This window comes from Akebia trifoliata, chromosome 8 (assembly GCF_017979445.1).
Source record: "Akebia trifoliata isolate Shusen 1 chromosome 8, ASM1797944v1, whole genome shotgun sequence".
NCBI lineage: Eukaryota > Viridiplantae > Streptophyta > Magnoliopsida > Ranunculales > Lardizabalaceae > Akebia > Akebia trifoliata.
Window position 1 is genome coordinate 36,964,060 of NC_141382.1, and position 72,089 is coordinate 37,036,148.

A 72,089-nucleotide genomic window follows, 5' to 3' on the forward strand; every position below is an offset into this window, starting at 1 on the left:
ATATTGACCAAAATATGGATGAACGTGTCTATATCACCTAACTGAAAATAGCCCATAGAAATAAAAATCTTCTAGAAAAAAAAAATGTATATTCATGCTAGGTGAACCCAACCTTTGTGCCTCTTCATTAGCTAAAAAATTAATTCAAGGAAAATTGTTTGAGTCGTGATAATGACTCACTTTTTTGTATGCTCCTTTCACAGAACTGTAGATCATTTGCTTCGGGATAAACAAGTAAAGATCTTTGTGATTTTATATGGTTCTGTGAAGGGAGAGTACAAAAAAGTGAGTCAGATTATTAGGACTCAAAAGAGTTTTGATTTGACCCATATTAAATAAGTTCAGATTTGACAATTATTTTGCAGGGATCGGTTTGATTTAATTTAGATAGATCCGATAAAATTTTATGGGGGAATTTAAAATTTAATTATATAGATTGAAGATGAAGAATTTTAGGGAACAATCAATGTTCTTTTAGGAAATTAAACTAATTATCTCACCCCCATACTTGAATCTCGATGAAAATCCTCCTCTTGATTCATGAAAGGAGTCCTAGAATTAGGAGGTGTTCCTAGCCAAGACTCTCCGACTATCAAGTTAATATGAATAAAGGAGTTTGAAATGTATAATGAGTCAACTTCCATACTTGTGTGTTGGTTTTATTTATTTATGGGTTCTCTCATCTTAGTCTTTAGGCAATCTTCCTAGTGAAGATCTTGCCATCTTTGCTTAATTATTATGTCCTTTTATATATATATTAAGGAACCTTCTAATCTTATTTTTCATCTTTCCGTATTGATATACTTCTTTTTGATTTGATCTCCTTCTTTGTCATGTTGCTTTGTAACTAGAATCTTGAGATCTAAGGACATCTTCTATTGTGATTTGCATTGATTCACCCAGACATTGTCATGGTTCTCCATTTGCCAGAGTATTCACTCAATTGCAATTAGTCGAATGCTGCCTATCGTGCCCCGCAATGCTAACACAAATCCCTATGTCAAATTTCGAGGTACTAGGTGGTACCTCGAGACTTCGGCATATTACCATGATGAACACAAGAAAGTGTACGTCGAGAGAATTGAGCTCTGTTTAAATTCAAGTTCATGAGTAGAGAAGGTGGAAGTAGTGGGGCTTTGATTATAAAAATGGTGTTGGGGTGGCAGTAGTAATTACATGGAAAGAGAACAAGGAATTAAAGGGAAAAGATAAAACAGAGCTAAAATTTTCAAACTTTCCTTGTTAGTTGATGAAATCAGTTGAAAAAGTAAATGAGACGAGATACTGACTTTAGAGTTGGTGAGATACACATAATCCATGCAATTAATACAATTATTTACTACCAAATATGGAAACCTGAAACGAAAAATGGGTAATTTGGACATAAAACCCTCCATGGGTTGGTAAATATTTGAGATACCCATTTCTTTTCTAACTGATTACTGCCTCACCCCCTTTGACCTATATCTTCTCTGAGAGACATAACTGAAAATGACCTAAGTGCACCTCTAAAAAAAACATTCTTTGATTTTTCTCCCAAAACATTCATTGATCTTCAAGTCTTTAACAATATTCATCTCTGTGTGTGTGCTACATTTCTATTTTTTGGGTTTAGGATTTTATATGAGTTTAAACATAATTGTAAACAACTACTCAAATTATTTGAACGAGTGTTGTAATGTTGAAATTATAATTTGAGGCAAACCTTTGTAATATTTGAAAAGTGTATTTTAATCTTCAGTTGGGGTGTGATAAATAATTTAAAATATTAGAGTGTAATAAGTAAAAGTTAGGGTGCCAATAGCAGCTCTCTTTTTTTTTTTTAAAACCTAAAAATCCATTGTCTTTTACAAAAAAAGACCTATTTTTTATTGAAGGAGATAGAATCTAAAGGTTGAAAGCAATTAAGGATAAAAACATGTTTTTTTTTTTTTCCATCCTAGAGATTCTAACGATTGATATTGGAAATAAAGGATTTTTTGCTAGAGGTTAAAGATGGGGGCATTTAAGTCATTTTATTAGTTTCTCATAGAACAAGTAGGTTAAGGGGAAACATGGGGTATCTCAAATACCAAAATATGGATGGACGTGTCTATATCACCTAACTAAAATAGCCCATAGAAATAAAAATCTTCTAGAAAAAAAAATGTATATTGCTAGGTGAACTCAACCTTTGTGCCTCTTCATTAGCTAAAAAATTAATTCAAGGAAAATTGTTGAGTCATGATAATGACTCACTTCTTGTATGCTCCATTCATAGAACCGTAGATCATTTGCTTTGGGATACACAAGTAAAGATATTTGTGATTTTATATGATTCTGTGAACGGATAGTACAAAAAAGTGAGTCAGATTATTAGGACTCAAAAGTGTTTTGGTTTGACCCATATTAACTAAGTTCAGATTTGGCAATTATTTTGTAGGGGTCAGATTGATTTAATTTAGATAGATCCAATAAAATTTTATGGGGGAATTTAAAATTTATCTTTATAGATCGAAGACAAAGAATTTTAGGGAACAATCAATGTTCTTTTGGGAAATTAAACTAATTATCTCACCCCCATACTTGAATCTCGATGAAAATCCTCCTCCCAATTTAGAAAAACGTTCTAGAACTGGGAGGTGTTTTTAGCCAAGACCCTCCGACTATCAAGTTAATATGAATAAAGAGGGAGTTTGAGATGTATAACGAGTCAAAACTTCCCTTCTTGTGTGTTGGTTTGTTTATTTATGGGTTCTTGATCATCTTGGTTTTTAGGCAACCTCCCTAGTGAAGATCTTGTCATCTTTGCTTAATTATAATGTCCTCATATATATATATATATTAAAGAGCCTTTTAATCTTGTTTTCCATCTTTCCGTATTGATTCATATTTCTTTCTGATTTGATCTTCTTCTTTGTCACGTTACTTTGCAACTAGAATCTTGAAGATCTAAGAACATCTTCTGTTGTGATTTGCATTGATTCACTCAGACATTATCATGATTCTTCATTGCAAGAGCGTTCACTCAGCTGCAATTAGTCAAATGTTCCCTCTCATCTACATGTTACTTTGGTCGAGTGATAAGTTTACCTATATTTCATCCATGTTAGCATATGTAATTATGCACCTATAGTTCGTATCATAGAAACACTATTCAATTAAGGTGTGAATAGGTACGATAAAAAATGTTTTAAAATCTATTTTCCTTTGGCTTGTAGTGACTCACATATCTAAGGATAAGGGGGAAAGGTCTACCTAGAGATTTTATGGTAAGGGAGTTCGGTTGAAGGACAAGTAAGGTGTTAGCCACCTTGTCCCTCCCATCCTATGATGGTTTACCAATTGTTGATCAATAGTGAAAAATACATTTTTTGGGATTTTAAAGATAGAAGAAGTTATAATTTTTTTTTTTAAATTGACTATAGTTTATTTATAAAAAACAAATAATTTAAAGTAATGAGCAAGCCATTACTAGAAATAGGTGCTTGTTGGATTTTTTTGTGAGCCAAGGACTTTAATGAAAATATACATGGATTTCATCATTTGAGGCCTTAAAGCTACTGGACAAGTTTATGTGTTCCATTGAGAGACTTTATTTGTTAGTTTGGTTCTTAAGTGATATGCATGGATTGAATAAAACCATGTTAGAATCAAACCTTAAGTGATATGCATGGATTGAATAAAACCATGTTAGAATCAAACCTTATGTATAAAATTTATCCATTTTGGACTATTTTTATTGACTCTAAAGGTTGAATATAGGTCCATAGGGATTCGTAAGTATTCTACGATCCCCTAGATTAGGTTAAAACAAGTTAGAACTGATCATTGTGGTTTAGAATGACCTTAATCACTAATCTTACACTTGAGACGATTGAAGAAACTTTGCAAGACCTTAAACTTAGGCCTAAGGATAAGAGTGACCCTCAAATGTAATGAATTCTCAACATAATACTAAGTGGAAGGAAATCACTCCTAATTTGAATCTAAACTCACCACAAGACTAAGGGGAAGGGTAGTCAAGAGGGATTCTTGTTTTGGTCCGAGGGCTTATGGTAAAGACCTTTGAGGGTTCCCTAGCTATCAATTAATGTCCTTGTCAAATGGGAGTGGGGATGACACTAGAAAGTGCCTTTGGCTGAAAGTGGGGTTTTCTAAGATCAAATATGCCTAGCAGAACCTAAGGGTCGACCAAGCTAAAAAAATTTCCAGGTTGAACTTGAGGTTTGGCCAGACAAAATTTTGGCTTGGTTGACCTTGAAGTTCGACCAAGTTAAAATTTTTGTCAAACTAAGGTGTTGTTTGTTAAATTGAAAAAAATAAGTGTTGAAACTTATAAGCGCTGAATTTGTAGAATCATGTTTGTTACATATTGCTGAAAACTGATAAATTGTATATTTTACCCTTACAATCATAATATACATTGTTTGCATGTTTCAAATGCCCATTTCTTATCAAACACAATAAAATATATTATTTCTTATAAAATTAAAATGCAATTCATTTTAAAAAAATAATAATAATACTAAAAATTTCAATTTCTAATTAATAATTTGTATTTATAAAACCCTAAAATTTTCAAATTAAAAATAAGAATGTCATGCAAGTTACCAAAATTGAAAATTAACACATCCATTAAAATTTTAAGATCAACATTGTCATATAATTCATTAAAATTGAAATACAACATTGTCATACTCAACAAAATAATATCATTTCATATATTTGCACTGCTAAGATGATTTGCAATCTAATCTCGTAAGATAACCATAAATGCTTGTTTAAATTGTTCAAACAACTTTTCCCAAGATAAATATATCCACCATTAGTTACTTCAAGAAGAATATCTTTATCATTGTATTAATGAAAAAGTTCATCAGTTATCGACATTTTATGAAGAAAATTATGAATTGCCATGCATGCAATCACTATACTTCTCTGAGTAGGAAAAAAGTATGGTGCCATCCTTTTTAAAATTGGGAACCGCGCCTTTAAAACTATGAAAGCCCTCTAAATTACATTTCTCAGTTTGACATGTGCATGGTTGAATATTTCCTCTTTGTATTTAGGATGTCCACGATGAAAATCAGATAACTAATAATGCATATTGCGATATGGTGCCATAAACCCTTGTGTGTGCGTGTAAGCAGCATCAACCAAATAATATTTATTTATATCAAAATAAACATCGTTAAATTAGAAATATATTTAGATACTGACTAAACCTATAGTTGGGCAAGAACAAAATTTGGCTCATATTTGCTCTCCAGCAACTTCCCAACATCTGTTTTCAACTTATATCATTGCATTTTTGTCTTTTCAGAGTTAGAAACTGACTTTGGAAAGAGTTGAATTTGTAACAAAGTAAAGTCTATCTCTTACCAAAAGAGAGAAATCATATTCTATTACATGGACACTTAGAACGACCTTATAATTTGACCTTTGAGGGTCGATTCAGACTTACAAGACTTTTGAAGAGTTGGCACACAATTCGATGAGATTCGTTTTCAAAGCATGTGTCATAAACTTCTAACTGAAGGCTATGCATGATTGGCGATAAGTAGGTTGAAGGTTTTCAAATCTTCAAACCTCCACACAAGTCGAAGAAAGCGGGTCATTGATTGATGATTGAGTTGGATGTTTTTGTCTCTATTTCGCAAGGTGAATGACCTATGAAGCGTAAGGTTACTTGCATCTAGGGTTAGATAGTTTTTATAAGACGGATGGTTTATGCATTTACTATGATTGAGAGTGCACAAGTGCAATTTTAAAAATCAATGTGTGCCAACTTTACAAAGAAAAATCAATCCCAACATAAGCAAAACAATCCTAAAAATCTGGTTTGAACCCACAAAATCCTCAATGGAGTTGTCATGCGTTAGATACGCGAGCTTCGAAATCTTTGGGATTTTGAACTCATCTAATCAAGTTTAGGAGTCGCCACCATTCAATTAAGGTGTAAATGGGCACCATAAAAAAGATTTTGAAATATATTTTTCTTTGACTTGTAATGACTCATATATCCAAGGATAAGGGGAAGAGTTATATCTAGAGATTTTATGATAAGAGAGTTTGGTTGAGGGACAAGGAAGGTATTAGGCACCTTGTCCTTTCCATCCTAATATGGTTACTAATTATTGATAAAAAGTGAAATTAAAAACTCATTTTTTTAGATTTTAAAGATAGAGGAAGTTATATAAATTTTTAAACAAATTGACTATAATTTATCTGTAAAAAATAAGCAAATTAAAATAATGATCAACTACTAGAAGTAAGTGTTTACTGGATTTTTTTGTGGGCCAAGGACTATGATGAAATACACTTGAATTTCATCATTTGAGGTTCAAAAACTATTAGACAAATTTATGTGCTCTCTTGGGAAACTTTATTTGTTAGTTTGATTCTTAACTGATATTCATGGATTGAACAAAACCATGTTAAACCAAATCTTATGCATGAAATTTTTGTCTATTTTTTGGACTATTTTTATTGGCTCTAAAGGCACAACAGCAAAAATGCCAATTAGGAACTATTTCAAACTGTTCCTAAACAAGTTTAAAATGGCTTTCGGACCAATCTTATAAAGGCGTCGCTAATTATTTGAAACGGTTGAAAATCGTTTCATAATGTTGTATTTCAGAATGGCTCCAAACCGTCCAAATATGGAAGAGGTAAAACGATAATAGACCGTTCCAAACTGTATCAATAACTTTTGGACTTTTAATTCAGGAATTGTTTTAAAGCCTTCCAAAATTTAAAATTATGAAAAAAAAATTAAAATTTATTGTGATACTGAGGATCCATATCTTGATTTTGATTTCTGAGGATCAAATAATATAAAAAATTCTTATAAAATTCCCCAAATAATTTGTAGTTAATTTAGTGACCAATTAAATTCACCTTTTATACATTAGGGAGAAAGTTTAAGTTTTGTCTATACAACAAATGGTGACCACCGAATAATCTGTCTTACCAACTGAAACTATATTTAAGTCATACTTTTCCTTCCATTGACACCTATTTTCTTCTTTATAGGACGAGCTAACATAAAGAGTTAGGACATTTCCACACAAACTTATGTGCAACTCCACCGAGGAATAAGCAATCTTCAGCTTTTTTAGAACTACAATCTGACTTTCTCATTAGAGTGCTCGTTATATTTAGAGATGGAAACGAAAAATGAGGTGGACAACCTTTGAAAGATCTAAAGCAAAGCTTCACTGGTAATGAAATCATCTTCCTACCTTAATTGAACATGTAGGCTTCTGTAAAAGCAACAATAACGATTTTGCGAGACTTCCTTTACCTACACATTGCTTATGTGATAATGTCATTGTCGTGTTACATAGAATGCAATTAAGTGAAAATAAGCATTTTCTGAAGGAAAACATGTTCAATAACTATACCTGAGATTAAGTAGTGTTCACATTCAAAGTGGCTAAATGTTCATCCCCACTTACCCTCATATCCAATAGAGCTAACAATGATTGAATGTCCAAAATAGAATTTCAACACAGCAACTCCCTCCATGTTCAAACTGATCAATAAAGTAAATGAAATTAGATTGTTGTAACTTCATCATTGGGATATGGCGAAACCATAAATTAATATCTATCTGTCTATCTATCCCTAATGTATAAAATAGAGCAAGTTCAGAACGATACATAACCCATCAAAAGATCTCAAGGATAAGTATGAAATTCACAAGATATTTATAAAAAAAAAGACTACTAGAAGACATTAGTACTAAAACCTCAGTAATCACCCAAAAGTTCAAGAGATAACAACAACAAAACCATGAAACTGACAAATCCAAGAAACACATATCAACAAATACACTCAAGAAAGAACAGAATATAGTAAAACCGTCACTCATGCACAATAGATCTCCCCATTAACATCAAACATGCCTTTTATGCATAAAACTCATTGGAATTGAAAACCCATCTCTCTAAAAAAAAGAACATAAAAGAGATTTATGCATAAAACCATGAAAGCAAAGGAAAAAAAAAAAAAAAAAAAAAAATTTGCATAGATGTTGGGTATACCTTTACATCTATGATGACTCAACAACTCTCTCTTGTGTTGTGCTCCCATGTTTCTTGCACTACCTCAAAAAGGTTAAAATTCCTTATTATTACAGCATTAAATTTGGCGGCTCATGTCTCACGTTTATTTGCTACGGCCCAATAAGCGCAAGAAAAAAATTCGACAGCCCAAGCGAAACGAATCACCGAAATGTTTAAAAAAAAAAAAAAAAAAAAAAAACCTTACTGTTTTCATTCTCGGGCATCTCAATGAAAACGAAACCAGCAACCAGCAGATCAAAAGCTCACATTCTATGGAAGAAGCTTTTCGTTTATGTCGCCTTTGGGAAGAAAATAAACCTCACATTCAATCGAAGAAGTTTCCTTCTCAGCCATTTTTACGGATTTTTGAGTTCGAAGTTTCTTCCATTTCAATTGAAATAAAAAATCCCTCTTGATTTGATTCGATTAAACCAGACACTCGAGACGGTCTCTCAATCTCCCATTTCAACACCAAATGATCTCTCAATCTCACATTTCGGATCAATAACTCACTTCGTCAATGGGTTTTTAAACTCTCAGAGCTCAAATCGAAGAAGAAATCAGAGCTCAAGTCGAAAACCCTAAGAAGTGAAGCTCACTTATCAGTACCACCGATCAAACCACTTCAAATCTCATCTGTAAGTCTCTCTCTCTCAAAAACCCTAAAAAAAAACCCTAAAAACCATTCTAGAATGCTAATTTGAACTTTAATAATCATGCTATTCATTTGTTCCTCTGTTGATGTTTGTTCCTTTGTTCATGTGTTGTTTCTTACTATGTTTGCTTGAAAGGTTCATGCATGAATCATGAAAATTCATATCATTTGGCTAAATAATGTCGCCTTTTGCTGAAAACAAATCCACTATAAAACCTATAGGTTTTTAGATAACTAGGCTTTGACATTGAACACAATTAGATTTGTGATGAAGTATGGATTTTTAAACTTAGTATGTTACTGTTAATTTAATTTGTCTGAGTCTGCCTAAGAAGGAACAATGAAGTATGAACATTACCAGAATTTGGATAAAAACATAAAGGGCTGCTTTTAGTAGACAACAATTTAAGGGTTTGGCAACCAAAAGCTTTGGAGTGCAGTCTAATTCAACACTTAGAAGAATTAAGATGTTTAAAACAGTAAAAATTTAGGATAAATAGTTGAAAAAATGTCCAAATATTTGATAAGGAAATCTTTTCTATGTTCTGATGGTCTACATCACAATATAGATTGTGCTATCAAGGGTAGTAACCAATGGTTAATATGGAATTTCTTTATGGATTTTCCAATGTGTAGTTCTCCCATGTACAACACCTTATCCTACTATTGAGGCCGATGAGTTGAATCCTATTTCACCATTTATAATCTCAGTTTGAGAGGGAAAAAAAAAAGAACTTATAATCTTGATGATATTACTTGTGCTCATGATATGAACACCAAAAACATAAGCCTCTAGAGAAGGAAAGAGATTTACAATAAAATTCATTATACTTAAAATAAAAACCCATACAATTAATAAAATTTTTAAAATCTTTTGTACACAACCAAGAAGTTCAGGATTTCCTACTTTTGGTTCAATTCTGCAGATTTCTTTCCTTTCAGGCACATGTTAGGGGACATCAGGTTTGTAAGCAATATAAAAAGGTCATCTGTTCTGTTTGTATTGTTGAAAATGCTATATTGCTTTGGTGGCGAAAAGGAGCTGGATTGCAAGGTTTTGGAGCTGGCAAAGCAATTGAAAATGCCCAATCTAAAATTGGGAAGACTGATGAGTATGAGTTTCTGCGTCTTGGTCGGAAACAGAAAGTTGCTGGTGTAGAGAAGTCTCTAGCAAGAGTTCAATCCATGGTTCGTTACCCGGAAGCACGTGATCAGTATATGAGACTGGTTACAAATTTTCAGAAATTGAAGGTAATTATGCACTTCTATGGTAACTTTCTTTAAATCTTCGCTATTATCTAGTTTATGCTACTTAATTCTGCTTGGTACTGTGGTCTTGCTTTTTTATTTTATTTTAAAGTATCCTTTTATAATTGATTAGAAGCTTTTTTCTAACCAATATTCCATTTTTTTAACTCTACACATGATCATGTTCAACGTGCTCTTGAAATTCAACTTGGGTGATTGGATTTCAGAGTGCAGGACATTTTTTTTCCATTTTTTTTTCAAGCATTGTGTTGCTTCTGTTATCTTTCTGCTATTGATTTCAGGGCAGATGCCACATTTTCTCTTCAATACTTCAAGGTGCTAATGTTCGTTAATGGTATGAGGCTTGTGAGTGATGATCCCTCAAACTAGTTTCAAAACCCACCTTCATCCAATGATCACTAACCAACTTACAACAATTATAAAAACAAAGTCTTATCCCAAAGATTTGGAGAACCATCAACCCACTTTTCTATCTCAAAAAAAGGGGGCACATTTTTCATTGTGATCTTGATCAGATTTTGCCTTTAATATTTATTAAGTGTGATTTGAGGCTGTGATTGTCTTTTACAAGGCACATAGTTACAAGAATTCCATTGAACATATTACTACTGTTTACAATATAGAAATAAATTCATCACACAATATATATATATATTGGTAGTTGTTGGATTTTAGTTGGTTTGTGTGGTGTTATACCTGTCTTGAAATAGGTTATAGTCAGAATTGTGTTAGTGTGGGTTATTATCCTAAACTTTTGATTTCATCAAATTTCTCATATGTGCCATCATTGATCATAATTGTGCATGTCCAACTCCAAACAATCTCTACTTCAAAAATGGTACTCTAAACTCCTTTAAAGACTAGCAACAATCTCAGGATCCTCTCTTTGCTTAAGAACACTCTATGATCCTACTATTGTTCGATCCTGTTTCTTCTTCCTAAGTAATACTGAATCTGTTAGGTTTTGCATTTTAATATCTAATGACTCATTCAATTCTGTTTCTATGCCTTGCTTGTGCTTTTATTTAATTGCTGTGATAGAGATGGTTGTCTACAAAACTACAAATGCCTCACATAGCTCAGTTGGTTTGACACATTGTGGAAAAACTTTGAGGTCATGGGTTCAAACCTCAGAGTTGGGATTGTCCAATATGTATGAATTTTAAACTGTAGCTAATTGAGGTGAATTATCCTTTTAGACTATTTACGTTGATAATTAATTATAGATCTATGTTCATAAGAGGCTTTGGTTCATAAGAGGCTTTGGATTAGAGGATTAGAATTGTTTGGGTGGTGTGCATATAGAGATGATGAGTCATGTACCCAGCCCCCATCTGTTCAAGAACAAATGGCTGCTTAAGGGCAAATCTTATGCAAAAAGAGTTTTTTTTTTTTTTAATAACTAGTTCTAGAAAGAAATCTAAACAGAAGAAAATGTAATAGGTTAGCTATATGTGATAACAGGTTTACCTCTTTCTTAACCATGAACTTTTTACTGAGTACATTACAAGATTGAAATGGTACATTAGATGCCATTGCACTCCAAAATCTGGCCCTATTTTTCACAAACCATAATGAGAGGTGAAGCATAAGTATCTAGGCTTAACCACTTCGACAAAGTTTGAGAAATTATGACAACTGGTGCACTGTATATAGAATCCTCTATGTATATAACCACTATGTGTTTTTCGGACATTCTATATGAAGATTAACTTCAAAACAATTTGCTTACCAATTAAATGGACCTCAAATCTCTATGAACTAAATGAAATGGACCTCTACCTGACTTTCCAAATTATTTTCATACAAAAGTGTGAATATACAACTAGTTTTGGCATGTGCAATTCTCTCTTTTGAAAGTTTTCCTCTTAGTTATTGTATACATATTTCTATGCTTAGAATTATAGTCATTGTACATATGTATATATGTATCTCTAATGGAAAGGAAATATACATGTATATATAACAATAAAACAGAACAAGAGACTCCATTTGGTGGTTAATACATTGCTTTTGAAACTAATGAATTAGTCGTTATTAATTTCTTTAAGAAATATCGAAAATGCATATATTAATAATAAAATAGATAATAATAAGCCTGTATTTACCATTATGATATATCATTTAATTTGCAAGGAACAAGAGGAATTGTTTAGAGGGCAATTCACTACTTCTTTAATTTGGCTAGGCTAGCGATGATTAGTAGTTGTTTACGTGTGATAGTTTTTTGTCAAGTAAATGTTAGTCTCTCTCATTGTTTCCGACATTAATATGAATGTATTATAACTTCTGGATCCTGTTTTTTCTTTTTCTTTTTTTCTGATTTACTAATATGAATGTATTGTACCTTGTACACTGGCCAGCCAAATTGAAGGAATGGGCTTCATATGCTGTGCCTAATGAAGAAGACTTCGAAGAGTTGGACATGGAGTCAACATGGGCTGGAATGGAGAAATGTTTGGATATGGGGATATGTAAGTCCATTGGCGTGAGCAATTTCTCTTGTAGAAAGATCGAACGGCTGTTAGAACATGCATCGGTCCCACCAGCCGTGAATCGGGTACCATCGATTCCATGGGTTACTATGATCGACACATACATCATCATCATCATCGTCTTGTGAAGGATCTAACACCGAAGTCAGTTTTGGAGTTAATGAATGTGAACATATATTGTGATGATAGAACAGTGAAGAGCACTGACAAAGGAGCAGGAATGTGCAGCACTCTCGGCTAGATTGTGAAATCAGGATTGTCGCTTGCATTCATGAACAAGAGAGTATCCCTAGACTCATCAACTTCCTTCAAGCCTCTCATTCAAACAAAGATAGCCCAATCTCAGTGTATGCTCTCCACCTTGTTGAACTCAATAGTGCAAATGCCATGTTTATAACTCATGACAGCCATCTTAAATCTTCCAATATGCCCGCTCCAACTTCATTGTAAAGGCCTTGAAGATCTATGAGCAAACACATAATCTCTATGGAAGCATTTGGGCATTCATAGCTGTGTCCCCTTACAACACGGTGTACTGTGATATTTGTGAACTTGCACTAGAAAAAAAGGCATCACTCATTATTGTTCCCTTCCACAAGCCAGGATGGAGAGACTATACTCAGTATAATGCATCTCACATGGTGAATTCTAGCCTCCTGGCCAATGCATCTTGTTCGGTTGGAATCCTTGTTGATCAAAACCCACACATGAATGTTCTGCCCCATTCCTTGGCCTCCTCAATGAACCATGTTGCTGTTATTTTCATGGGTGGAGCGGATTCTCGTGAAGTGTTGTCCTATGCAGATTTCATTGCTAGGAAGCCAAGCACTAGCCTCACTATGGTACAGTTCCTTTTGGCTGATAACATCAACAACAACTATGATGATGAGAAGGAGATGAAGTTAGATGATGAATTTGTGGGTCAGTTCATGATGAAACACTAGTGATTGATAGAATCAATTTTCAATTTTGTTGATTGTTAAAAACATGTTCATATTAACCCATTTATGTCATCAAACAAACATGAGTATTTCATGGAAAATCATTGTTTTTATACAGGTATAATATACAGGGATTTGAAACATGAAAATGTATTACTCCAGCGAGTTCTAGATTGGGCGAGTTCTAGTTGGGGACCTAATATTTTTTTTAAAAAAGAATACCCTATAGCAACGGTCGGCGACCGTAGCTAAAGGCTTAATTAATATATATATATAGGGAAATGTTCAGTATCCTAAGCTTTACCCTACACTTTAACAAACGTGTTTTGTCCTACATGGGTTAGAAGTTTTGGAATGGGCTGATTTTTGGTGAGGATGATCTCTATGGTGAGGAGATTATCCTCGCCAAAAATCAGCCCATTCCGAAATTTTTAGCCCCATGTTTACAAGTTAAAAAATTGTTGACCGTCCATTTTTTGTAAACCATTTTTTATGGGGGTAGAAGTTTTGGAATGACCTGATTTTTGGTGAGGATGATCTCCTCACCAAAAATCAGCCCATTCCAAAACTTCTAACCCATGTAAGACAAAACACGTTTGTTAAAGTGTAGGGTAAAGCTTAGGGTGCTGAACGGGACCCATATATATATATATATATATATATATATATATATATATATAGGGTCCCATTTAGCAACAAACATTTTGGCAAAACATTTTTCAAAACATGGGTTAGAGGTTTTGGAATGAGCTGATTTTTGGTGAGGATGATCTCTACGGTGAGGAGATCATCCTCACCAAAAATCAGCCCATTCCAAAACTTCTAGCCCCATGTTTACAAGTTGAAAAATCGTGGACCGTCCATTTTTTGTAAACCATTTTTGATGGGGTTAGAAGTTTTGGAATGGGCTGATTTTTGGTGATGATGATCTACTCATCGTAGAGATCATCCTCACCAAAAATCAGCTCATTCCAAAACCTCTAACCCATGTTTTGAAAAATGTTTTGCCAAAATGTTTGTTGCTGAACATTTCCCATATTATATATATATATATAGGGTGGCGTTCAAGGGCCAACTTTTTGGCAAAACATGAGTTGGAAGTTTTGGAATGGACTGATTTTTGGTGAGGATGATCTCTACGGTGAGGAGATCATCCTCACCAAAAATCAGCCCATTCCAAAACTTCTAACCCCATCAAAAATAGTTTACAAAAAATGGATGGTCCACGATTTTTCAACTTGTAAACATGGGTTAGAAGTTTTGAAATGGGCTGATTTTTGGTGAGGATGATCTCCTCACCATAGAGATCATTCTCACCAAAAATCAGCCCATTCCAAAACTTCTAACTCATGTTTTGAAAAATGTTTTGCCAAAAAGTTGGCCATTGAACGTGACCCATATATATATATATATATATATATGAAAATGTTCAACACCCTACACTTTACCCTACGCTTTACCAAACGTGTTTTGTCCTACATGGGTTAGAAGTTTTGGAATGGACTGATTTTTTGTGAGGATGATCTCCTCACCATAGAGATCATCCTCACAAAAAATCAGCCTATTCCAAAACTTCTAACCCATGTAAGACAAAACACGTTTGGTAAAGAGTAGGGTGGTGAACGGGACCCATATATATATATATATATATATATATATAATTTTTTTTAATAAAATACCCTATAGTTACTACCAATAGCAGCTGTCGCTATAAGTCTGTATACGTGGCTGCTATTATATGTATTTGCGACGGGTTTTTCCTCTATAGTGACGGTCGCCGATTGTCTATGATTTTTAACCGTCGAATATTTTTTCGACAAGGCCAAATTCGATGGGCCAATTCGACGGTTGAGACTGTCGAATGGTCCCATAATTCGACGGTTTTGGACCGTTGAATTTTGAAAATTTTCACGTAGTGTTGCAAGGTGTAGAGCTTCTTGAGGTTTGCTATTTTTTCCTTTTTAGTACATTCCTGATTTGAAACCATCCTAAATCATACAATACAAATGAAGATTATACTAATACATCACACTTTCTTACACTAAAAAAAAAAAAAAAAAATGATGGGTTGTGAGGTTGTCAATTATTCCCCACTTCTATTTCTGGATGAACAATAAATTACCATTGAAACCAAACATCCCCTTTATATGGTAACATACCTTCTTACGCGTCTTACATCGATGTGATCCATGTTTGGTCCACATGAAACATGTTATAAACAACAGAGCATACCTTATTGTGGCCATAGAGATCAGTTCATCCCCAGAAGTTCAACTGATTAAGCTTCGACCTTCAAAGTTCACAGTAATAAGTCAAAATAGACTTATCTACTTCTAAAACACACTACAAAATTATTAGTTTTTAGCGACAATATTATTGTGGTGGTCAAAATTCCCGTCGCTATAGAACTCGTCTTTTATCTAACACCGCTCCTCCCCATCTACCAATTCACTTCTCCGTGCAACTATTCACAAAATTCTTCGCGCGAATTTATCAAATCGAAACATCTCTCTCTTTGCTCTCTCTGTATCTTCTCTTCTCCTTTGCTAATGGCGGAAATTCGGTAGATGAGGTATCCTCTCTCTCTCTCTCTCTCTCTCTCTCTCTGTATCTTCTCATTCAACTTAATCAAATGTTTTAAACAAAATGGCCGAAATTATCTCTCTCTCTGCTCTCTGTATCTTCTCCTCTCCTTTCCAGCTACGATTCTAGGGTTTTCAGAATTAATGGTGGAAATCTGCTCTTTCTAACAGGTATCTTCTTCTTCGTCTCTTTCCCTATGTATCTTCTCATTCGATTTAATCAAATGGTTTTCACTTGATTTAAGACTTCATATTGATTTGTGATCAAATAGCGATTTCCACTTTGGTTTGATTGGAGATCAAATCGATCTTAATTATTCCATTTTATAGATTGATTTAAAGATCAAAATGCTCAAATCAGTTTTAGATTTGAGATCAAGTTATACCTTACACTTATCCCACCTTGGTAGATCTAAATTGTTCTTATTTTGGGTTGGTCGTAGCCCATGGTTTGAAGTTTCATTCTATTTTAGAATGTTTTGGTTGAGACATTTTGGTATCAATTTACAGACATGGATTTATAAGCATTGACTCTTAATTCAATCGACTTATTATTTTGTTATACTTGTCTTTTAACTAATTTGATTTACTAAGTAATTGTGTTTAATTGACAGGTTGTATAAAAATAGGTATTTAATTACAAATAATTTTAAAATAAAGAAATTAAAAACAAAAAAAAATCTTATTAGCGGTGGCCATTACCGCCATTATAAGCATTCAAAATTGTATTTATAGCTATGGTAAAAAACTAATTAGCGGCGGTTTTTAACCACCACCATAGATCTCACTCATATCTATAGCGACGATAATACACTACTAGTGGCGATTTCTGACCGTCATTATAGGACTCACTTGTATCTATAGCGACGGTAATACAATAATTAGCGGCGGTTTTTGACCGCCACTATAGGGCCCCATATGGGCTACTATTAATAATAGCGGCGGTTTGTTGGTATTTGGGGTGGTTTTTGACCCCCGCTAAAAACCTAAAATGTTGTAGTGACAGTCCAACTATTATAGCTAAAGAAGATTATTGCAAGCTAGGGCTTATACCACTCTGCTGATAAAAACCATATGCATATGCAAGCTATGCATGCATGGATAAACAAAGATTCCAGGCTTATCCACGGAGAGCATAACGAATAGTGAATTTGATAATATCGAGGGGAATGTGATCACACTGTAGATCCATATTCCTTGTCTACAACACTTCTATTTCAAGTATTTGCATGTATGTTTTAAACTTGGAAATGATATCCCTTAACCTTCAAAGGGGGGTTCATCTCTTCTAAAACATTCATTAGAAACTTTATACGTTTTGAATCAAACAAAGATTATATCTTCTGAGTATGTTAAAACACAGAGAGCAGGAATTCTGTTGAACCAAATATGGAAATGGCATGGCATTGTCTCCAAGAGTTTTGCACTATTGTCGATATGGGTAAGTAATTTTTTTATCTTGGGAGAGCATTTGTTGTACCAACCTATACATGTAATCTTTTCATTTGATTTTTTTAATCCTAATCATTGGGTTCCATAGAGCCATTCTACGTATGACTATAGCATAGAGAAGTGGTAACATGATCTACATTAATAATCCCTTCCCACAAAAAACTATACCAAACAAGTACTGAATGATGTTTCACATAATCTTCATAAACAATCAAATGAATGAATTCTAACATTAGTAAAGGTAAAATATGAGAATACCTTGAGTTGTTTAGCCACATCGCTAGCAGACGACTCAGAAACCCCAAATTATGTTTTTGATAACAAAGTACAAGCTTACAGCATAAACACGAGATAGAACAATGCATGGAAAGGATTGGCTACAAAGATTGAATACTGGAATGAGAGTGCAATTAATTTGTGGTCCTGCCACCAATAATCTCCAAACTAAAAGAGAGTACGCCAAACAACTGTTGAGGATTCTCTGCCTTAATTAAAGGCTTAGCAAATCAAAGGCCTTCCATATGTGCATCCATTGACCCCTAATCTAAGGAGCTGATTTTTTGTTGATTCTTTCCAGTTATTTTAATTTCCTTTTATATGTACAGTCTGTAACAGAATAAATATGAGAAGCTTTCACCACTCCATGTGTGATGGTTTTCAAACACTGTTATGGTATCAGAGCATTGATCCTCAATGGCCTCTAATTCTTCTCCCACCCTCCTTCCCTTCAACACCATGATTCACATGGTTACAATCAAACTTTCATCCTCCAACTATCTCTTATGGAAGAGCCAACTTCTTCCACTTCTTGAGAGCCAAGATCTGCTGGGTCATGTGGATGGTACCCTTGTGCCTCCACCTCCATTTGATCCTCCCACCTCTCAGACACCAAATCCCAAACACCTGGAATGGAAAGCAACCGATCAGCGCCTTCTCAATCTTCTCCTCTCCTCTCTCACAGAAGAAGCCATGGCTGAAGCTGTCGGCCTCTCCACATCCCGCGAGGTCTGGACTGCCCTGGAAAACACTTTCAGCCACCGCTCTAAAGCCCGTGAAATTCGCCTCAAAGATGACCTTCAGTTAATGAAGCGTGCCACCCGCCCAGTCATTGCCTACGCCCGTGCCTTTAAGGCCCTCTGTGATCAGCTTCACGCCATTGGTCGCCCTGTTGATGGAACCGACAAAGTTCATTGGTTTCTTCGTGGTCTAGGGCCTGATTTCTCCAGTTTCTCTACTGCCCAAATGGCACAAACGCCTCTCCCCTGCTTCCCAGATCTTGTATCCAAAGCTGAGAGTTTGGAACTCTTTCAAAATTCTCTAGAAACTCCGGCGCCATCAGCTGCAGCGTTCACCGCTAACCGGATCTCTTCTCATCGCGGGGGTGGCTTCTCTCGCCATGGTCATGGCCGCACAAATGGCTCCCGCAGCAATACCTCCAATCACAGACAAGGTCGTAACCAATCCACTCAAGGCCGCCGTCCACCACGATGCCAGATTTTTCGCTTGGAAGGACACTATGCTGATCGGTGCCGGCAACGATATGATCGGCATCAGCATGAACCATCTGCGCAACTTGCAGAAGCCTTCAACGCTTCATGTTCCTTGGCTGAAAATGAAGCTTCAGATTGGTTCTTGGACACAGGGGCTTCGGCCCACATGACTCCAGCCCACTCCACTTTGGACCAGTCCAAAAACTATACGGGTAAGGATTGTGTGATTGTAGGGAATGGTGCATCCCTACCTATTACCCACACCGGTAAAATATCGCCTTCCCAAGATCTTCATTTGTTAGATGTTTTGGTTGTCCCTCACCTCACTAAAAATCTTTTGTCAATTAGTAAATTAACTCATGATTTTCCTTTATCAGTTACATTTACTAATAATTTTTTCACCATTCAGAATCGCCAAATGGGAAGGGTGGTGGCAACCGGTAAACGCGATGGAGGCCTATATGTGCTAGAGCGCGGAAATTCCGCTTTTATTTCTGTCCTTAAAAATAAATCTCTTCATGCCTCATATGATTTATGGCATGCTCGCCTTGGACATGTAAATCATTCTGTTATCTCTTTTTTAAATAAAAAAGGACAACTTTATCTTACCTCTTTATTGCCATCTCCCAAATTATGTGATACATGCCAACTTGCAAAGAATCATCGTTTACCTTATTCACGTAATGAACATAGGTCGTCTAATGTGTTAGATCTTATCCATTGTGATATCTGGGGCCCTTCACCCGTAAAATCCAATTTAGGTTTTGCCTACTATGTTTTATTCATTGATGATTATTCTCGTTTCACTTGGCTTTATCCGTTGAAATTAAAATCTGACTTCTATGATACCTTTATTCAATTTCAAAAATTTGTGGAAAATCAACATTCTGCTCGTATCAAAATCTTTCAAAGTGATGGTGGTACAGAATTTACTAGCAACTGTTTTAAAACCCATCTTCATACCTCTGGCATTCATCATCAACTTTCTTGTCCATATACTCCCGCCCAAAACGGTCGTGCTGAAAGGAAACATCGTCATGTGACTGAGACTGGCTTAGCATTGCTTTTCCATTCTCACACTTCTCCTCGCTTCTGGGTTGACGCCTTTAGCACTGCAGCTTACATCATCAACCGATTGCCCACCCCACTTCTTGGAGGTAAGTCCCCCTTTGAGCTTCTATATGGTTCATCCCCAAATTATGAAAATTTTCATCCATTTGGTTGTCGTGTTTATCCTTGTTTACGTGATTATATGCCTAACAAATTTTCCCCCCGTAGCATTCCTTGCATTTTTTTGGGATACAGCTCCTCTTACAAAGGGTTCTGTTGTCTTGACCCCACCACCGCTAGGATATATATCACCCGACATGCTCAATTTGATGAGACCCACTTTCCCTTCCTAAATACATCCCAGGCTCATCCCATATCCTCCCTTCAATTTTCAAATTTTTTGGAACCTAGTCTAACCCCTACAGAAATGCTCCCATCTTCCCCTACACTCCATTCTCGACAAATTGCACAATCCGGATCTAACCCGTGTGGTATTTGTACTGATTCAGTGGATGAGTCTTTGCAGGCAAATGATTCTCTTGCAGGTCCATCCTCGTCGCATTTGGATCCCAGCCCAGATTCTCTCGAGCTACCCATCGAGCCGCTTATCAGTACTCCTGTTGTGACAACTTCGATGGTTTCTCATCCTATGCTTACACGAGCCAAAGCTGGTATTTTCAAACCTCGCCACCCGGCGAATATTGCTCTCTTGGGATCCTCTGATCTTCTCTCCGCTCTCCTTACATCCACTGAGCCAAAAGGATTCAAATCTGCTGCTAAAAATCCTAATTGGCTTGCTGCCATGGATGAAAAAGTTCGAGCCTTGCAAAATAATCGTACTTGGATTTTGGTTCCTCGACCTGCCAATACCAACATTGTGGGTTCCAAATGGGTGTTTAGGACCAAATACTTGCCCGATGGATCTATTGAGCGTCTAAAAGCCCGCCTTGTTGCCAAGGGCTATACACAGGTACCTGGTCTCAACTACATTGAAACCTTTAGCCCTGTTATCAAGGCTACCACTGTCCGTGTTGTACTCTCTCTTGCTGTGACCAACAAATGGCCTCTCCGCCAACTTGATGTCAAGAATGCGTTTCTCAATGGTCATCTTACTGAACAAGTCTATATGGAACAACCTCCTGGGTATATTGATCCTCGCTACCCCAATCATGTTTGTCAGTTGAAGAAAGCTCTTTATGGCCTCAAACAGGCCCCTCGTGCTTGGTTTCAGCGATTTAGCTCTTTCCTCATTCAACTTGGTTTTTATTGCAGTCGTGCCGACACATCACTCTTTGTCTTTCATAGGCAGTCTGACATTATTTATTTGCTTCTTTATGTTGATGACATCATTATTACAGGCAACAACTCCTCTCTTCTCGACAGCTTTACTCATAAGCTTAATTCTGAGTTCGCTACTAAGGACTTGGGTTCTCTCAGTTACTTCCTTGGTTTAGAAGCTACATCAACCACTGATGGTCTTTTTATCAGTCAGCTAAAATATGCACGGGACATTCTCACGCGAGCTCAGTTACTTGACAGCAAGCCTGTTCACACCCCCATGGTTGTCTCTCAGTACCTATCTTCTGATGGTCCTCTGTTCTCAGATCCTACTCTTTACCGATCTCTTGTGGGTGTTCTCCAGTATTTGACTATCACGCGTCCTGATATTGCTTACGCTGTCAACTCTGTCAGCCAATTTTTGCACTCTCCGACTGAAGACCATTTCCTTGCTGTCAAGCGCATTCTTCGCTATGTTAAGGGCACACTACATTTTGGCCTCACTTTTCATCCATCTACTACTCTTGGTGCTTTAGTTGCTTACTCTGATGCTGACTGGGCAAGATGTCCTAACACTCGTCGCTCTACCTCTGGCTACTCTATTTACCTTGGCGACAACTTAGTTTCCTGGAGTGCCAAGAAGCAACCAACTGTTTCTTGTTCTAGTTGCGAGTCTGAGTATCGTGCCCTAGCTTTCACTACCACCGAACTTCTTTGGCTCACGCATCTCCTTCGTGACCTCAGGATTTCTCTTCCACAACAGCCTCTTCTGTTATGTGACAACAAAAGTGCCATTTTTTTAAGCTCTAACCCCGTGTCTCACAAGTGGGCCAAGCATGTTGAGTTAGATTATCACTTTCTTCGAGAACTTGTTGTCGCGGGCAAACTCCGCATCCAGTATGTGCCATCTCACTTACAGGTTGTCGACATCTTCACCAAAAGTGTGCCTAGGCCCCTATTTCAATTTTTTCGATCCAAGCTCCACGTCTATTCAAATCCGACGCTCAGCTTGCAGGGGGGTGTTGAGGATTCTCTGCCTTAATCAAAGGCTTAGCAAATCAAAGGCCTTCCATATGTGCATCCATTGACCCCTAATCTAAGGAGCTGATTTTCTGTTGATTCTTTCCAGTTATTTTAATTTCCTTTTATATGTACAGTCTGTAACAGAATAAATATGGGAAGCTTTCACCACTCCATGTGTGGTGGTTTTCAAACACTGTTAACAACCGACAAGAACAAACTGACCACCGTAATCAGATTCCTGCCACTTACCCAACAAATTCACAAGGAAATTACTTACTGTACCTCTTGTCTAACAACTGCATAGATATAGATGGTTATCACATATTTCAAAAAAATTCAAATGTTAAAACTGTAGTAGAAAACTCTGATTTCCAACTAAAGATATAAAACTTTAGTACCTGAGAAATGAAGTAAAGATTGGACACAAGTCCAGATAGTATATACAAAATGAAATTGCAATCATTCCCCGTTCCATTTCACAAACAACTGTAACGAGTCAGATAACGAAGTTAGATAGGTTCATAGTCAAATTGGCGAATTCAATGTGACTCCAAGCAACTGTAACAGGTCAGTCCACCTAAATATAGTAAGCCCACTTTGCTCTCATTCTTATGATGATGAAAGGTTTCCTCAAGTAATGTATTGAAGATTTAGCCTATCTTTATGCCATGCAGAACACCTATAAAAATAATTTCTGTTAATGTATATCTACAACCTATTTAGCTATCGAAAAGTGACACAACAAAGATTATATTCCTTATCATAAACAATAGACATATTTTGCCTATTTGATCAGAAAATTCAAAACTTTGCCGATTAGTGAATGTGATTTTTTTTATTTTTCAATATGCCAATCTGGCCAGTTCATCATGTTTAACAATGGACACATACATTAGATGGAGTAGATCAGATTTGCATGCGAAAAAGATGAGTTACCTATAGTTCGCCTCTTGCAAGAACTAGTTTCAAGATGTTAGCAACATCAATAGCACCTTCAGCTGCTCCAATTAAAGTGTGGAACTCATCAATAGAGAGTATTAGCTCATCATTTTGTTCAATTTCTTCCATCAGCTTATTTAACCTTTCCTCAAACTCTCCATGATATTTTGTACCAGAAACAAGTAGGACCCATATCCAGGGTAATGACCTGAGTTTTAAAAACAAAAAAAATTCATTGTGATCAGATAAGAGAAGATTAAGCAAGGCCTTTGTAAGTAAATAAATAAAAGATGATATAATTTAAAAGTTAGCAATTTTATGGAACAAAAGAAAGTTTTTCTATGCCTGTCATAAATGGAAAACATACAAAGAGATAGGAACCAACTACTGATTGGTTCCTGCCAAGGAAATACTCATGGTGAGAATCAACCAAACCATATGATACTGAGATGCCAGTCAGGATTAAAAAAGATCACAAAGGAGGCAACATCAAGGGAGGTCAAGATGACCATCAATGAAAGAAAAATGAATACGATCCCTGAAAATGGAATTTAGATGTCAACCCAACTAAACAAAATGTTTTCATTTCAAAATTATAATTTATTCCCTAATGTTTCATATCAAAATGAAGAATGACGTCAGAGTACTAATAACATGTTCAGCGGCAGACTCCACCCAGATAAGTTAATGGAATCATTTTCTTTTATAAAACAGAAATGAAAAGAAAATGCATATTAGATCTTCTCTTATGACTTTCCCTAGCGAGTGACACTTCCAAAAAAACACTTGATGTCAATGAGTCTGCAACATGATTCAACCCTTAAATATGGGTAGATAATAAGAATACGACGAAGTTTAAAACACAGACCTTTAAGATAGAGCAACCAAGTATCTAAGCACTACCAATAGCAAGATAGAGCTTTAATACTCTTCACTAAGAATATAATGAAGTTTAAAAAACTGACCTTCTATGTGGTTTTGCCAGATTATAATAGTATAAGGCCTTATACTTGATTTCGATTTTATAACAGACTGTCACTGGTGATTTGTCACTAGACTGACCATCTTTCGAATGGGATCCTCCAAGAGAAAGTAAATGACTCAAAGTAGCCCTTAATCTCCTTGCTTATCAACTACAGAAGAAGGTGATGAAGTTAAGAAATTTTGACGTGTACACAAGATTAGCAAAGAAAACATGAAAACATATATATATATAAAATTTCTAGAGTAAGCAATTCATTCATGAGCAGATTGCACAGTGTCATATAATTTAAAATGACTATGGAAACATAAAATAAGCTAATACACAAAAGGTCTGTTTGTCCTTTCTAGCAAACAACTCGTGCCAACAAACTATAAAAGGAGTGTTTGCGAGCAAGGATTAAGTTGCTCCGTATCAGTTTATATGTGAGCAATATCAAATCGTATTTGGGTCATTGGTCACTTGAAAAGTGCAGAGAATTTGTGGAAAATGAGATCATATCCCCTAGGTGGACAAGACCCACGCTAGTTAACTCACAATATATTGGGCATTACCTTTCTTAGTTTATTTCCAATTACAACTACCGTAGGCAGCTAAAATTAAAATATGGTACCAGACATGCCCAAAAATAAATCAAAAGTCTCATACACAAGATGCATCAAAACTCCGTTATAAGTTGCTCTTTCCATTCAACAAACAATGGAACCATATTTAATATAAAATCAGGAACTACAAGCAAAGATCTTATTAGAAATCTTTCTGCAAAGGCACATTGGTATTCCAAGTTAAATCGTCATTCTGTATTTTACTAACAACTTTGCAGTGGACAGCCAGCAAGGATAGAGGGTTGCACTCACCAGGAAATCATGGTGATGAATTGGTTTAAATAAAATTATTCTATGATCCCACATAATCAAAACATCAAGCACCATAAGTTCTTTTTTTCCTTTTGTTTAGTTCATTCATTTTGATATTGGATAAGAGCATAATAGTAACCTACTAATTTTAAGCTAGATCAAAGCCGACATTCAAACGGCTTAAAACCGTTTTCATTTAGAAAGGGTTTAAGACTGTTTTAAACACTCATTTGCCATTTTAGAAGTGAGTATGTGCAAAGTGGATGTATGTGACGGATTCATCAAGAGAAGATTACCTCCTAAGAGGGTTTACTCTTTAGCTTTATTGTCATCAAAGAAAAGAAGAAAACACATATCTAGTCTAGAAAGTTAAATTTGCAAGAAAACTAAATTAATGTAAAGCAATTATATTATGAAATTTAAATTGTATGAAGGCAAATAAAAGCAAAGTATCATAATTTAATGCTCTCAAGGAGCTTATTGAGGACTTATTGGGGAGATAACCTCTAGGAGGGATTACTCTCTCCCCTAAGTCTCTAGACTAAAGATTTAGGAAACTACATTAGAAAGCATGAAATTAAAATTATAAAGAGAAAAACACTTAAAATAAAGAGAAGTGCGTGATAAGAAAGGGATATTAGAGGGGGAGAATGAAGGGCTTAACCCCACCTTAGTCTTCGTTTTCTTTTTCTTGATTTTTTTCTTCTATGAAATTTAGGAGAGGTTTGAGAGAATAAAGAGGCTTAATAGAATAATGAGGGATTTGGGCAGAATTTTGGATTATCAGATGAGTTCCTCCATTTATTTAGGAAGGGACTCTTATATATAGGATTTTGAAAGACCCTTGAGGATAAATTGGTCATAATCTTCAACTTCTCATTAATTTCACCAAAACATTCATGAAAAATCACAATTACTCTTTATTTCCTTGGCCTTGATAGTCTTTCACTCACCTATGGGTCTTACCAATCATGATCATCTATAAGTACGATCGTAAAAGCCAATAATTTCTAGATAATTCTTTGGGAATGGTGGAGTAGTCTTAAACCTTAGGCTTTGGGTCAATTGTGAAGGAATCAAATCAAATGACATGTAATTATGTGAAGGATTTTTGTCTTATTTAATCACTTTCCTTATGAGAGTCTCCAACAAACTAGGGATTAAAGGGTCATTAGGCATAAATTCTAGAGACTTCTCTAAGGTGGACAAAAATACCATAGGCTTTGAAAGATAGTCAAATTACATTGAATGCCATGGAATCTCTTTAATCTTTGAAAAATGTTAGAAGGGTAAAAGAGGGATTTATTTTCGATGAATCTCAACAAACCAATGTTAGAGGAGGTAATTGGCCTTATGTGGGGACCAAGTAAGACCTTGGGTCAAGATTAAGAGAATGAGTGGTTTACTAAAAGACCCTAGGTGGAAGAAATTATGAGGGTTTTAACATGAGTAGAAGTGAAATTAAGATGGGATTTCTCGGAGAATAAGTCACTAAGAGAAGTAGGTAAGGAGTCATTTTTCTTAAGAAAATTCGAGTGCACATGGGTTTTAAACTATTCTAACTTTCTTTGCTAAACTCAAAGTTTGGCCAAGCTAAATTAATCCTTGGCAGAATTTCAAGTTCAACCAGGCTTAAATTAAGCTTGACTAAACCTTAAGTTCAACCAATCTTAAATTAACTTGGTTGAACCTCTCCAAATTACTGAGTCCTTATATGCTTGATCTTCTAACTTTAAACTATGTCGGAAAATTTTCATATCGAGTTCATTCTTAGAAGGTTCTAATGCTCTCCAAATTTATAACGATTATTTAACATTAATATAGTTATTTGAACCTAATTAATTTTAATTTTAATTTTGTTATTGTATGTGTGAAAGGCAATGTAAGAGGAAGCCTAGAAAGTGGAATTTTAATGAAGAAAAACTTGTATAATGAAGGAAAAAAGAATTTTGAAGAAATACATGAGCCGAAGATAGAAAGAAAAAAACAGAGAAAAGTCTTGAGAAAGATTTCATATTCTCTCCCACGTACAAGCTCTTCTTAACCTCTTTTTCTCTCTACTCTCCATATTTTTGTCTATTTTCCTTTCTTCTATCTCTCCCACATTTCTACTATATCCTCTCATGTTTCTCTTTCCTCCCTCTCTTCTACACGTCTCCCACAATCTTCCTAATGATTTTCTCTTTCTGATCCCAATTTATTCTCCCTTTTTCTCTCTTCCTTATTCAACGATCTTCTCTCTATATTTTTTTCTCACACAATCTCTATCCTCCACATACCACATGTATTCTCTCTTTTCTTTCTCTAGTTAATCTCTTTCCTTCTATTTTAAAAAACACTCCAACCCTAATTGAAGTCTTCCTATTTCCTTGCTTCCCTATAATCATTATCTTCTTGTTGGACTCTCCCAATTTTCATTTTCACCTTTTTTTCTTTAAATATTTCATATTTTTCTTTGTTCTATAAAAAGTTTAACCATCAAGAAGGAAAAGTGAAAGAGTGAAGAGACATTTGTCGTGAAGACGTAATTGGGTTGTATTCACATTCTCCCTCTTTATTTATTTATTTATTTATTTTAGTCGATAGAAAGAATAATATATTTGACTAGAGTTTTTTCCTTTTCTTTTAGTGAGAGAAGAAATCAGAAAGAATAGAAAAACTACTCAAAGATTCATTACACTTATAATGTAATACTACAATAATTGAAATATGTAGGAATTCTCATTTTTTTTTTGTATTATTTTATTTCCTTGTCATTAATTAAAGAAATCATCTAACACCCTTTTAGGATTTCGTTAGGATCTAGTCGGTATTGTTGGGATTTCATCGTCTACTCATAAAAAAAAAATGGTAAAAAGATAATTAATAGTTTTTTTAGTATTATAGTTCCATCATAATTGGCTTAATTGTCATGTTTGTAATCCATTGTCTTCTCCTGAGTCACCAGGGTTGTGACCAGCTGCCTTATCTGATCACAAACAAAGACTTGAGATTTCGTACTAGACTTTTGGCTAAATTATTTTAGAACTAATCATTTTTTTTTAGTGAAAGAGGGTAAGGAAATTACATGCACACTTCCACGGTAGGTCAAAAAATAGAAGAGATAAGCTTAGAAAACTATGCAAGAAAGGAAAGTTCATGCACTCTCTTCTCACGGTATGTTATTAATTTTCTTATATTGCTCACAAAGAAAAAGAAAAAAAAAATTCTTTGTGAAAAAAGGCATTGCTTGCCAAATTTGTGGATCTTTGCTCTATGGTAATATCTTCTCTCATTTTTTATATTTTGTTCTTTCTTAGACGTGTGCATTTATTGTGTGATTTCTTGAATTTTCTTCTAAGTTTGATTTCTACTTTTTTATTTGCATGATCTCGTAGAAATGTGGTGGAAAAATAGATGTTTACATATTTTTACTTAAAAATATCTATTTTTTTTAAGTGTTTGTAAATTAAATATATTTTTGTTTGGCATGTCCGAGTTGATTCATTAGTTTTTGACTTGGCCCGATTTTGTGGACACTTGAGTCAAGTTGAGTTTTCGAGTTCTAAAACTATGGTTAACATATTGTAAGTAGGCTTGATGGGCACACTAATTGCATAGAAAACCCCTAATCTAGGTTGGGTTCATTCACACACTGGAGTTTCCAGGCAGCTCGCTCCTCTTGTATTGTTAAGATGTTTGTCTTTTCATAACAGTCTATTAAGTATTCACGCATATACTTCTTTTGTAGAGTTAGATAGCCACCCCTGTTGAAGAATTATGTATTTATCTTTTTACTTATATGATAGCTTTCAATTTTTCAACTTGACTCAACTCGGTGGACATTTGAGTCGAGTTGAATTTTCGAGTTTTAAAAGCATGGTTAACATATGTACTCAAATCCAAGGTTGGGTTAGTGGAGAAAAATCCTTCAAATTAGGGAAGATGAACATTTGAGGCACCATGAGAGAGAAAGAGAGGTATTATGATTTATGATCAATCAAACACAATCTAGTACGCATAAACTATTTTTTAACCAACACCCCCACCTAAAAGTAACAAAATATATATATATATATATATATATATATATATATATATATATATAGGGAAATGTTCACCACCCTAAGTTTTACCACACACTTTAACAAACGTTTTTTGTCCTACATGGGTTAGAAGTTTTGGAATGAGCTGATTTTTGGTGAGGATGATCTCTATGATTAGAAGATCATCCTCCCCAAAAATCAGCCCATTCCGAAATGTTTAGCCCCATGTTTACACGTTGAAAAATCGTGGACCGTCCATTTTTTGTAAATCATTTTGATGGGGTTCGAAGTTTTGGAATGAGCTGATTTTTGGTGAGGATGATCTCCTCACCATAGAGATCATCCTCACCAAAAATCAGCTCATTCCGAAACTTCTAACCCATGCAATACAAAACGCGTTTGTTAAAGTGTGTGGTAAAACTAAGGGTGCCGAACGGGACCCATATATATATATATATATATATATATATATATATATAATATATATATATAGGGTCCCGTTCGGCACCCTAAGTTTTACCACACACTTTAACAACGCGTTTTATCCTACATGGGTTAGAAGTTTCGGAATGGGCTGATTTTTGGTGAGGATGATCTCTATGGTGAGGAGATCATCCTCACCAAAAATCAGCTCATTCCAAAACTTCTAACCCCATCAAAAATGATTTACAAAAAATGGACGGTCCACGATTTTCAACTTGTAAACATGGGGCTAAACATTTCGGAATGAGCTGATTTTTGGGGAGGATGATCTTCTAATCATAGAGATCATCCTCACCAAAAATCAGCCCATTCCAAAACTTCTAACCCATGTAGGACAAAAAACGTTTGTTAAAGTGTGTGGTAAAACTTAGGGTGCACATTTCCCATATATATATATATATATATAAGATAATACTAATGTCCAAGACCTCATGGGCATAGTCATCAAGTCAGGATTTGAGAATAAGTTGTCAAGGGGAAATTTTGGTAAAAATCGGAAAAAAAAAATCGAGAAAAAAATCAAACTAGTAGGTTAGGGCTATGTAATCATTACTTCTAGCGAGTGTTTATTTTTATTTTTATGGATAGGTATTCCTAATTCTAACGGGTGTTCTCATATTGTATCATCAAGTTCCATATTAAAGTAGAATGATATCATCAAGAATTCTTATATTAATATCATTTACGCGTTCACAACAAATAACCATAGATCCGCAACACATTCAAGTTTATACTATTCAAAAAAAAAAAAAATCACAATCATGATTTTGAATTAGGATTCATTAACAGGTCAAAAACATCAAATCAATGTCATTCTCATTTGCATCTTCATTATTTTACGCATTATTCGTGAAGTTTGTGATTTAATCATGAAATTTGTAAAAGTCGTGTATTATTAAAAAAAAGTTGTGATTAAATTAGTGAAGGAAAAAGTCACGATTTAATCATGATTTTTTCAATAAGTCGGAGACTTTTGTGACTATGCTCATGGTGATGTTAACATTCTCTACTACTTCTTTTTTTCAATAATACCTCTATCCATTTTTGTCTTTTAATGAAAAAGATAAGAGTATATTAATTTTTTTATATAAGAATACTTGTCTCTCACATAAAAAATATTAAGGGCATTTAACCTTTAGAATTAAATATTTTGTTTACAATAAATGATTTGACAATCAATGCAAACTAACATTTATTATGTAAAAGACTAACATACCCCTATTTTTTCACTAAAAGACAAAATGGGTAAGGTTATTATTAAAGAAAAAAAGTGTTGGAGAATGCAAACATCCCGATGAAATCTTTGACGTTAGCGTTCCCTGTACATATATACATATATATCATTTAACAACAATGCTTATAAAGTAATTTTCGTAGAAGCACTTCTATTGAAAATAGAACTGTGCCACTAAAACCTGAATAATTACTAAGCCTGGCTTAGTTATGTTGCATAATATGTGTAGCTTCTTTGTTGTAATTGCATTGGGTCAGACATTCACAAGGTTCAACATAACATAACTGAGAAAATGTAATACAAACATATCCAAACTACACTTCACAAAGAAGTCTTCGTTCTCTAATATCGCTTAGCCCAGTACATATAATTAAGCAAATTGAGAAAACTAAGAACACTGATTAGGGTATAAAACAGGTCCAAACGGTTGTGATTCAAATCGTTTCCACCCAACCATTCATGTCCGAATTTTCGAGTCACTGCGTTGGTGATCGTGACAAGTAAAGAGCTTAGGAAGAACCCCATGGAACTCGAACACCATGACAATGAGGTGCATATGCTCCTCATTCTATCAGGAGCCTCGGAGTAGAAAAATTCAAGCATTCCCCCCAACGTAAGCATGTCGGACACACCAACTAGAAGGTATTGCCAACCCAACCAAAAGACAGATAGTGTAACATTATTCTTTGCAGCCCCACGTCTCTTAGCTTCCACTGATGCGGCAATGGCCATTGATAGAGATGACAAAGCAAGTCCCAAGCCTATACGTCGGAGAGGTTGGAATATGTTACTCTTCCCTGAGAACTTCTTGGAAAACAAGGATGCCAAATGCTCATATAGGGGAATGGAGACAAGTATGAATGTGATTGGAAAAACTTGCAGGGATGGTGTTGGTACTTCGAAATTATGGGAAAGCTTTCTGTTCATGGTTACTCCTTGGTGTACAGAGAAGGTTTGTAATTGAGCCAAACAACAGTTCATCATTATTGTGCTTGCAAAGATGGGAAGGAGGCCGAGGAAGGTCTTGGTTTCTTCGACTTGTTCTGAACTAGCTAAATTATTGATCATGGCTTTATCAAGAAACCTACACACACAAGAATGCCTCCCCGTCACCAAAAAAAAGAACAATAATAATAACTTGCTCTAATACCATGAAAGGAAATACTTTCTATAGATAACTTGATGATCTGATTGCATCAATACAATATTGGGTTTATATAAATGATCATAATATAATCCTAATTGAGGGTTATCAAGCTGCAATTATTTTAAATGAGATATCAAGGATATTTGTAATGAGATACACCTTAATATTGATTTGTTTGTGGAGCCTGATGATACTGGTCAAGAAGGAGTACTAATCATCATTTAACACAGTGGAGATGCTGGCCAGTGGCCCCTCTGCTCGGAAGGTGGGGGCTCCACCCCTGAAAGAAATTTTCCCAAGGTATTTTTGTAAGTTCACTGGTATTTTGTAAAATCTTAGTTAGATTTTCCTGGGAGTATATTTCTAGTTTCAGTGATAGGGTGTAATCTGTAACTGCGAATTTTCTCTTCATAGTGGATTCAGTGTGATCCGTGGACGACCTCAATTTTGAGTGAGCCACATAAAGTCTATGTGTTTCTATGTGATTGCATCTTGTGCTTTTTTTTTTTCTTAATATAAGATGCATCTCATGCACTTTATTATATCACATGTAATCTCTTTCCTCTATATTTTGTTTAATATAAAATGGAAATTTGTTTGGGACACTAATGTTCCCGCAAAGGTGAAGCTGTTGGGTTGGAAGATTCTTCACAAAGCCGAATATTATGAATTTACAATAGAATCGATTCCATGCTCATTGTTAGGGGATTAAAAGGCAGATCTTATCCTTGGCCTGATGAGGAATTATTGAAGGCATGCTTTGACCTATTCAAGCCATTTAATTGGTCAGTTCAAAATGTCTATAGGGAGGGAAATTCAGTGGATGATGCATTGATAACTCAAGCGTCAAGATTGGGGGATTCATTGAGTTTCCTATCAGTGAAACAACTCTCTTGCAGTTTTAAAGGAGCTCTTCTTGCATATTTGATGGTCTCCCAGAGCTCCAGGCATTTGTATCCTACAAGGTATGTCCCGTATTATATTGTAACAAATTTTTTTTTTAATTTTAATACCTATTTGCTTGATTATTAAAAAATAAACAAATGTCTATTTCCTCTATTAATCAACAACAATAATGATAATAAGTGTAGTATTTAAGAGGAAGGAGAAATAAAATGAGACTTGCCTAAACCTTGTGTAGGATCTCCGATCAGGTTCATTCTGATTTGTTACCTCTCGAGGTGATTCACTCCAGTTCCGAATTGTATAAATAATTACCTACAACAATGAAAGAAATCAAATCATCTCTAAGATCAGTGAAGTTAATTTAACCATTGAAGCCTTATCCCCTCCACTACATTCTAAAGCAAGGTCTTCTATTGCTGCAATTGTATTCATATCCGCTCTCACTACCTCAATCCCATGTTCTTTTGGGTCTTATGTATATTCTTATTCTACAAGATATCTCTTGGAAGGTCTTGAAAAATCACAACCAACAGTTCGAACATCAATCACAAAGATCAAGTAATAGTGGATCAGAAAGTTTACCTTAAAAATCCTGGTTAATGGACTCCCACCGGGAAGTTTATATCTGTAAATTGGGAATCCACTAGCAAAAATACAGAGTGCCAAACTCAAGGCTAAAACCGAGATTCCAAAACTCCATTTCCAACCTTTGTCATCTTCAACCCAAACTATTATAGTGGCTGCTAATAGGCCACCCGTGCAAATGCAGAAGAAGTACCAGTTGAAGAAGCTTGATATGAGTCGCTTGTTTTTGTGGTCAAGTTGGTCAGCACCATGAGCTGGCAAGGTGGCCTTCACCCCACCGACACCCATGGCCATGGCATAAAGCCCCACATAGAGAAAAGCCGCCTGTGTATGAGACGGCTTATTTCCTATAGTTGGATGAAATCGAGAGGTGAATGCTTGGATTGTAAGCATGATTAATCCCTGTTGAGCACACCATGTCACATTAAACAGACCAAAAGTTCATCTACACCATTTACGATATTACGAAGTTTTTTTTTTTTTTTTTTTAAATTGACAAAGAAGATAACCAAGTCATGAATGCTCTTTTTTAGTTATAGCATGCTTGTGTCCTAGTCACCTCGGCATTATGATTCCATGTAGTAGATGTTGGAAAGTAATGCATTTTCAAAGATGAGTCAAATTGTTAAAGGAGTCATTAATGTGAGAATCTAGGTCTCATTAATCTAAGGGTCTATATTTTTTTAGTTAGAGTTCTTATGTAGAGAAGTCTTTTCTTCTAGAAATGTCCAATGAGGCACATAAATGTGTTTTGTCTAGCCTTAAACGCAACTATTTTCAGAAAACAAAAAATTCAGATTTATCCCATAAAAAGCTTCACATCTTGAGCTCTGTTGAAACAACTCTGTTTTTCACTTTCTTTCTTACTCTTCCACTATCTATCAAAGTCTTTCATCAACTAACAAAGTGGTATCAGAGCTAAGTTGCGACATTAATTGGGCATACAAGATTTATCTAAGAGAGGAGATGGCATCCTTTGTTGGAGAAAGTGCCACCATTTCTCATTCTTTCTTCCCATGTTTGGAGGAAAAAATTAGAGTTTTGGAAGGTTAAAATGAGAACCTTGTTGTTGTCAGAAGGGCTTTGGAGTATTGTTGATAAAGGCTAAGAACAAACCAGCTGATGAGAGTCAACTCAAAAATTCTCAAAGAGAGGAGCTTGAAGCAGATAGAATGATTGATGCAAAAGCTCTTTCAAAAATTCAAAAGAGTGTCACTCTAGCCATTTTTCAAAGGATTATCTGTGCTACCACACCCAAGCAAGCATGGGACATTCTCCAACAAGAATTTCATGGAGATAGCAAGGTAATGAGTATTAAACTTTGTGAAGAGATTTTGAAAATCTTAAGGACAGCAGCTTCTCCGTGGCTCAATCACCGATAAGTTCTTCCATTTTCTTCCTACTTTTATAATCTAATATTATTTAGGACCTGTTTGTTTCAAAAACATAGATCTAGAATTGTTTCAACAATTCTCACTTAAGCTCTTCCAAAAGAAAGGTTTCACTATCTTAAGAGGATTGATTGGTGTTGTTAGAAAAGTGCATTAAGAGGGAGTGTTGGAAGTAATGCATTTTCAAAGATGATTCAAATTGTCAAATGCGTCATTAATGTAAGAATCTATAAGGTATCATTAATCTAAGAGTCTATTTTCCTAGTTAGAGTTCTTATGTAGAGAAGTCTTTTCAGTACTCTAGGAAAGGTTTTAGAAATGACCAATGAGGCATATAAATGTGTTTTGTCTAGCCTTAAACAAACTATTTTCAGAAAACAAAAAATTCAGATTTATCCCATAAAAAGCTTCATATCTTGAGCTCTGTTGAAGCAACTCACAACAACTCTATTTTTCACTTCTTTCTTACTCTTCTACCATCTATCAAAGTCTTTAATCAACTAACAGTAGAGTCCATGCCTCAGCATGGGAGTACCAGTCTTGGATGGGGTCGTGTCGAAGTGTAAGTCCATATGGGTGTGGGGTTTGAAGAGGGAACAAAGTAGAGTTCGGGTTTGGGAAGACCTTGGGTTGAAGATGCTACTTTGTAGACTCGATTTCCTGTTTTATTCCTGCTATCCAACAAGAAAAATTAGGTTGCCCAAAATTTTATGGTATGGTCTTCAAAAAAAAAAATGGACGGTTGGGAAATGAAGTCTTTGGCGAGATTGATGGCAACCAACAACCCTATATCCCCTTGAATGAGGACTATATGGTGTTGAGGAAGAGTGGTGGTAGTCCTTTTGCCTTTTATGCCATGCTAAATCATTCTCACAATTCCAAATTCCCATTATCATATCCTTCATCTAGGGATAGAAATTCTTTCCGAGGTGGCATTCTTTGTTTGGTCGTCACCTTAGATAAATTTTTTGACAATTGATCATTTATGTTGATTCAATCGGTTCATCAGGGTTGATCGATCGGTACATGTAAAATCTGAATTTTAATTTTTAAAATTTTATTCTTTAAATTCATTTTCTAATCATCTAAAGGTATATTGGTCTCTAAATCACTTACCATCCTAATTCATGGACTCAAATATTCCTATACGTGCTTGAACCTTCAACCTTGATCTTCAACCGCTTTGGTGACTGAGCAATGACTCACTGTTTTTGGAAATAGAACAATGACAAGAACAAACAATTTTCTAACAAAAGGAATCTTCCAAGGGTCCAAGAAGTCTATGCATGATATTTTATTGGTAGTTGAGGGTAACATCTTCCCCTAGTCAAAGATTCATCTAGAATTCAAGAGGATATTTGAGGATTTTGTGTTTAGGTGGGATTCAGTGTTGGTCGATCTCGTCTTGGTTTGTGCCTAGTTAGAAGCCAGTTAGGTGTTTTTTTGTATATTTTTCTCTTTCCTCTATGTGTTGTGGGCTTTCTATCGGTAGGTCTCCTCGACCTTTGGGAAGGGTGCCCTCTTGCACTCTCTTCGTCATTTGGGATACATCTTATAGCCATCGTAAAAAAAAAAAATGGAGCCTATTATCATGAAATTTTTAGTGATCAAATTTAATCATTGAGACAGACATTTTAGACTAAATATTGATTAGTCTATGAAATAGAACAAATGAAAAAAAAAAATTTACTCATTTTATTTATAAATTTATTCTAACAACATAATCAAATAACTGGACTAGTAGCCAAGGACCATAAAATTGTAAACTAGCAATGAATATCCCAACTGTGTTTAAGTAAATGAACTTAAAATCACACAAATGAAAGCTTAGTAAGCTAAACAATGAGTAGTGGGGATAGCCTTACCAATAGCTCTAATGAACAAAAGAGGATGAAGGTCCAGAACCTAGTAATGAAAGCATCACTGATAAAACCACTGAGCAAAGTGAGTAAAAGAGATGTTCCCATAAAATTTGTGACCATGTTTGCAGCTTCAGCACTTTGGTAATGCATCGATGATCGGAAGTATGTCACAAAGTTTATGGCATATGATACAAACACCATGTTTTCCAGTATCTCCACAACTACAAAAAGAAGGTGAATTAAAGCAAAGATTAAAAAAAGAAAAAAAGAAAAAGAAAACATATCCTCCTGATACCTTGTTATGGGAATATCATGGAAATAATGATTAAGAAAAAAAAAAAAAAAAACAAGACAAACAATTATCAACCAGATATAGAAGCATAGAAGTCGTGAAGAAAAAGGTCGTACGTTTGCAATTAATTGAGACCAAGGCCCTGCTTGGTAAATTACATATCATTTGCATTTGAAAATGTTTTGCGATGAACGGTTTAGTATTGATTGGTAACCATTGGGAAATGTTACTGTGATTGGTTGATCTTTGAAATAAATAATTTTCATTGTGATTTTGCAAATGATTTATCGGTACTTTTTGTGCCGCAAATCATGTGCTGAAATTTCTTAAGAATTTAGTTGATCCATGCAAATAATTTGCATTGTGTAACCAAGAACCAGTAAAATTGATTTCAAAAAATATTTGCATCTGCAAATGATTTGCAGCATACCAAGCAGGGCTTAAAAGTAAAGATTTTGGAGCTGAATTCCAAGACTTTAAAGCTTTGAAAAAGACCAAAACAAAAGAATCATGCTCAAGTCTCAGCTTCCATCATCCCTACTAAGAGATGGAAAGGGAAAAGGAAAATAGAAGCGCAGAAGTTACGAATATTTCAGAGCAGAATTCAAAGCTTTTGATAAGACCCAAAAGAAATTAGAATTTTGCAATCAACTTCCATCATTCCTACAGACCGAGAAGACCAATTGAGTACAAAATGAATTTGACATAGAAATCCTGTTAAAAGAAGAAAATTGCTAATTTCAGAGTTCAAACAATAGAAATCTTGGAAGAATTAGATGTGCATGCAAGAGCGATATGAAAAAAAAAATTGCCTACAAGTCATAGCCCTCTAGATGATCACTTGAAGGTGACCATGAGCACACTCTAGAGACAAGTGAAGCACTTGTTGGTTGGTTCTCTTATTGAAATTACATTCACTTTCTTATAAATATATTTACAAGATGAAAGAAACAAAGGTGTATGAGGGCAGATCACCAAAATCTCTCCTTCAACTAAAACAATAGCTCAGATTACCACCTTGGCCAATACCACTATGCCTTCAACCTACCTATGCACATGAAATGATCAACCCTCATAAGAGCTTCTATTGATAAACTTGAAATCAAGAGAAATGTCCATGAAATTGAGGCATTATAATCACCAAAGTTCTACTCAAAATTTTAGCAAAATAGACTTATATACAATGTTATTCTCTCTAAACTGAGTTTATAAATGAAACCCAAGATCTCTTAACTCAACTACAACTTGCCTTAAAACATCTACTACAGTTGCTTGCATGATACCAACTTCCAGTTACAAATACTACAATTTGGAAAGAAACCCAAACCCAGACACCTAACAAATTTTACAACATTTAATAAATTCTAGCATAATATACAATGTTATTCTCTTCAAAGTGAGGTTATAAATGAAACCTAAACTCTCTTTAATCAGCTGCAACTTGACTTACAACATCTACTACAGATGCTTGCTTGATACCATCTTCCTCTTACAGATGCTCCAATTTGGATTTAAAAAAAAAAAAAAAAAACCCATTCAACCAAATCTTAGAAATATTTTTGGATAAAAATCTTCAATTGGAGGAACAAATGTTATCCCAGTTCTACCCATTAAGAATGGAGCCTCATTAAAAATACAAATTGAACTCTACATACCCCAAATCCTTGAACATCTTTCAAAGCTTTAAAACAATTTTTGTCCTCCGGATTTTTGGAAGAAAAACAAGGGTTTTTGGGTAGATGTTGAGTAAATGAATGGAAAAAAAATGGAAAGAAAAAATTAGAAAATGTACAAGTAACCCCCAAAAAAGTGAAAAATTAAGAAAAATTTGAATGAAATTATTTGGCCATGTTTTACTAAGAGTCCAAGACCTAATACAATGTTAGAAAAAAATTGTATCGAAGCAATAAGAGAAGATTGACTGTTCTTCGAGCCACGTTATAACTACGTTTTCTTTAAACGTTATTTACCCATTTCCGGAATTAAATTGAAAATGCAAAAAAGGGTTCTAACAAACATGTTCATAGGATACAACGAAGCCCAATCTCTCTGCTATCTCCCACTATTTTTGTACTAATAAGAAGAAATCCAAACACTAACAGATTATGCCCAAGACAAGGAGAGAGAGATTTTTTAAAATTGCAAAAAATCTATGATTTTCAATGTCCATAAAAGGGTCTTAAAATCTAAATTTAAAGAGTGATTGTGTCTCTTTGAATAGGCATCGTGACTATTAAGGGTTCCTGTTAGATAATTTCACCCTTCTAGAATAGATACCAACAGTTGTAGAAATGTTATTAACCCGAGTCAACTCTATTTGACAAGTCATTGCGTGGTCAAACCATGTTGACCCGTAGTCTTAACCACGATCAACCAAATAGGAAAGAGCTCCCCAATGCTCCTCACGACAATGCGTACGTGTGAAGTGCAAAGTGCACCTCTAAAGCGCCTAATGAGCCATAAACGGCCAATCGCCCTTCTGCAAGTGGGGGGCGTGCACGAGGGCGAATGCGACGGCAAGCCACTGTTACATACAACAAAGTCTTTCTACTAAATAACAAATATAATAAGTGTGGAGTCCTTTAAAGTTTGAGGTAAGTCTTACTCTTATTCCATGTATGACTAAAATAAGTGTAAAGTTAAATCTCCACAATAGTAAATTTTTCAAAGAAATTTTACATTCCCTCCATGTGGGACTAAAAAATTCAGCATCTCTAGATTCTATAATTACATTAGAATTTATATCTCTCTCTCTCTCTCTCTCTCTCTATATATATATATGCCTTACTATGTTGTGTATAACCAATAAAAACACTTGTTGCTTTAGATCTCAACTTAAGTCTTTTAATATCAGGAATTCTAACATAAGCAAGACATCCTCATATTTTAAAATATCCTAAATTTGATTTTCGGTTAAATTAAAGTTCAAAAGGAGTTTTTTAACTTTTCTTAAATGGGACTCTATTTAAAATATAACATGAAGTTAGCAAAACTTCCCCCCATAAATTATAAGGCAAACAAGAATTTATAAGCATAATATTTAACATTTCTTCTAAAGTTACATTTTTTCTTTCTGCCAAATCATTTTGTTGAGGAGTATGAGGGGCTAAAGTTTGGTGAATAATACCATGCCTTTCACAAAATTCATCAAAAGGATCTCAAAGATATTCTCCACCCCTATCACTCTTGATAATCTTAATAAATTTGTTTAATTGGTTTTCAACTTCTAATTTAAAATTTTAAATTTTTCAAAAGCCTCATCCTTATTTCTTAACAAATAGACATATGCATATTTAGAAAAATCATCAATAAAAGTTATGAAATATTTTTTTCCTCCTCGAATAACAACCTAATTTTTTTAAGTCACGTACATCAATGTGACTTAGTCGAACAATTTTTGTGTTTCTTATAACACTAGAAAATGGCTTTCTAACTATTTTGGCTTGAACACAAGTATCACATTTTTCTAATCTATTCAAAAAATCACATTTTGATATAAGTCCTAAATTAATCATGTTTTTAATAGAAGCAGAATTTAAATGACCTAACCTACTATGCCAAAAATTAAATGAGTCGATCAAGTAAAAAGAAGAACTAAAATTCCTATTCATTTTATCGGATACATTTAACTTAACCATCTAACTACAAGAATAGCCTTTTCCCAAGAACAACCCATTTTTCAACAATACTCACTTGTCAGATTCATAAACCATTTGATTCCACTTTTATTCAAAATGTCATCCAAAACAAGATTTTTTTCTCACATCAAATACATGGTGAATTTTAGTCAAAGTGATCACCTTTTCCAAAAGTGAATTTTAGATCTACAATTCCTATTCCAATGACATTTTGTATGACTGAAGTGCCAAATTGGATTGCCCCTTCATTCATTGCTTCATAAGAAGTAAATGCATTTCTATCATTGGAAACATGAATAGTTGCACTGGTGTCCAACCACCAACCTTCATCTTTCATCATCGAATTTACTTCAGTGACCATGGCTATGATCTTTTCCTCGATTGCATTCACTTGAGATGGATGTTGTTGATTTCAAAGGCGACAATCTCTTGCAAAATGCGTAGGTTTTTCGCAGTTGTAACAAGTACCCTTCTTTTTGGTCTTGTGCTGACTATTTTTGAAATTAGATTTCTTCTTGAATTGGTTTTTCTTTTTATATGGTTTCAAACCCTTAATTTATTTGGGTGCTCCAGAATTAGCATCCCCAACCATATATGTTTTAGGATCAATTTCTTTATCAGCCTTTGAATCTCGAAGTCTTGATTCTTCTCGATTCTAAAATGAAGTTGAAACTAAGTCAAGAAGCCTCTCAAATTTCCTTCGTTTATGAAGTTAAGAGAATTGTTGGGTGTTTGTATGCTGGATATTTGAGGGATTTTGGAGTTTTTTGTTTTGTTTTTGAATTGTGTATTAAACTGAATGTTTGAACATCAGTTTAAAGGAGGGATTGTTGAAAAAGAGTTTGTTTGCTAGTTGTTGTCCTAGTCTTTTGGAAATTTGTTGTGTTCAGCAAGATAGTTTTCTATTTACTTAGTCTGTAGATGTTAGTTTTGGCACGTTGTGTAGTGCCTATTTTCTTACTTTTATTCGTTATGTATGAGCCTATATAAAGACAGCTCTTTTTTATGAATAAATATATAGAGACAATTACTTTCTCCTATCTACTCTTGTCCTTCAGTTTTTATTAAGTAAAAGTCTGTCCTCTTTTACTTGTTTCAGCATAAACACTATTTTTCTCTTCTTTATTTATAACGTCAATAAGGGCCAGATGGAAAAATAAAAAAATAAAAAAAACTCGTAAGATGTATAAGAAAAACCAACTCAAAAGGCCAGTGGGAGAAATCAGATGGGAAATAGGGAAGGGATCAAAGAGGATCGCATTCAACGTATAAATTAACCTAAGCCCACTGTCATAGACTTATCAAGCGCATTCCGCCTAGTATAATCTTTAACATACTAAAATGCTTACAATCCATACGGCAAAAGGTCAAGGTCAAACCTCACCAAAATAGGAAAGAGAGGTCAACAAGGTAACTTTCAACTTCATGGAAACTCAGATTAGAAGGGGACAACAAGGGTAAAATCTCTAAGTAGGACGATTACCATAAATTAAGGTATATAATTTTTCTAATCACATTATTACTCTATCGAATTATTGATTGACTTGAGTGTCAAAATGTACTCACAAGAAACCAGTGGAACATCCTGAAAAGACTACTCAAAGACAAAGTAGAAGATTCTCAAGAAAACACCCCATATCGTACGTCAAATTATACATAATATACATACACAGAATATGATAATGGTCCAAGTTGGCCATTTTTAGGTCCTAGTTCAATCCAGATTTAATGGATTTGAATATTTGATCCCAACAATGCATTTGTGTGCTCAAGATAAAAGTCATATAGCTTATTTCTGATGCAAGACAAGCTGGGTTAAAGGCCCCAAGCACCACTGTCAAGCAAAATAAGAGAGAGAGAGAGAGTACCACAAGCAATGACAGAGCCCTTGATTCCACCATGTTTACTTGAATCTGCTCTTCTCCCTCTCCAATCAACGAACTCATCAATGCTATCCACAACATAATCAGCCTAATTTTGAAAAAAAAAAAATATACATAAATCAATAATAAAACTCTTAACAAGGGAACCTATCGTTCAAAATCTAAAATTAAAACAACATATCTCAATATTTGATATTAGATCATATACTACAAAACTTGATTGAAAATATTCTCAATATACCAAAAGTGTCCCTTAAAAATGAAAAACACTTTCCTAAGGGTCATTGGGCCCACATGGATTACCACATTAACAATCCAACCTTCTAGCTTTCATGGAAAAATTCATATTCAAAAATAATATATATATTCAAGAAAAAAAATATGTTTTGAGCCTCCTCATCCAAGGTGTTGAAAATGGATGGCTATGTACCAAACTTCCAAATTTAAAATTCAAGGAAAGGTTTTACTTTTATCTTTTTTAAACAAATTTGAAGTTCTTAAAATTTTGTCCTCTACTACATTCATGTGACATTAGATCATGTTTTTGGATGCCGCGATGTGAGCTCACGACCTATACTAAGATTTAAAATCTTACTAAGCTAGTGAGGCTAGTCTGACTCCTTAAAAGTAGTTCTACAGTATCATGGAAGAATAGAGGGCATCATGGTCCTTTTCAGTCTAGGTAGTGTTTGTTGTCACTTTTAAGTTTTAAGGAATGCATCTTGGCTTCTGTACTCGAAAATGCACTTTTGAGTCCCAAAATCTTGTTAGTATGAACTTGGCTTTCGTATTTCTGTAAAAGGAAATGCAAGTTGCTTTAAACTGACTTTTTTAACTTTTGGGTTTCATGGGAATACAATTGAATGAAAATTACTGATTTTCAGGATGAAAAGTGCTCAAACGTTTTTTAAGTTAATGACTAAAGTACCCCCAGAATGTTTCCAGGGTTTTATGTTAAAATGAACAAAAATCCTTGTAATAAGGCTAATTTAGATGCATCCCTTTGAGAAACTCTCATGTGTTTTCGAACCAGTGGTATGCCCCTTGACCTCAGTCTACTCATATAGACAATTGAAAAATGAAATATATATATATATATATATATCTTTTATGATAAATTACTTATAAATCATTCAATTTTATCTCCAATCCTTTGTGGCAACCTCCCCTCACCGCTTTGTAGAAAACCTTTCATTTTTCTACCCATAATTCCTCTTTAAATTGTTATTTTGCAAATTGAAGGCTTGAGTAGATAAAATCTTAAGGTGGAAGATGAGGTAAAATAATAATAATCATAATAATTTATTCAAAGAGGGTTAAAGATGAGTATAGATGTTGAAATTGAGGGCATTTAGGCCATTTTCTATTAGCCTCTCTGATAAGATTGATGTGAAGGTGACTGCATGTCCTTAGTTTGAAACATAGAGATATCTCAAATATTTACGGAGGATAATGTCTAAATCACCTTAGATATAATGATCAAAATGTTTACAAAAGTTGTTTTAACAAATAGCATGCAATTTTCGAAATCACTAAATAGATTCCCCATAAAACGCTTCCCTAACCATTCCAACAAACAATTGATGCTACAAAATTGTGATTCTAGTAAAATTGACTCCATAGAAGCACTTCTATTAAAACCTTACCAAGTTGGTTAAAGTCTGTGAGTGTTGATACAATGATTTGGATAAAAAATCTACCTTCATTCATCTACTAATTACTAATCACTAACTCATTTACTTTCTAAGTTGGAGTCGCCCTGGTTTCTCCCATCAAAATCCTTAACTATTTATAAATGATAAAGACACACCATCCACATGCAATCACAAGAAGTGTAGTAAATTTGAATTAAATGAAACACAAATTAATGAAAAAGATTAAAAGGAGAAGAGCTAAAATCTATTTACAAATTACCATGAAGAATACCAGAATGTGTTGAGAGAGTCTCACAGCTTGAGCTCAGTTTAAATTCAAGTTCATGGAGAGAGAGAGAGAGAAGGTGGAAGAAGTGGGGTTGATTATAAAGATGGGACTAGTAAATGCAAAGATAAGAAGGAATTAAAGAGGTAAGTGAAATTTTAGCTAATATTTACAAACTTGCTTTATTAGTTCAATACTTCAATTAATACATTTATTAACTATCAAATATGGACAAGGGGTTTGTTAACATGTGCCCTAAGGGCACACTTTACACTGCACTAAATACACCTTCGAAAAAAGCATTTGAAGGTATTTTTGGGAAAAAACTTTGAAATGGTCAACCCTTTTCAAAATTTTGGTAGAACCCTCTCTTTTGGATTACACATGGCATTTTCAAGGACGAATATCAAATATTACAAAAATGTAGGAGCGTGAAATAAATACAAAAAACCACTTGGCATGTAACGAGGAGGGTTCCTCCAAAATTTTGAAACGGCCTAACGGCTTCAAAGTTGGACACGAATTTTTGTAGGGAATTCAATTTCCAATGTGTATTTAATGCAGCTACAAATGTTGTGCCCTAAACCCAATGGAAAATATGGATAGAATTAGAAACGGCCCAGAATCAAAATGGAAACATAAACATTTTCGAAAAGATTTTACGCCTTACTAAGGGTCTCTTTGCTCAAATGGATTACCACAATTGCAATCCAATGCGACATCCCTCAAGATTTCATGGAAATACTCAAATAAATAAAAAAATCACAAAAACAATTTCCTTTGAGCTTGATCCAGGGTTTTGAAAATGGATGGTTACCGAATTTCTACATAACTCCCAAATTTAAAATTAAAATTCAGCGGTGAAAAATAAGTTTTTTTTGGATTTTTTTTTTCTTTTCAAAGTTCATAGATTTTTGTCCTCTACAACCCTGGATCATGGTTTTGGATGCCACAAGTTAAACCCAAGGACCCTTTGTGTGGGTGAAATCCTTACTAACTTAGAAAGGCAAGTTGGACTCAAACAGAAAATAGCCCATATAAATAGGTAATTTAGGCATAACACCCCCCTCATGCCTTGGTAAATATTTGAGACACTCATATGTTTTCTAACTAATTAATGTCCACTTGACTTGTATCTTCTCTATGATACTTACCAGAAAATGACCTAAATGCCTTCTTATCATCAACCTCTAGCAAAAAAAATTATTTCTTTTTCTCAAAAAAAAATTCATTAATCTTCAATTTTTTTAACATTATCATAAATCATTTCTAACATTTCAATCTATGGCCATCAACAATTTGTAGGAAACCCTTGTTTTTCTACCCAAAAATCCATTGCCTATTTACAAAAAGACTATTTTTCTATTGAGATTTGAAGTTGAAGGAGATAGAAATCTAATGGTCGCAACTAAGGATAAAAACTTTTTTTTTTCATCCTAAAGGTTCCTTCAGAAATTTGAGGTTTTTGGCTAGTGATTGGAAATGAGGGCATTTAGGTCATGTTTTGTTTATCTCTCATTGAAGAAGTAGGTCAGGGGGGCATGTCATTAATTTGGAAACACAGAAAATCTTAAATATTGGCCAAAATATTAGTTCAACTAAAACTGTTCTGATTTGACCCATATTAATCAAGTTCAGATTGGGCAATTATTTGGTTGGGGCCTGTTCCTTATGGATGGACCCGAAAAAAAAATTTAACTCTATGAATTGAAGATGATGAATTTTAGGTAACAATCAATTTTAGTTATAGAAACTAAAATAAAAGAATGTTTAGTCAAATTTTGAAAGCAGAAGAAGACGATGGATTTTTCGGAAGAAATCAAGTTCCCAAGAAGGATCCATAAACTTAAAAAAGAAATATATATATATATATTTATGAAGGAGCTTGGGTATATCCTATTAGACAATTTTTCAAATTTTGAGATATTGATTTGACCTTCGTCAATGGAGTCATACTTTCATTGATTTTGAATTTTTTTATTATTAATTATTGATAACTTATGTGTTCACATGCAATCCCAACCGTATAAATGTGGAATCCAACAGTTAGGAAAAAAACATGTATCCTAGAAATACATTTACAAATCTCTCTAAGAAGAATATTGACAGTTGGATTCACATTTACATAGTCAAGATTATATGTGAACATGACTTCAATTTCTATGGATCCCATATTTATATATATGGGAAGCTAATGTCCAAGATCTCATATTCACTCTTCTAGATAATATTTTTCTTTGGGATTACACACAGTATTAAGAGTTTGCTCAATTTGGTATCACTATGGTGACTCGCATCAAAACAGTGCTTTACCCTTAGATGTCCAGTTAACTGTTGCGCCTGAAAAGCATTTTGAAGAATAGATCTAGATTCGAGTGGTGGTTCATGGATACTAAGTTTTGATTTTGGATCTTCAATTGCATAGTGTGGATTTTCTTCAAGTTGGTGCATCTGCTAAATTCCTCTTTAACCTTACTAAATTTATCGTAAAAATAACCTTATCGGAGAGGACTTGTTTTATTGAATTATGCTTTCGTCAAATTTGTATGGATTTGCTATTATATGCATCATTTTTAAGTTCAATCTATCCCGGCCCAAGAACCATAATGTACATAGTCAAATTTCTTGTCAAATCAGTACAGTTCCTTCAATTCTATTATTCACTAATTAGGAGACCAACTTGTTTTCATACATATGGTCAAGTTGTGGACCAACCAATACGCTTAGAGTCGTGATAAATTCACTCGTTGATGACCAAAGATCTTTTATTTTTTTTGTCGGAAAACACAAGGAAAAAAGATCTATGATTCCATACAGACATTCATGCCAGCGATTGAATTTCAAGTCTGTTTATCTAAGGTTTGAAGAATTCATTGTTAATATCAACTATCAAGTGATAAGTGTAACCAAATCGGTTTAGTTTTTTAATTTTACTTCTTATTGTTAATATCAACTATCATTTCTATTATAAATTAAATTTACAATCCAAGCCTTTTTTATGAGACTTGCTGACATTTTTATATAACTCGCTACCTTGTTGCCTCTAATGCTTCTTTCTTGCAAAAGACAAAATCCTAATCACTTACAAACCTAATGGCTTAGGTTATTATTATTATTATAATATTAATATTAATATCCCTTGTTAACAACAGATTCTTCTTCAACTCCAAAGACCCACTCTCACTTGTTTAATAATATTCCTTGATGTTGATGTCCATCTCTCTCTCTCTTAAGCTGAATTAGTAACTTTTGATCAATGGGTCCAATTGGACCCACCAATGTTTTTGCTGAAAATTGGAGATTCCTGGGGGCAAGCTCATGACTTTCCCCTTAAAAGTGCTCTTCTGCCGACAAATAACCTAAAATGAACAAAATGCCCACATCTTTTTTTTTTTTTCCTCCTTTCCTTAAATAAATAAAATAAATAGCAAATGTGTTTGATGGTAATTTCTTTTCACCAGTAGATCCCCATCTTCAACCCCCATAGGCTTCAACCTCATGCAAATTAATCTCCCAATAAACTTTTGTTTCCAAAAAACATCTCCTTCAAGAGTTCAAAGTTCACCCAAATAATAAAAACTTATCTACTATTTACATTAAGGTTCAACAATATAGAGTAAAAAACTTTTACTCTAGAGATTCAACAAGTTGGTCAAACTTCTTTAAAAAAGAATCTCAAGTATTTTTTTACAAGGGCATTTCAATCATCTTCTGTTGGTCTCTCACTCACATGTAGGACTGAAATCAATGGGGTATGTTTTCAGTTTCAAAAAATGATGGTATCTCCAGTTTGTACCAAAACCCAGAGTTGTGGAACCACAAAATTACACAAATATTTACAGGTTGTTTGATTGCAGAGCTAGGCCTAACATCATGTCAAGAGTGGTATCTTTTGGGCTTCCTATCAAATACATGTTCTGTTCTTCTCCCTTAAAAGCTACTACTGATTGTCTTATTCATGAATCATTTCAGAGTACAGAACAGACCCAAACCCAAACCCTACCATTGTAGGGCTCACTGTCTGATCATGCTGAACCCCTTTTCATTTGGTGGGCCCAGCCTCGATAATCATTGTCAGAAGCACATCCAATGGTCCAAATTGAATACCCAATTTGATCAAATGTACACCCCTCCCCCTCTCATCCGACTTGAATGTAACACAAGTAAAAAAAAAAAACTTGAATATTTTCAAACAAGTCAAGTAAATGTAACACAAGTTTTAAAAAAAAAAAAAACCTTACCAGTAAAGTCTGCCTGTGTAGAATCTTATTCATGATGAAGAAAACACTCTTCCTGAAAATGAAACTCCAGTATCGTATATGCATAAGCCTGCCTAATATACAACCGAACCCATTTCATCGAAAAGATGAGCAACTGTCGGGCCCTGGGGTGGTTGAATAATGGTGTGCCGATATCAAAATGTAATTCTTCTTTTTTTGGTTTTTTTGGTTTTTTTTTTTTCCCTTTTTTACATAGAGACCCAAATCTGAACAATGTGCACAATTCTGAAACAAGAAACAATATGTACAAATCGTTCTTGAGAAAGCCAATGGCGTCATGCAGTATGGGTCATCAACATAGCACTCCTGTTAAGTCTTTCAAGGATACCATTAGCCTTCCTCTTGGCTCTCGAGGTCCCATTCTGCGCGAGCTGAGAGATTGTTCTATTGGAATTCTCCTCTTCCCTCATTTCCTTCCATGTGCCTCGATCACTCAAACAGATTGAGTAGAGAATCACGATTGAATTCTCCTTGTTACGTGCACAACTACTCTCCCTTATGATGCTAAGCAAGCAAGGCACCGCCCCGAACTCACACATATCGTCAATAGCCCTCTGATGGCTCGACAACATTGCAAGAATAGTCAACAACTCATCGACAAGTTTATGTTCCATGATCTTGTTTAGAATCACCTTCACCGCCCCACCATTTACCGCCCTCGCCTTGTTCTCATGTATGATACATAGGCTGAAGATTGCCGAAGCAACATCTTTCATGGCTAATGGATGCCCTTCTTCTAGAAGATCTACGAGGGGTTTAAAAGCTCCGGATTTCCCGATAATGACCTTATTGGAATCAAGGGCAGACAACGAAAAAAGGGCTGCAGCCGCATTACTCCTTGATTCTATAGTTCCCGCCTTCAAGGACTCAATAATCAGAGGGATAGCAATTGGGGTCTCCGCAACAAGTTTCTTATTGTCATCGTGGATTGAGAGGTTCAACACCGTCGTGATCAAGTCTTCTTGAAGATCAGAATGGGAGTCGGCCTTACCAGGCGATAGTGGAGATAGTAATTGGGGAATGGCATCCGGGTATTCGCCCAAAAGGGCACGAACCGAAGGCATTCTCTTGGTTAGACGTCGAAGCTCCTTTGCAGATTCTTTCTGCTCAGTAACAGATGAAGATACTAGCTTCTCAAGTAATGAATGAATATGTTCTCTGACTCCTTGAGTAATTCCTTCATTGTGGTCGTCAGGGTTAGGTAGCTCGATCCCCTCATTCTTGCACCATTGTGAAATCATGTCCATGACCAAGTTATTTGGGATGAGGTTTGTATGGGAGATAACCTGTTGACTCTGAGGGCATATCCGTAAGCCCGAATCAAGGTACGCCTGAATAAATTGTCGATCATAAGTCTGCATAAATCAAAAAAAGTCGTATAAATCAGGAGTTATCATAAAAAATTAAAAAATAAAAATAAAAAAAGGTTTCTTGAGTTTTTTTTCTTTTTTGCTCAAAATTTCTCTAATTTTGAACTAATAAAAAAAAAAGATTCAGAAAGATTATAAACACTAATTTATCATGAAAAAAGTATTGAAGAAAACCAATATCTGTGAAGGGAATTGTAACCAAATGCAATTCCTTGTTATAAAAACATGGAAATCTATCAATTAAAATAATCTTTTAATATATATATTTTTTTTCTTTTTCTCTTTGTTTGCTCAAAGAAGCTCTCAAGTATCTCTATTTTTTGCCAAAAAAAAATGATTATTCAGACAGACCACCATAAATTCTAATTTCTCAGGAATTTTTTTTGAAAGAAATGAATTTGTGTCTTAAAGACTAGAGAACTTATTCACTGAATGATTTCAAAGAAGCCAATCTCTGCAACTTATATTCTATCCAATTTCTTCACTAACATGTTTCAAATAAATCAAACTATGCAAGTTACATTCTATGGAATTTCTTGAGAGAGAGAGAGAGTGCAATTGTACAGAAACCCAAAATCAAAAATCCACCCAAAATAGTAATAAAAAGTAAGGAATAATTTCCACAAAAATAATTCTTGAAATGTCATCAAAACCCACAACCAAAAAAAAAAGCTTACAATCGAATTTTTTTTTTAAAAAGGAACCCAAATTTTCTTTTGAAAATTCTACGACTAAAAAGAATCAATCATCCAAGAAAACCCAAAATTCTTGCAAATAACATAAAGAATCAAGAAACCCATACAACAAAATTTTAAAAAAAAAAACCCCTAACCTGTCCGGTACACAAGACAACTGGATCTTTCATGAGTTCGTTTGAAATTGGGCAACGAAAATGTTTGGGAACATCAATGCCATCGATCTTAAGTGATCGAGATTTCTTGAAATTCAAACACTTTAACACCATCAAAGTATCTTTAGCCCGATCGTAGATCTCGGCTCGTGATTCGTCTTCATCTACGATTGATTTAACCAATCTCTGCAACTCTTTCTTCAATTCTATAACTTTCGCCATCATCGCTGGATCACTCTCCAACACCCCTATAGTTTTCGCCATTTGTTTTCTTCTTTGAAACAGAATCTCAAATTTTTTAAAAAATAAAACCCCCCCAAAGTCGAAAATAGAAAACCCAGAATTAAAATTCAACCTTTTTTGTCTCTGGTAGAACAAGAAAGCAGATTGAGACTGAAATTATTTCTCTGCTCCAGCTTTTGTTCTTCTTCTCTTTTCATTCTTCCTTATTTTCAATCTCTAAAAAGAAAAAAAAAACTTAAAAAAACTATGAACAAAGCGTCAAACCCACAAACAATTAAAAGGTTTCTCTCTCTCTCTCTTCTTTTGATCTTGAATTCTTGATCACTGGTAGTGACGTGGGCCCCACGCTGAAACTTTTGTTGGCAATTATAGAACCCGTGGCCGCACAGCTGGCAATTTCGGTCTCTATTAATTTGAGTCTATGACCTCATAGATCCGAATCCATTTTTCTTATCTAACAACGTTAATAAATCAGACCAATCATCTTATCAAGTCACCTATTATTTTGTTAGTGGGGGTCCACTTTTAATCAGTTTTATTATAACAATTAAAACCGATAGAAATCTAAAATTGAAATCGTTTAAGCAGAATTTTTTTTTTTTAACCCAATTTAGTTCCATTAATTTGAGAGCAAGAATTGAAATTAATAGGCCCCAAAACCTGTAAAATTTAACAGATCTGCTTTTTTTTTCTTTCCTTAGAAACCGAATCGAACCGACCCGAACCACTGAGATTCTCATCAAAGACCATGTAATTGTATGTAGATTTAAACGGTGGAGATTAGTAGTTATTTTAGTATAATTGAAACGCGAGTATTGAAAGTCTTTCTAAGTTAATTCCGTGTTATACACAAGGTGGCTTGGTAAGTACGCGGACAGTTTACGGTGTTGTTGGGGGATAGTTTTACAGTAATATCCTTCCGTGACTGAATTAATTACTGTATTTGCCACTACCTCCGCGTAATAAACGGCCCCACTGTCCACTGGGTTGTCCGTGGATCGGATTAGGCTCAAAATTCAATCCGATAACAACGATCCCATATTACGTTTGAATTATGTATATTAATATTCAATATTAAACATGTATATAGGTGTATGATATATTTTATGGATACTTTCATTAAATGGAATTTATTTATATAATGATAGATTTGAAAATATTAATTTTTCAGATTGGATCCCAAATAATATATTTTGCCTCTTTTGATATTTTGAAAATATTATGCGAGTTAATGAAAACTTGGATGAATCAACTAGATTTTTTATTTTTAATATGAAATATAAATTTTGCTAACTAAGAATTTACAAATGGATCTTAAAAAATATAAATATTATACGTATTGGGAATGCTAACTTTTAAAACCTCATAGGAAAGTTAGTATTGTTCAATATTTTTTTATTCCAATAATGCCCCCTCTTAGTTTTATCTTTTAGTAAAAAAGACAAGGATATTGTAAATACGAGATTTTCGTTTTCGAATATCTCTCATATTTGGGTTTGGAGCTGTCACCATTCATTTTTAGAAAATGGTGTGAATGATCACCCGAGAAGTACTTTTTGAAAAATCGTTTTTTTTAGTGACTCTCATACGGATAAAGTCTATTAGTTCACCCTAAATCTAAGTAAAGGGGTTCAAATTAGATAGTAAGGAAAGTGTTAGCCACCTTACTCTCTCCATCATTGATGGTAACCTTGAATTCAATCGACTTGAAAATGAAGATAACAAAATTAAGAAATCAGTTTGTGCACTCGAGTGCAAAGGACTATGATTTTGGTTTAAACTAAGAAATGATTTCTTATTAAGGAAGGGACCCTTTTATAGTCTATACATTAAAATTAGTTTGAAAAATGTAGAATTTTTTTTAGTTGAAGCCCATTTTCATAGGGAAAAAACCCAAGGCCTTAATCTCAAAATTTTTGTAATGGGGATTTTAAAAACGTTTTGTTTTGAAAAAATTCCAACATTTACCCTTTCGACCAAGTTGGAACCCAATCTACCAGAGGAAGAGGAGGTTTTTTTTTATATCCTATCTTAAGACAAAGAAAAATAAAATAAAAAGAGAGGGAGAAAGTTGAAGAGAAAAATTTGGAGGGGAAAAAGAGGGGGGAAGATTTTTCTCTCTTTGTCCACACCCTACCTTGTTCTTATTTTTCTTTGATCTTTAATTGATAAGCCTTCATTTTAGTCTTGATACGTTAGAGGTGTAAAATTTTTAGTGATTGATGGATGTGAGTGTGGTGATTGTGAGAGAGGGAGAGATTTAAGAATTGAAAGAGTTGAGGGAAAGTTGAGACTTAACTCAAGTCTTGAGAAAGATTGTATTGAGAATGAGAGGGATTTTATAGGATTTTAGAAATAATTTTTAGGGGTAAAAGGGATGAAAGAATGAAGAAGTAGAATGACGTGAGGTTTGTGTGTGTAAATTGAGGGTGGTGGAAGGAGTGTAAGTGGATTATTTGTGACCCAAATGAGTTGGATCCTTCAACCTATTTTGATTGAATTGAGTGGATTTTGATTAGAAGAATGAGGGTATGTAAGGGAGTGGTTGTAAATTTTTTTTAAAGGGTGGAGGAAATGGTGACATATGTTAAATAGGTGTAGGGGTGTATGTTAGGTGAGTTGATTAGGGAGAAATGGTGGTTTGTGATGATCTTTGGTAATTGATTGTAATTACTAGATTAAAAATTGGAATGGGATAATGGTTGGGCTTTGAGTCTAATGAGCTTGATGGTGGGTTGTGTATGTATAGGGTTGGATTTTAAGTTTAATGGGATTGGGTGGTAGATTGAATAAATATTTAGGTTATAGTTGGGTTGAGTTGCATTTGGTTAGGGTTGGATTGAGGGGTGTGTGATGATAATTTAGAAAATGGTGAGTTTCTAACCCATGAACCAAGCAAAATGGGACCCTAGACTATTTATTGAAAAGATAAGTAAATTTTTAGAGGATTTAAGCCTTGGGGCCCCTTCTAATTTTTGTGGACTTTTGCACTTTGCATGGAGGGGCCGTCCAAATTTGAGTGTCTATAAATATGTTAGTCTTTACACAATTAATATATTTACTATGTTGGCATTGATTACTAAAATATTTACTACAAAAAAAAATATTTAATTCAAAATACTTAAATGCTCATAGCATTTATTATGTAAACAAACATTTATTATGTAAAAAACTAATATACCTTTGTATTTTTTCACTAAAAGACAAAATGGTGATAACATTATTAAAAAATGAATGTGGTGGACAATATTAACGTCTCCATGAATGTGGTAAACAATAGTAACGTCTCCAAGAGTAATAGTAAATAAAGGGGAATGCTAACATCCAATACTTCATGGGAACGTTAGCATTGTCCAATAATTTTTGTTTTCAATAATACCTCTCCTCGTTTTGTCTTTAGTGAAAAAGACAAGAGTGTATTAATCTTTTACATAATAAATATTTATTTACATAATAAATGCTATAAGCATTTAAGTATTTTGAATTAAATATATTTTTTTTTATTAAATGTTAATGCCAACATGATAAATGCATTTATTAATAGCATAATAAATATATTTATTGAGTAAAAGACTAGCATGCCCTTGTCTTTTTCACTAAAAGACAAAAATGATGAGGAGTATTATTGGGAAAAAAAGAGTGTTGGACAATGCAAAATGAGAAGGGGTATTATTGGGAGAAAAAAAATGTTGGACAATACTAACGTCCCCTTGAGGTCTTGGACGTTACTATTCCCCTTAAATAAATTTTAACTGATTTGATTAACTCGAAATTTAACTTGATTTTTAAAACCATGCATTAGAGAGCAATTTGGAGCCCCTACGACGTAACAACTCAATCGATGGAGAAATAGGGAATGTAAAATAATAAAAACCTTGGAATAATATATCAAAATAAATAAAGATATTAAAAATTAAATTCAAGAACAACTATAAGATTATGAGTCAGTGATTTTTTGACTCCCTCCCTCCCTCCCTCCCTCCCTCCCTCCCTCCCTCCCTCTGACATACTCCCCCATACTCTCCTAGTGAGGCATGTGTTAAAACATATATATATATATATATATATATATATATATATATATATATATATATATATTCATCGGGATACACAATTGCACATATTTATAGGGGATGTGCAATTGTGTATCCCAAGGAAATTTTTTTTTATGGTTCTAGCACATGCCACGCTAGGAGAATATGGGGGAGTATGTTAGAGGGGAGGAGTAAGAAAATCATTATTCTTAGATCGTCTAATACCACACACAATTAACTAAAATCAAAAAATCAAAAGAAAGAAAAATATGATATTAGATCAACAAGTTCTCAACAATCACGTATCATTCTCCCCTTCATTTCTTCATTAAATATATAAATGAACCAACTTATGTTTGGATTAGCCTACTCCAAAGGCCATGATCCAAAATGAATTGTAAACTTTATCAATGGATAGAGATTGATGATTTTGAAGTCATATTGTATTTGGAGATAGAGACAATTAATGAATCGATTAACCATGGAGGGAGAACAACTAATGACGATTGGACTATAGGACAATGACAACGATGAAGTGGTGAATTGTATATGGCTATTAGATGATTAATGGAGCGTTGAACATCATAGGATTTTAGGAATTTTTGTAAATCATTCATTTAAATATGTGGATTATTCACAACTAATTATTCGACACAATTCATTAGTTCAATGTTTTTTTTTGTGTGTGTAAATTTTGAGTTGAATGGTTGAATCAAACATTTTCTTATTTACTTAATCCATATTCGATTACTTCACTAATCATGTTTCTTAGGCCATGCTTAGTGCATTTGCACTCTAAATATTGCAATGCAAATGGTTTGGGATTGAGACCTTGCTTGATACCATGCAAATCATTTGCTTCACTTTTTGGGCTGCAAACTACTTGTTGAAATTTATGAAGGGCGTAAGAGGTTCATGCAAGTAATTTGGATTACAAAAAAAAAAATTCAGAATGTAACCAAGCATTTGTAAATTAGATTCCAACAAATCACTTGTATTTGCAAATGATTTGCTTTGTACCAAGCAAGGCCTGGAAGATTTACTTTTGCTTGGTAACCATTGGGATGCAAATGATTGCAATTGAAAGATTTATTTTTGTAATTTTAATATGCAATTTAATGTATCTTGGAGGGATATTTTTGTAAATTTATGTGCATATTCTTATACCAAATACTGTATAATTTGATTAATTTATTTGATAAGGGTTATATTAGTAATTTTGATATGTAAAGGTTGGAGTCAAATAATTTTGCAAATGATTTACGGTACATTTTATGCCACAAATCATTCATTGAAATTTCTTAAAATTTTAAGTCATCCATGTAAGATCATTTACATTGTGTAACCAAGCATAACAAGAAATAAGACCTTAGTTTTTTAGTGGCATTTTAAATAACAAGAAGTAAATTGCTAAAATTTTACAAATAGAAGACCTGAAATTTCATTTAACCAATTTTTAACACTCAAATGCCCATTATTTAATGAGGGAATGCATTTCAAGGACATTGTTCTGTTTTTATTATGACGAATAGTCTAATACATTTCTTTTTAGATAATGAAGTTTAAATATAAGTAGGATTTTGTTAACATGTGCCCTTAAAGGGCAATAAATACATTTTAAAAATTAGATGTTGTATCGAAAATAACCTTAAAAAAATTATTTTCTACCAAAATTCTCTTAGATTCCAATTTCCAAAGTGTATTTATTGCACATGTTAACCAGATCCATACAAGTAGACTAATGATTTTTGAATTCAACCTGGCAGGTCGAACTCAAAACTCACCGACGTGTCATGCGCAAAGAATCATACACTCTTTCATATGTACCCTTAGGATATACAATTGCAGATGGCAGATCAGTCATGTCGGTGGTGTATCCCGAGAGACATAATTTACAATTTTGTGCCCATGCCACATTAGTGAGTTCTTGAGTTTCCCTATCAGGCTGAGTTAAAAAATCACCCCTCATATAAGTAATAGGAAAGTTATTAGAAAGGTAAGTGGTATTGCGATGTGGAATTTTCCCATTCATCCAATGAGAATAAAGTTGTTGAGTTCTAGAAAGGTCAATTTCTAGAATTGTGTAGAATAATGTAGAAAAATTTGAAAGAATATAGATGCATGATTCTTGGAGACTAATTATTATAAGATTGATTTAGAGTAGGAATATTCTAATGCTGATCTAGGATAATTCAACATATGTCTCACATTTTTTCTAAAAAACATGTTTAATAACAAAGTTTTCAGATAGTGTGTTCCAAATCTATAAAAAGGTTGAAGCCTGATTTGTAATCATCCCCTTTGAGATCATCTAAACTTAAAAAGTGAGTAAAGCTTCCAAGAATTAAAATCATTTAAGTTATTGACCTCTTAAATTAAACCTACATTCAACTTCGGCTAATCCAATTAAAAAAAATTGGGGCGGGTGGGAGGGAATTAGGACTTTGGTTTTGAGCCTACGAAAGAATGGGTCAAGCTCAAAAGTTTACAACTCATCAATTTTGGATCGGACTAGGGTCTAACATTGTTCAACTCAACTTGACCCAACCCACTATTATATATATAAAACTTCTAACCTATGTAGGACAAAACATGTAAGGCAAATAATAGGGTGCCGAACATTTTCATATATATATATATGAAATAAATATATAATTTTATAAAATAAAATTAGTATTATAAAATATTAAATTTACTCTCATCTCTAACTAATTTTTTTAATTAAGATGAAATTAGATCTCATTTTGACGAATGCCAACACTATCTTGATTAAATTTTTAGGTGATGATAGAGTAGAGTTGCATTAGCTCATTAAAAACATATTTACATATAGAAAAAAAATGGTTGGTTCAGTAATTTTGATAGAATTCAATACAAAGCTATTTTGATTTACAAAATAAATTCTGTAAAAATACGTCACTTTTACTGCTAATTTGGATAAGATGAACTTCCTCAGGATTCCAACTGAAATAATAAAGAGAATAGTGCCTGATTTTATCATATCTCTTTTGACTTAATCGAGGAGATTCTATGTTAATTACTTATAAGATACGCTAGGCTTTTGCAGATCTCAAAAAGGTTTCGGAGTTCTTAAGTTGCGTTTCGGAATCTAATATATTCGTACTTACCACGTGATTCATTAACATGGAGACACGCTTCTCATTATCTTCCCTTTTATGGAAAGATACGTATCTTTCCGTAAATAGAAAGATACGGTGATCGTGGTCATGTGCTTGTCGCCCTCCTCACCATGAAACTCGTTGAGTCGACTCGACTGAGTGAATGCAAAGTAAATCATTTGCCAAGTCGACTAAAAATCTCTACCAATTTTTATTTTTATTTTTTTATAAAAATTAGAAAGTGGCATGTGAAAACATGCATGTATTATTAGGATTTATGTAAGGGTACTTTTGTAATCCCATAACATTTTTAAAGATTAAAAAGTTATTTTTATAAATTTTAATAAATTTACTCGAAATCCATATCTCATTGTAAAATTAATATTGAAGATTTAAAGTATAATTTTATTATTTTAACAAATTAACTAATCCAGTTACTAGAGCAGGGATGTCAATGGATATTAATTGGATCGAATACAAGAATATCCGAATTCAAATGTAATAGTTTATAATTGTTAGAACCTAATTTTGTTTGACCCAATTGACCTACACTTTTAAGTATTTAATTTGTACAAGGATTTTATATAATTAAGGACGTTAATAATTAAGAATAAATCTCAATGTAATTAGAATTAGAAATATAATCTTTGGATTTTAGTAAGAAATTTTGATATATGAGAATTCTATCAAAAGAAGATATGTAGACCCTTTATTTTCATTTATTTAAGTAGATCAACATCTCATAATAGAAGAGAGAGATGTATATAAACATAGGATTCTAAATTGTGGTGATCTCTATCAATCACTAGAACTTTAACTAATCCAACATAGAGACAAGAGAAAATATGAGTCTGAAAATTGAAGAACACGTGGAACAAAGATTTACAATTAAGGATTTGTTCACATCAAATCATTGGCATGTGGATTATGAAAAGCACATCTCCAACTATTTTTGAATCATTGATTTGACTTATGACACAAAAAATGTATCATAAACTTTTGATCTTTAGGATTATGAATAGGTTTCTTAATATATATGAATGATTCTTGATCTTACAAATTATAGACTAATAGTTATGTAAATAAGATTTTGTATGTTATAAATCTCACAATAATAAGTTTAAATGTATCGTGAGGCATTTAAAAAAAAAATCATGTTAACAAGAGGAAAACACAAAGTACTAAGGCATCCAACCCTTTGACCGTGTCTCCAAGTCATAGTTGAACAAGTAAGCGATTTAAGATTGCAGGTAGGAGCTTAGGCAATAACTATTAGCATTTGATTAGTTCTTTGAGTGATGACAATCAACAGTACCACCAGTAATTTGAACCATGATACAAACTCCAAGCTATTACAGAAAAAAGCAAAAATAGGCTACACCTAACAAATTCAAATGATAATCTAGAGCCTATAAGTTGGGATCTTCACAATTTGTACAGCCTGCTACTTTGTCAATAAAGTTTTTATAATTTCAACAATACAGTTGTAAGAGTTATGCACTTGTAATTTTATTTATTTTGACAAAAAATATCTTAATAATTAATAAGTTTAAGTGCATTGTGAGGCATTTTAAAAAAAAAATATTGTTGCCGACAACCATCTATTCCACCTTCTCTCATTATAGTAATAAATGTAGAAATCTGATTTTATGAGAATTCTTGGATCAATATTACATGAACCCTGATAATATACATATAGGGATTACATCAATCAAGATAAGGAAACTAGACTAACATACATATTCTAATTTACTTAATTGAACCTAATTGATGCAAATCTAAATCTTCAAGATATGCGATGAGATACACCATAGCATTGATATTGTGTATATCATGCACATTATTACAATGTGTACACCTTATCTCTATTAGTAAAGACATATTGAATTATTTTAAATTTGACTAAGCCATATGTGCTAAGTTGTTGGTTTGTTGATGGGCTAGTAAATTTTGGATAGGTTTGATTGGACCCATAATTTTTCATAGAAAACAATGTCTTAGACCTTAATCATAAGTATATAAAATAGGATTGGTCCTCTTAATGTTTAAGCACATAAAATCAGGGTCCGCGTAAGGCTAATAGTGTAAAGTCTTGCTAGTGTGGCTTAATATATAAATTGAACTTCTATGGCCACACCAACCAACTATTCGTCTTGTGACTTGCTCAATTACTTCACTAATCCTCCATATGACTTTATGTTAGAGCATAAATTCTTGTTCAAATGGAGGAGTTAGATCTTAATGAAAATTCAAAGTTCTGGACTAGAAACAGGGGTTAATTCGAAATCCCAATGAAATGTAGGTCTCCCTTAAAATGGGTCGAACCCTGTTAAATCTAACTATATCCATATTCATATCAAGATAAAAAAAAATTTGATCTAGACCTAGATTTGGATTATACAAAAGACCATACCTAAATTCAATAGGTCAGTTTGTCGAGTTGGGTTGAAGTGTGTTTTACATTAGAAACATCCCTACATACCGGTTAGGTCAAATAATGTTGGGTCAGGGACATTAAACTATATTCAACCCATTTTTTTTATTCAGAAGTACTTCAAACATCCAAATCCACTAAAATTGAGTTAGGATCCCAAAGATTTTGGGTCAAAAGTTCGATCCATTTTATGCCCCGCTCCAAGTTGAGCCCTACCAACACTCCACCTTCATTATGTACACCACGGGACAGACCATTATCTTCAATGGGCCCTACATGGCACTCCACCTAATCACCAATCCATGACATTGCCTAGTGTGGACCCTCATGATGTAACATAACTAAAAAGTCTAATTTGAGATGAGCCTCTTGTAATATTTTTTTAATTTTTGTGACAAGTAGGTTGTTAGTTAAAATGTCTAAGATTTTCGTGATAATAATAGGGAGCAAAATAATCCCCTATGCCCAGATGCTTTATAAGACAAAGAAGGTGCCACCTAGAGCCAAATGGGATGAGTTGTCCATCACTTTCAAGTGAGACGTGGTCCATCAAGAAAGAAATATTTGGATTGACCATTAAACCCCTGTTCTCGGTCACATCATAACTTACCATAGATACATGATGTCAATTGGGCTGCTATATATCTCTATCTCTTCATCGAAAGGTTTAGGAATTTTATTTTTAACCCATAGTACATGATGTCAAATCATTTTTTTTTGTATGTGTATACATGTTTACTATTATAATGAGAGAAGGCTGTGAGTGAAAAGTGGTCATAAATGCCCTCACTTATATATATTTAAATTTAATATAATTAATATTATTTTAATAAATAAAAAATAAATAAAATTACAATCGCCATAAAATTTCTTAGTTTACTATCTAATATTCAAATTATAAATAAACAATTTTATAAATGTGCATTTGCACATGTCACCTTCTAATTATATATAATTAAATATATGATTGGACAATAAAAAAATATTAATTAAAATATATTACAAATCAAGAAATTTACCCTCATCTCTAATCATTTTCAATTAAGATGGAGATTGAATCCTTATGTTTTGATGAAAAATATGGTGAAGTGACAAGAAATATGAATGAAGACATGTATGATATGTATGAGTCGATTCTAATTTGACATTTGGCTGAGTGAGTTATGGTTATAGTTCATATGCGAGATTTATACTTATTACAGATCCAAGATCCAGAAGGCATTATTACCAAATGACTTCACGAGAAGCATAAATGTAATAATTTTAGTATTGGTTTAATTACAAATCCACGTTTTTTTAGGACTCAGCCAAGCCTGGTCTGATTATATACCCATTGATTTTTTGTGTAAGTGCTTCCCATACGCCATTGATGGGTCCACATGGAGGTGATCATTAATCACATCAAAAGAAGCCTATGGATGGATTTAAGACCGTTAGATCTCTTATTGAACTTTTACACACCAAATTTGGAAATTTGTCGAAATAGTGCTTCAAGTAGAGGGGCCCCACTAGTTGTGAACAATGAACATGTTGGAGAATAATCGATTCTTTTACCATCTTTAACGGATATTTGGCCTAAAACGAAATAACTGAAATCACGCAAAAGGACGTGTTCCGTCAATCCTGGGCGGCGCTTTAGACATTTTATACTTTGGACCACCGACGCTGTTACATGACATTTGGGCATATTATTGAATTCCGTTAAAGGCCAAAAAGTTGGTTATTTTTGAACAGTTGGTCCCCCAACCTCTTTTTTTTATTGGAGAAAAAGGAGTTTTTAACTTGTATGTACTTAATGATGACGTGGCAATGCACAAAGGGACCAATCGAGCACACTTGAGGCTCTCCATCAAACAAGTGGGTTAAATGAGAAGTTATCTTCTAGAAATTTTCAATTGAGATGGATTTCTAGGAAACATATACAAAATTTCAACATATTTGGATTCACAACCTACCTTGTGATCATCATCAGTTCATCGGTACTTAGGACAAGTAGCTGTCGAGTCCGATTCTAGGCAAGACAAGCTCGAGTCTAGCTCCATCATCCCTTAACCAACACTCCATCGAGCAAACAAAACAATTACGTAATTTTCATGAATATAATTTTTTTTTCTTCTTTAGATATATAATGCTTTGTTTTTTTATGTTAGAAAAACCCGTTTTTAATAATGTTAATAACTCGGTGATGGTGGTAGTAGAATCTAGGGCAACGGTATCATCACCCATAGACTTTATCAGATAATTACAGTGGTATCTTCTTTTGAAAATGTTTTGTTGCATACTAACTAAGTTGTGCCACTAAATCTATTTAACTATTAAAATTGAGTAACAAAAATTATTACATCAATGATTAAAAACCACTCATGAAAATTGTTAGATTTAATCATTAGATGCCACCAATTAATGTTCATTGTGAGTACATACGTTCTTTTAACTCCAATTTCCTTCCTCTCAATTTGACAGTGAATTCTAATTATCAATATTTTATTCCATTGACTCTACGATTACATTTTGACGATAAAAACAATAATATTTTAGGATATATATGCGTTAAATTACGTGCTTTTGCCTTTGTTACCCATTTTTATAAACTTTTTGAAAAATGTTAGTTGGGTGTGTTATATCTAGGGCTGCAACTTGGGCGGGTTGGGGATCAACCCCTATCCTTGCCCTACCCCGACCTCAGTCATGAAATGCTTGACATGAATCCTAGTCAAGTTGGGTTGATTGAGTTAACTCATTCCTCATTAATACTAGGTAATTTAGTTTTGATAAGAGTTTATATAAAGAGAAGTGATGTGTAAAAGAACTTCAAATTTATAAACATTTTTCCTAAAAATGTAGTTCAAAAGTTTATATACATAAAATTATAAGAAAATTTAAAGAGAGAAGAAAAACAATAAAACTAACTAAAATAAATATTTTTTATTAAAGAAAAAAAATTTGAAGTTGTAATATTTGTATGGCAATATATAATTATACTTAAAATAATTTAATTATTTATCTAATGAAAATAATCATACATTAGTTTTGATATATAGATAAATAAAAGCATACATATTGAACTACGAATTATGAGTGAAAGAAGCCAAGATAAAAAATATTTCAAAATTATAATCATATTAAGTTCGGGTTCAGGCAAATCAGCTTAGTCGATACTTATGCTTGCACTCAACCCAATTTGAGTAGGGCATTTTTTTTTGTTCCCTGTACCCAAGGTAGAACTCAAGCTAGCTATGCCCAGACATAACCCAAGGTCAAGTTCAACTCAGTGGGGTTAGGTTTTGTTTGCCCAAGTTGCAGCCCTAATTATATCTGGATATAACTTCATAACTCTAGTTGAAAATTGTAACACATAACTTCTCTGAAATTTCATGAAGACTTTGCTACACGTGCTGGTATTTGACAACGATATTAATTATAAGATGTATTATTAAATTCTGTCATCTTTGCTCATTACTTGTCATTTTGCATTCAGATTCCAACATTCTTTTACCGAGGCAATCAATATTATCAAATATCAAATGCGACTGGTATGTGTTGTTCGCATATGGCACAAAAAATAAAAAAAAATTTTTAAAAATCAGAAAAACATAAGAAAAAAAAATAAACCTATAACAATATATTTGGATAACGCTCATTTTTTAAATTAAATAAAATTGATTACATTTAGTCATTTAGTTACAAGGATAAAAGAACTCAAGAAGTCAAATAGTCAATAATGTATAAATTATTCATGATATGAAGATGACTTTATTTTAATTATCAAGTTCTAGTTCTAGATAATTAAAATGGGTTTCGTTTTAATAATTTAATCATTGTATACTATGATCATATGTTAGAATTCATAAACTCAATATTTTGAAAAATTAAAAACTTGTGTTTTTTGTTCATATTAAATGTAAAAGTGAAGGGCCAAGCCCTTACTTTACAAGTCTAACAATAGGCAAAACTAAAAGATCCACCTTAAAGAGATTTTTAACATGCGAAGAAAGACCATTACATGATGTAAAAATAAATACATAATCAATGACGTTTCTTGGACTAAAAAAAATAATAGTAAAAGTAAGACTTAAAGAGAGTATATATATGACTGAAAGAATAAAAGAAATGGCTAAGAATAATGCATGAATAGGGGGTGGAATATGATACTTGTAAAAGAAGATAAACTTAAAATATATATATCCTCATTGCTCCAATGGTCAAATATTTGCCCATTGGAGTAATATGTCATCATATACTGCATATGCCATCGCATATTACAGTATGTCGATTTATTGTTAAAAAATAACATATGCAATTACATTGGACAAGACTGGGGGGAAATACCATAAATTGCCTGAGCAAAGGGTTTGATATTTCACCTACCCAACTTTTAGATGATGGGTGTGCAATTTTCTCACATTATAACTAGCTTATTTAGTACTCAAATTTTAATGACCTTCCTGTAATACTTTAAAAAAAGAAGTCCATCCATAGGGTAAGCGGGCCCAAGTATTCCATGATACATCAGAGGGGTTGACATAATTTTGTACGTGCATGTATGTGTGTATTTAACAATAGAATTAATTCGTGTTTTTGAAGTACCGGTGATAGCATTGTTGGTGCTTTGATGACGATGTTTTTTCTTGACTCATTTTACCAATTGGAGGAGGGAAGAAGTCTGAGATTTAATTCCAAGAAAGTGAGAGGAGAGAATGAGAAGAAAGCCCCCTCGTGTATTGACTACGAGAAGTGAGGATAAGGTTAGAAATAAATTCTTCTGATTTACTTTGTTGCCTTAATAATGTATTTATAAGAAAACAATGTATGAAATATACGATCAAAAGACTTTGAATGAACGATTGTGAGAGTAGGGATAATATCATTTATGATCACCCAACATGACATATACACGGACTGGTTCATTTAGATGATAAATCATATTGATGATTTGGGTATTGGATCTAAGAAATCAATTAGAATCAGTTCGGATCATACCAATTGCATGATATGGGTTTGGGTTTGGGTTTGAGTTAGATCTAAAATGTCCGATCCATTTCATGCCACATCTAATAAATGAAAATTAATATTAATAAAAATTGGTGGGCATATGTGGTCTTAATTCAAAGATTAATGGTCACTTTCAGAATTTATTTTAATAATTTTGGATTTAGAAGCTGAGATCACTATCACCATATAGTCTCATGGTAAGATTTATTTTGGTTGCTTGGTCATTCTCAACGACTTCCACCACCAATAATGGCAATCTCACTAGGGTAAGGGTTTCTATTGGCTTCCACGTGTTCATCATACATTAGTCATTATAGAATAATTGGAGAGAATCTAGATCTCTTAGGGGTTGACACTTGTAAGTGTGGTGATTTTCATAAGTGGGAGTTGGGACTTGATCCTATCCATTTCATGTAAATGGTCCAATGTGCTTATTGCGTGAATGCTTTAATTAAAGCTTATTTAATTACTATCATTTGTCACACTGAAATAGATTGATTACGATTTTTAAGGATATCTAAATAAGACGCATTTAGATTCAATTATAATTTTAAAACTCAAAAATTCAACTACACACTTATTATCCACCGACACGAGTCAAGTCAATATGTTTTTTTTTTTTTTTTTTTCTTTTTTTTTTTTGTTTTTTTGTTTTTTGTGATTCACGAAATAAGTTGTTTCAAAAAAATTGAAGTATTTTAAAATAAAATTGTGATAATAAGACTTTTCAAGTGGCATACTCAAATGATTTCTTGATGTGATAAGTATTTGAATCATAGAGTTATATGTCTCGGGATACACGATTGCATTTTATATTAAAAATGTGTATCTTGAGACGTACATATCTATGGTTCTCAAATTTGTTCACGTTAGAGAGTCGATTGAGTATGTCACCTGATGAATCATATTGTCACGACTCTTTAAATTAAGTACATATTTTTATGTTTGATTCACAGAAGTATTCACCTTGATGTTTTGTTAAATATGGCAGAATTTAAAAACATCTTACGAGTTGATTCGATGAGTTGGTTCTATTAAGTTACTGAGTAATCTCAAAATCCAATTGCATCGAATCTACTCAGCTAAGTTTTGGGTCAACTTGACGAGTTCAAAACTATACAATCAATGAGTTGACTCGACGAGTTAGTTTTATCAATGAGTATACAATACACACGTGCCATGCTCTAAACTTGTCAATCAGCCGTGGCTATGGATGGGACGCGCCAAGCCAACCCCTGTTGTCGGCTACGGCAGCCATGGGTGTTTTAGAACATTTTCATCTAGACAAGAATATCTTATTCTTGCAAAATTATTCTTTGTAAGAGAAGATTCTTCCCGATTCTCAACATCAAATATTACCAAAAGAAATAATAAAATATAAAATATTCTTACTATATTTATTATATTTAAATAAATAATTTGAAAAAAATGAGATCAAGAAATTGAACCCAACAACCCTCTAGTGTAGAAATAGAAAGATATTTGTCTCTGAATAGTCTATAATATATAAAAGGGTCACGTTCCTAAGACTCATATTGAGACTCACATTGCGACACATCGTTTTGTCTTATATGGGCAAAAATGTTTGGAATGAGCTGATTTTTTGTGAGAATGATCTCTGTGATGAGGGGATCATCCTGGCAAAAAATCATCCCATTCCAAAACTTCTAACCCCATCAAAATTGATTTACAAAAATTGGACGGTCTATAATTTTTCAACAAAAATTGGACGGTCTAGAAGTTTCATAATGAGCTGATTTTTGGTAAAGATGATCTCCTCACCATAGAGATCATCCTCACAAAAAATCAGCCCATTCCAAATATTTTTGCCCATATAAGACAAAACGGTGTGTCGCAATGTGAGTCCCAATATGAGTCTTAGGAACGCTGTTCTATATAAAATAGCATAACTTCATTGTGACAGGTAAATCTTTGACTTACTCAAATTTCTTGAAGGTTTGGATGCCCCTTATTTATTTATTTTTTTTGTTTTGACAGGTTACACGAACCATTATCATTTACAACATTTAAATATAGTCACATAGTAGAAGAATATATAGAGATTCGAAGTCAGGACTTGAAAAGCATACCTAGTACATCCTTATCATGTCAGCTAATTCTCGATGGGTCTTGGATATATCTCTTATAATTTAATATCTAAATAAGATTTTTTACATGGCATCAGAGCACCTCTGATCATGTGTGTTACCCTCATCTATCACAATTGTACTTGTTTTCCCCATCCCTGTTTTTTCATTGTAAATTACTAGGGTTGTCAATTGATTTTGTCTAGTTCTAGGAAAAATTAGATAAGGATCGATTGGACCCAAAAAAATTATGAGTGGTTCAAGGCATAACATTGCTATGTAGGCTTTTGTTTATCGAGGGTTCAAATCAATGTTTTGAAAATCAAACAAGACTGACGGTCCAATTGTGTTTGACTTGATTTTTGAAAAACATCGGTCTAGCTCTCTTTGATCCAATACTTTATAAATAAGCATCAATTTTTTGAAAATTAACGGTTCAACCGTATAAACAGTTGATTCTCATAAACCAAATCTTCAAAACTAAAACATTATAATTACTAAAAATCATTTTTATTAGAATTTTTTAAAGAAAAAAGTTGAAACCTTCGTAGATTTGACGATAATAGAATGGTTTCAAGAAAATCTGTAACACTTTTTAGTTTTTATTTTTTATTTTTTATTTTTATTATTTGAATTTTTGTTTTTATATATTTTTCAAATTTTTATGCAAATGAGTTTACCAACTTGGGTGGGAAAATGAATTCTCATCTGACCTCTTGGGAAAACGACTTTCTTATCTCCTAGTGTTATTCTCTCTCTATTATCCTCATCCTCAAAATTAAAAATCGTAGTTTCAAAGTTTAGAAACTACAAATTTTATTCACTTACTTCTCACATTCCATAAATAGTTGGGACATTGAGAAATATTCGGAAAGACATTTTGGGAATTAATCTGATTCTATTCCTGTTCATTCCATTTAAAGAAAAGAAGGATCCCAAAGAATCGATATTTCTTTTAGTTATCAATAAAAAAAGATTGATTCTTTTTCTTCCCAATTTTTTTTCACACATTGTCACAATCTAATACGGATTCTCGGATTTCTTAAAGAAAACATCGATGATACTTGCGATTCAAATTGGAATTTTGTTTCAATTGATGAATAAACCTATAATTTATGGTTCTAGGACCAATAGTTCTAGGAATTAGGAATAGAGAATCTAGATCAAGAAAATGACTTACTAACCTAAATATCACTCTCAAAAAAAAAAAAAAAAAAAAAAATTCATTTTCCATACATAATCAAACAGATGCTTACTTCATTATAAGAATATCTTTGTCAGCTCGGCAAGTCCAAATAGAGTGCAAGACGAGGGAGTAAGTTTGAAGATTCAGGATTTTCATCCATCATTTTCAAGCCAGACTGAAATGTAGTGGAATTGGGCCCATCCACCGTTACAGCCAGCTCGGATCATGGGCCCAACCAAAGACTCGGTCTTGTCTCTGTCAGTGTTCCTTGGTACCAACTAAGAACTTAACTTGTTTTAAGTTTTCATGGGTCCTCATGCGTCGGTGATTCATAGAAACGACACTATATATATAAAAAGAAGTGGGCGCCCATGGCCCACGACCTAATCCTAGACATATACTACCTTCTTTAAGTATGTTTATTGTCTTTAATTAGAACAATAATGGAGCGGGTCGACCACAACCGAAGCCATTTGCTAAGGGTCATACCTGCTGGTGATAAATCTTGTCCTGTTGTAGTCACTATCTTCAAATCTTTTCATCTATTTTGATTCTTGAAACTTCAATTTCATGTTTTTTCTATAATTATATTCTAATGATTAAGTCAATAAAAATTTTAACAGAATAATGAAAAATTTTCAATCATTCTCAAATACATTTATTTTGATTTAAGCGATTTTTATAATTTCGTATAGAGCTTTGATTGTATTGCAAATCATCGTATCTTATATGTATAATATTCAGAAATGACAATTTGTGAATTCTATTCTACATGGTGACAATGTATTGGTGTGATGCCATATTCTATCAATTCATTGCATTACGTGTTAAGTGGGTTTGTCATTATTTTATACTTGAAAATCCAAAACATGTATGATTGGGATAATCTTAAATATGTATTATGGAATTTGGAGTCACGGATTCATTTTGTAGACTCTACGATCAAAGGTTTTGATTTTCTCTGAAAGATGCTAGTCAACAATATTGTTCTAAACTCGAGCGAATCAAGAGCCAAGCCAACAAATTTGAAGTCCAAGTGTTATCTTGAATCTCCAAACCATTAATGTTGAATTGAATAATGAATAATGAATGATGAATGATGGGAATGTGGGCTTTTTATTTAATAAACTTTGGATTTGGATGGTGAGACCACTCTCACTATATAGTATTAGTGTAAGAAATTGTTTTGCTTTGCTTAGTCACTCACACCCAACTGGGCTTAACCTATGGAGGCGGAGGTGACATACGCCTATCATTTTCATTGTGTTATATATATGTGCTCCTCGTCACCTACTCTCTCTCTCTCTCTAATAATGATATCTCTACGTGTTCGTCATATAATGGTCGTTATGATTGGTGATTACGTCAATATCACTTTGGATTGACACGTGTAACTTCTATATTGGTTCATGATTATTTAATAATAAAGAAGGTACAAGTACTGACATATTAAAATAATTTGGGTTTGGCTATCACCTACAAGTGCCACACAATGTGCATTTGAGACGTCCACACCAGTTGAAGTCTGCATTAGCACCCATTATGTTTTGAAAAGAGGAAAAAAACAAAACTATCACGCCAATAAGTTGGAATGTTGAGTACCTAATCTTTTTATTTTTATTTTTTATTGATAAGTAAGGGCTTAATATTAATGGAGGCTAAAGCCGAATGAAAGTACAAGACATATCCTCTAATTCCCTACCATGCCTGAATTGGAAAAGTCAGCTCAAATGGTTGAGGGTCAAGTTCGATTAAGTTTCAAACTTGATAATGTTGATTATATTTTTATCTTTTTACGTTCACTTTTGGGATCATACGGATTATATTTAGAACGAATCAAAGGATATTAAGTCCTCGTGATGATGTCAGTGCTGAAAAAAAGATATGATCCATTCTAATATTATTATAAAGTTGATTTAAAAAAGACGGTTAAATGAATGATTCAAAATTTTAAACTCCGAATCAATTTTTTGTTAGCTAGGTTATAAATATAACAATGGTGCAAATTTAATTTTTATAAAGATGATCTCTAAGGTTGTCTAATTCATTATAAGGTTTGATCATCATTTAAAATGATATTTATATGGGTTCTGTTGGCAATGATACCAATAATAGATAAATATAAGTTGAGATTTTCATGGGGTTTGGTTTCACTTAAAAGGTGATAACCCTGTTCCACCTTGAAAGTTATGGGCTTGAGAATTATGACATAGACGCTATTTTGCGGGCTCAATATAATGAAAAAAATGAACTTTATTGATTAGGCTTAATTGAGAAATCTACAATTCTCAACTCTCTCATTGTCATTTGTAGACACCCTAATTTGATTGAACAAGCCTGAGAACTCGTTTGAATCTAGTATTGATAGTCAAATCAAGAAAATTTCGATCAATCAAGTGGACCAAAATCAAATAAATTAAGAAAATTATATTTAATAAAAAATTTTGATTTTTGCCTAATCGTACCTACCAAACGACTAAGCATAGAAATAACCTGACAATTTGGTACGTATGGCTAAGTTATTTTTTGTTCTAACCTTGACTTTGGTGATACTTAGGTTTAATTTTCCTTGGTTGTACCTAGGGTACATCCAAATCTCATGTATGCTCAAATTTTCAGTAGAAAAAATTATTTCCTAATCCCTTCTTAATTCTACTTCTACCCATGCTAAAACCCTCATAATTTCTTCCACTTAGGATTTTTTAGTAAATCACTCATTTTCCTAATCTTTGATCCAAGTTCTTACTTGGTCTCCACTTAAGGCGATTACCTCTTCTAACTTTGGTTTGTTAAGACTCATCAAAAGTAAATCCATCTTCTTCCTTTCTAATCTTCTTCAAAATTCAAAGAGCTTCCATGACATTTAATGTAAATTGATTATCTTCTAAAGTTCATGATTATTTTGTCCTTTCAAGAGAATTTTTAGAATTTGTGCCTAATGACCTTTTAATCCTTAGTTTGTTGAAGATTCTTTCAAATGAAAGTGATTAAAAAGGTCAAAAACCTATCATTTAATTACATGTCATTTTGCTTGGTTATTTCTTAATTGACTTAAGATCAAGGT

The 72,089-nt window shown here is 33.6% G+C and overlaps 2 protein-coding genes and 1 long non-coding RNA gene across 3 annotated transcripts; all 3 read right to left on the minus strand.

Moving 5' to 3' along the window:
• Window positions 1-22,490: 22,490 nt before the first annotated feature.
• LOC147396654 (uncharacterized) lies at window positions 22,491-23,805 on the minus strand. Its single transcript, XR_015181002.1, has 3 exons — window positions 23,223-23,805; window positions 22,864-22,965; window positions 22,491-22,772 (listed from the first exon to the last, which is right to left on the minus strand). It is a non-coding gene; the product is annotated as an uncharacterized LOC147396654 (long non-coding RNA).
• Window positions 23,806-31,066: 7,261 nt separating this feature from the next.
• LOC147396655 (protein NRT1/ PTR FAMILY 4.2-like) lies at window positions 31,067-44,562 on the minus strand. The gene is made up of 6 exons (XM_086451680.1): window positions 44,425-44,562; window positions 42,496-42,598; window positions 36,701-36,918; window positions 33,442-33,846; window positions 33,080-33,171; window positions 31,067-31,890 (listed from the first exon to the last, which is right to left on the minus strand). Exons 1-6 carry the CDS (start codon window positions 44,425-44,427, stop codon window positions 31,149-31,151), a joined length of 1,563 nt encoding a protein of 520 aa, XP_086307806.1. The 5' UTR covers window positions 44,428-44,562; the 3' UTR covers window positions 31,067-31,148.
• Window positions 44,563-48,667: 4,105 nt separating this feature from the next.
• On the minus strand, window positions 48,668-51,448 carry PUB9 (plant U-box 9). Its single transcript, XM_086451682.1, has 2 exons — window positions 50,913-51,448; window positions 48,668-50,065 (listed from the first exon to the last, which is right to left on the minus strand). The coding sequence occupies exons 1-2, from the start codon at window positions 51,192-51,194 to the stop codon at window positions 48,986-48,988; spliced, it is 1,362 nt and encodes a 453-aa protein (XP_086307808.1). The 5' UTR covers window positions 51,195-51,448; the 3' UTR covers window positions 48,668-48,985.
• Between the last annotated feature and the right edge of the window lie 20,641 nt (window positions 51,449-72,089).

What these genes read in the sequence shown, in the direction of transcription:
- LOC147396655 (XM_086451680.1), bottom strand. An exon ending in TTTGTTCATTAGAGCTATTG is followed by an intron (nt 33,847 to 36,700) that starts GTAAGGCTATCC and finishes TGTGCTCAACAG; the next exon opens with GGATTAATCATGCTTACAAT. An exon ending in CATTAACCAGGATTTTTAAG is followed by an intron (nt 33,172 to 33,441) that starts GTAAACTTTCTG and finishes TCATTGTTGTAG; the next exon opens with GTAATTATTTATACAATTCG.
- PUB9 (XM_086451682.1), bottom strand. Translation starts at nt 51,194, where the DNA reads ATGGCGAAAACTATAGGGGTGTTGGAGAGTGATCCAGCGATGATGGCG. An exon ending in TTGTCTTGTGTACCGGACAG is followed by an intron (nt 50,066 to 50,912) that starts GTTAGGGGTTTT and finishes TGATTTATGCAG; the next exon opens with ACTTATGATCGACAATTTAT.